Source organism: Ananas comosus, linkage group 9, assembly GCF_001540865.1.
Source record: "Ananas comosus cultivar F153 linkage group 9, ASM154086v1, whole genome shotgun sequence".
NCBI classification, from domain to species: domain Eukaryota; kingdom Viridiplantae; phylum Streptophyta; class Magnoliopsida; order Poales; family Bromeliaceae; genus Ananas; species Ananas comosus.
In genome coordinates this window covers 3,547,005-3,617,821 of record NC_033629.1, presented here as the reverse complement: position 1 = coordinate 3,617,821, position 70,817 = coordinate 3,547,005, and the positions used below count along the sequence as shown (strand labels likewise).

Genomic DNA, 70,817 nt, shown 5'->3' with positions numbered 1-70,817 from the left:
TGGAATACACTGTAAAAGTGCCGGACAACTGTTTGCTGCTGTTTGTATCAATCATCTTTGGAGTAAAATTATAGAAATAGAAGATAATGAAATAGTGTGACCAACTACGCTAGCCAGCATACTCTAGCTTTCCTTGCATTACAGGCACAAATGCTTTGGGACAACTTAAGGTGTAGCAGGTGTAGGCAAGGGTTGAAAGCCTGGTGCTGTGGGGCATTGGTTCATGGCTCGGCCTATGCTGAAGGAGCTAAGTAGGCACGCCTAGCAAAGATGCCAACTTCAAGTTTCAAAGGCGAGTTTGGATGCTTTCAAAGACCTGGAAACCCTAGATGCTAGTTTCGGTTATTTATATTTGTAGCTAATACTCATAGATAAGATGTAGGCTTCAAGCAAGTTGTGGCTGTTAGCAGTATTAACATACTAATTTGCAACAGTGGAGTGATATGTTCATTGTGATCATTCAGTTCTAAAAATATGTTTGTTTCCTTGAATCTTGTTTTTTCTTCATACTAAATAGCGGAAAAATCAGTCTTCTAACGAGTATTTTACTTTAAAGAAAGTTAATCCAAATGTGTGCCTTCCCATCCTTAGGCACAAGAATTGCACCGTGCTCCTCGTGCAGAGGCTCAAGAAGAATTTGCATCTTGGTGCATCTTACACCTTTCAAAAGTATGGCTGCAGCCCTTCATATGCTCGTGCATCCCAGATAGGCCAAAAAGGCAACACAAAAGCATCATGGGATTTCGTGTTTTTTGTCCATTATAATGGTTTATAAATTAGTAGATATTAAGGTATAAAGAAGGAATCACCGAACAGTATACAACTGTATTTAAGGGCTAAGAACAAGCGGAGACATGAGAAGAGTCTCTACATCATTAAAAAAAAATTCTATCCTTTGACGCAATATTAGCTATCCCTATGAAATTTAAATATGCACAAAGTTCGGTACAACCAATAAAATATTTGATTTCATAAAGTATATATAGCCCTTTAAGTATGTCAATTGCACAAAGGTATGATTATGAGGTCTAAGTATTTGAAAGAAATATCTCAAAGAAGCACAAGGACATATTAGAAGACTTATCCCATGCTATTCAAATAAGTGTATCAAATGGAGAAACTTGTAAAAACAGTATATTACCTCGAGTTCAAAAGGCATGGCAGGCCCTCCATTGATGTTTTTAGGATTTAAACGAGGCAAAAGTGACCTCAAAAATGCTTTCCCACCTTTGCTGCACAGTTGAGAAAATAATGGCCTATTGAAAATATATTTTAACTAGAAAAGTAGCCCATCAAAGAAGTTTTGATTGCAATAAGGCACCTGTTGTAATCAAATATGAGAACACACTCATGCATAGCGATTGCTCGTAATGTACCAAGATTTAGTAATATAGCTTGCTCACGGACCTACCATACAAGGTTTATTTCATATTAGACTTTACAAGTGGTAAAGAAAGCTGAATCACAATTCAACTAAAACTGATTAAAGGAAGTCAGTCAAGAGGAAATAAATAGCTTAAGAGTTATGGCATAAAGGTGACAAGAAAAAATCACACACACAAAAGCTATGTAATACATGCCATATACCTTTTCTCATAATGCAGGTGTAATTCTTATAGAAGTATTTAAACACACTATCACATAGTAGTGCATTGTTGGACAGGATGACGCTGTAAATTATCTCCTTATTCTTCCAAACAAAGCCAAAAATGCGATAGGTGTATTGTACATCCAGCTAAATTGAGTTATAATCTGGGATAAATTAGTAATATTATTTCAGCCAACCTGTGGAAATAGAAGATTATATACTTTATTGTTATTTATTCCCTACATCAATACGATTTATCGTTCATTATCACAATGATCCTTGTAATGTTAGCGCTGCTCACATGTTCTAAAAACTAAATGCATTCTTTCTCATGAAGTTAAAAAAATAAAATAAAATAAAATACAGGTAGGGGTGCTCATGGTTCAACTCAAATGGGATTTTAGTGACAAACTAAATTGAATCGTAGTATCGTCCTTTAGAGATCTAAAACCACAACACTAATGGCTGAAGAAAACTAAACAGAAACCTAAGGAAAAATTCAGTCAGTCTATGTCAGGTTCGACTTTAGTGCAGTAGCACATAGTTCTCTCCCACAGATAGCTCATGTTCAAAACTGGCAGGCATCAGCTGATCAATCTTTTGTAAAACTAGAAAACAGTTCTTAGTAAAAAATTAGTTAGTTTAGACTTCCAGTTCACTTACAAACCTAACTAATTCAGTTTTTCGGTTTGGACCGGAATACAAACAATAATCATACCAAACCAAACTGAATCAAAGCTCCCAATCAGTTTTTGATTTAACAGTTTATCAGCAATTGTTTGATGAAAAATCATACTCCACTTTAGAAGTTTAAGAGAAACATTTTTAAATCAATAGAATGAGAATGAGATATACACGATATGTTAAAGTATCTTATGCATCATATCCAATGTTTAGATGCATCAGTTGGTGTGACAATTAAGAGTTGTTCTGTGAGCCCCATTGTCAGAGGTTCAAGTCATGGAAAGAACTTCCCTTGGGGAGAAGAGAGCAAGGCTGGATAGATCTAATTTCAGAAAGCCATGTTGGCAACAGCCTCATCCATTTGGGATGCATGTTCTTTTACCTTTATATAAAACATGAATCCACACAAGATACAGAAGATATACAACTTGCTACGTATGTTGTAGAAGATTGTTTTAAACATGAAGCAGAAGGTAATAATATTCCATGTTCTTCATGGAAAGAACGAAATTCTCTTATAAATCAGTGGTTTCTTTCGAGTAAATAGTAATATTTCATTTTATACCAAATTACTTCAAAACAAAAAAAAAAAGAGACTACATCAAGAGCAGCACAGTAAATGAAATAACACGCTACAGGGATTAGAAATAGTTTCATTACCAGTAGAGAAGGCATTGAATTCATGAACCATAATGATGGGTCAACACTCCTGATATCTCGAAGGCGAAGGCCTAGTGTTGAAGGAACAGTCACAAGAATGCTGATATGTGCAGTAGTTATGACACAAAAGAGCAGAAGATCTAGCACTAATAGGCATGAGTAGGAGATGAAAAAATATCCGCAAATGCCACTAGTATCATATCTAAATTTGATTCTTTCACTGAATATTTTAATGGGCTAGATAAAGTTCCAGCGGCATTGTAGACAATTTCCTAGTCCTATGAACAAGGAAGGCCCAAGCAACAAAAATAGCAGGATATTTAAGAAAAAGGATCATTGTTGTAGACATCTACAACTTCGTTAAAGGATGACGTAATGATAAATAAATCATAGAATTATCTCTCTTGGAGTTAACTAATAAAGTACAATACTGCAAAGGAACTTCAACAAAAAATTAAACATTGCTCAGTAATATCATCTCCAAAAAGGAAACTGTTCTTGTGAGGCGTAATTCCAACTACTTTGTGGTATCATCAGAAAGTTCAAAGAAGGTCTAAGCATAAAGGAAAAAGTTTGTTAATTATTATGGAAGTGTTCGAGAGGATCTTCTTGCATACCACTTGACTTCAATAGCTGCCTCCTATTAATCTCCTTTGTAGACATTGTGCCATCTGACTTCACTTCAATCACCTAAGTACCATTCATACAAAAGAATTCAATTTTTATTCTTAGTTTTCACTAGGCTAAAAATATCTGGCGCCCCTTTTTTTTTTTTTTTTTTCAAATAGCACTACCAGTCCCTGAACTCTGAGTAAAGTAACATTTTGGTCCTCAAAACTTTTGATTTGAACATTCAACACCATGAACTTTGATAAGGTTTCGATTTAGTATCTAAACTTTCAAAATGGTTTCATCTTAGTCCTTAGATTAAAAATTATTACTTGCACTTACCTCATCTATTTGTTCGTACACTACGAATTCATTGTTTCTTCATTCATCTCATACTTTCAATTCGGAGCTCCAATTTTTATATTGAGAATATATGATGACTCAATGGATAGTGGGCCTGAAATATGCGATGGAAAAGTAGTTGATAAAACACATGATACAAAAAATATACAGACTACAGATGCACCAGGTGTAGGCAATAATTCCTCAAATAGTAAATTTATATAAGGACTAGTATAACTCTTTTAAGAGTTTAGGGACCACTAACGCCAAACTTAAAAGTTTGAGGACCAAAATAAAACTTGGTTTTGAAAGTCTGGGGACAAACGATGCAATTTCCCCAATTTATATACTTTGGACCATTTCCAATGGCATGTATCTTTCATTCATATATTCTACCATCAAATTTTGGGAAAAAAATAAAATTTAGGCTTTAGTGTCGATTTGCACAGGCTGTGCCCACTGGGCCATATCGAGCCAACAAGATATAATAAGATATCGGCACGATACTATTCTCGTGCCAACCATTGCTTTTTTTAAATTAGCAAGTAATTACATCAATACATCAGTACATCAATACAATACAAAAGATTTGCTAAAGATATACAATAATAAAATAAAATATATTGATGCTAAAGAAAATAAATATTTCATCCCCCTTCATGTCAGCAGACAGGTAGTTTTGCGGATGGCAAATATCGGCACAGGCCGACACCTGCCATGCCGTACCGTGTCTGCAAGTGCTCGGCACACCTCGCATCACGGCACTTAAATCCTTGATTTAGGCCCAAATCTATTGAGTTTAGCGCATTCCTACAAAGTTTAATTGCTGTGCCATTAAGATTGCAGCGAAATTTCTAGGGCATCAAGCGAAGTTCAGTTACCTCATAGATGGGTTCTCTGATTCCCAGAGAAAGCGAATCTGAGTACACCGAGCTCCTCTGCTGCTGCTGCTGCTGCTGCAAATGCCCATTCCGAAAGCTCTGTGCGGCCGCACCATTCCCCTCATTCGCCGCCGCCGCAAAACCCCCCGATTGATCGACCTCTCCCACCACCACCGCCTCCTCCTCCTCTTGCGCGAGCCCCTTCCCCTCCCCCGTCGCCCTCGGAGGAGCTCCGAAACTAGGGCAACGAATCTGAACCCCCCCTCCTCTCCTTCCCGCGCTCCTCCTCCTCCCCCATCGGCAAAGAAGCCGCGGCTTCGCGGGAGAAGGGGAGGGGGCGAGCGAGAGCAGAGAGTTCGCCGCGAGGTCGCTGCGGCGGGGGACGAGATCGAGGAGGAGGAGGAGGGCGAAGGAAGACGACGACGACGACGCCATGATCGAACTCTCACCGGCTCACCGGATCCTTCGCCATTGATGGGGAGGGTCGCGTAGATTCTAGAGCTGCTTCTTTTTCTTTTTCCTTTTTTTTCTTTTCCTCCCCGCTATCCCGAAGAGGTTGAGAATTGAGAAAGAGGATGGTCGTAGCATCCATCGCATATGCGGAGGAGCGGCCGCCACGGGATTGGCAAAGTTGGTGAGTGGTCAGGCTGCTGCTCCTCAGTATTTGTGGACGTGAAGACTGCAGTGGCAGTAGCAGCCAGTTCCAGTCACCAGGTGGGCACGTTGTAGGTCGAGCCAGCTCGTGTTCGGCTCGAAATGAGCTCGAGATCGAATTGCTCATTTAGTAAACGAGTCGAATACGAGCTTAATTTTTCAGCTCATTCAACAAACAAGCCGAACATGAGCTAGGATCAACTTGCTCATATTCGGCTCGATAACAGCTCAAATACATATATTTTATATTTATATAATTTATTTAATTTATATCTTTATATATAAATAAATAATTATATATAATATATATATTTATTATTTAATTTTTAGCAAAATAAAAATATAAATACGAGCTTAATTATAAAAAATAAACTCATTTATATATAAAATTTCAACTATTAGATCAAAATCTAATGAATAAAATTTTATAAATTTATTTTTTATATATATTCAATCTAATTTTTTTTAACTTATTATTTCGTTGGGTCCATGCTTGTGAGCCAGCTGGATTGTTCAGACTTATTTATATGAAACGATCCGAACATGAGTAACGAGCCAGCTCGCTTCGGCTGCTCATTTATAACGGCGCCGACACGAGCAGGCTCTAGCCGCTCACGTTGTTTTCAGGTAGTTTACTACACCAGTTGTAGGCCCACTAATCGCTCGGAAAAGTTCGATAGAAATTTGTGCCATTAGTCATGGTTACTGATTTATTTTTAATCACTATTATTATACATAGCATAGAATTGTTTGCAAATGATGTTTAGAGATTGATATATTATATATAGAGAGAGAAGAGGAGTTGGACTGGTGCTACTATTGATTTAGAAAGCATTTCTATTGTTGCTTACAGTTTTTTACGCCTTTGGATCAACGTCTTTTTATTATTTAACATTGGGATTAATACTATAACTCTTAGCATGTGTGGAAATCCAGTCTTCATCCCTTATAGGGGGACCACTAACTCCTAACGGACTAATTCATCCTGATACATAATAATTTTCATCCAAGAGTTTAAAACTTGATAGCAAAAGACGTTTTCTATTAATAGATTCCAGCCATAATTCTAGTATATATATATATAGAGAGAGAGCGAGAGAGAGAGAGAGAGAGGGACGAGAGAGAGAGAGAGTTGAGCTGGAATACTATCAGTAGCAAACAGGCACCATTGCCACCCATTTGTTTTCGATGATGGAACCTCCAAATCGACGATCGGCACCATTGAAAATGATCTATACCACTTGAAGTATTTAGAAATCAAATTTCATACTTTTCCGATATTATTTTCTTGTCCATCGAGTGGGCGTAAAAATGAATGGCTCAAAATGCATATCCTCTAAAAAGTGATGATAGAAATTTTGTAATCATGATCGAGTATAGATCTTGTTCTAAATAGTTTAAAGAATTTTCTAACCAAAATTCAATTAATTTGAATAGCTTTACACCGTTAAACGAGAAAACCCCTCATATCAACCATTAAAATTACTAATTTTGAAACCCTTTGATCATTAGGTAAATGATGTCGAAAAAATTTGAAATTTAATTTCTAAATACTTCAAGTGATATAGATCATGTTCAACGGTGCCGATCGTCAATTTGAAAACTCCATCATCGAAAATAAATGGGTGGCAACGAAGCCCGTTTGCTATCGATAGCATTCCAGCTCAACTCTCTCTCTCTCTCTCTCTCTCTCTATATATATATATATATATAATAAAATGGTGATAAAAAAAGCGATGACGAGAGATTCGCACGACAAATAGATAATTAAAAAAATAAAAATATTGAAAAAATTGGTAATAAAAAGAGTGATGAGAAAGAGTGAGATTCATTTTACCAATAAACAAACGTGTCGAAGAAAGAGGAAGAAGTAAAACTTAAACTGGTTCGAAATGAAACACATACTTAACAATAAAAATTAAAATATTATAAATTTACTCAATGCCTTTCTAAAAATACATATTTTCACTAATGCCCCCTATAAAAATTAAAATATTATAAACACACCTCTAATTTTGAAAATCTTTCAAAACTACCTTTATATGTAACTTTTTGTCCAAGCCTCCAAGCTGAAATAAACGGTAAGTAAATTTCTATTATTCCCCTTGTTCTACTTTTTCATCAATGCCCTGTGTGAGTTTTAACTTATAAATACATTTTACTTATATTTATTAGTGAATTAATTATATTATTTGGAAAAATATTAAACAAAATGCTAGGTAAGTTCTTTTAAGAAATCTTATAAAAATTGTTAACAAATCTTTTAAAATTAGAAATAAAAATTAATTTCAGAATAATTATAGAATGTTACGAAAAAATTACGGAATAATTTTAAATAAATGCAGCTATCTTCCCTATCATGGAAAATATATGGAGCTTATTTTGAAATAGTTTTTCAACTCTATTAAATATTTTTCTCACACTCTTCTCTTTTATTTGCTTTGATTTATTCAAGTATTAAAACAAGAATTTCATAAATTTAAACAGCAATTGTATCAATTTATGATGGTTTTAATTGGTTGTTTTTCTGAAGAATTAACAACTTATAGTAAATAAACAACTTAATTTTGACAATTTGTCAATTATATGGATCAAACAAAAGTAAAAAAAAAAAAGTTTATGAGCCTGTTTCAAAATAATCTACATTTGAGGGGTCTTATACACATTATTTCCATTAATTAATAAGGAAATAAATAATAGGTATACCACTATGAGATTCAAAATAAGGGGCAAAATAGTTTATTTTATTTTTAATATATTTTTATATAGTAAAAGAAATGGATTAAACTATACAAACTTACAGAGGTTAACGGCGAGGGTAAATTAGAAATAAAATAAGTATTTAAATGGGCATTTGTGATATTACTAGTTTTGCAAAAGTATTTATAATATTTTTAATCTTTTGAGGGGAATGAATGAAATTATCCTAAATGTTGAGCCCGTGATTTACTAAACAAAAAATTTAAAAATAGTATAAACAATAAATAAAAATAATTTGAGAAAAGCTAGCTTTTAAGGAATCTATCTATTAATAGCAATTCTAAATTCTAGATTTTGTCTAAAATAATAAATTTACTATCGCTATTGTAGAGATTGTCGAGAAAATAATTCTTTTGTATTATTTTCGAGAAAAACAAAGTATAGGGTAAGATGTAGGCATGTAGCATGTAGAATGCCAAAATGACATAAACAAGCCTAAGCCTTGATATGATATGTTTCCATATGTAATATGAAGGCTAAATTATATTTTTGGTCATCAAGCAATGATTTAAAATTCGAATCAAATCGGTCGATTCAACATGTTTCATCACCCAGATATTAAAGTAATTTGATTCGACCCCTTTAATCAGATAGGTTAAAAAATTGCTTTGAACTGTTCAAAACTGCAGTTCAACAGTGAAACCGACAAATCAATCTGATTTTAATCAAACCCACCAAAGATTTTTTAATCAAATCATACTAAAATCCAATGACTTAAATTAACTTAGCTAATTTTATTTTTTATTAGTACAGATTAATTTTATAAAAAAGTTTAGTTTAATGATGTAGGACATTTAGACTGAGTTTTTTTTAGGCTAAATTATATAAAATCCCTCTGTCAAAATTCGATTTTTCATTTTTTCCCATATCATTTAAAAACCTACACTTTCTTTCTTGTAAAATAAAAAATGTTCACTTCGCCCCCTACTGTTAGTAATCTGTTAGGATTCCGTTTATAAAATATTATTATATATTTTTTATGCCAAAAATGTCCTTGGCCTTCTCTCCTGCGAATATGGTAAGGGGCAAAATAGTCATTTTATCATCACAGTTCACACCGTACCCCCTTGTGAACATTTTTTACCGTACCCCCTTGTGAACATTTTTTATTTTATAAGGAGGCAAAGTGTAGGTTTTTAAATAACAGGGGACAAAAGTGAAAAATTGGGTTTTGACAGAAGATTTTCTGTAATTTAGCCCTTTTTTATCATTATCGTTTTTTTTATTTTTTAAATACTAATTCTATATAACTTAATTAATGTGTTGGAGAAAATACTTCTCCTTTGTTGTTATAATTGATCAGCTTATAATGCATTTAGACTATAGATGACAATATATTAAAAAAGTGAAAACAAAAGAAGAGGTGATTTTTAAGCTTTTATTTTTTGGTACCAAGTAAACACTTTGAATAAAAATATTATTGATAGTCCACTGTCCTCTCCCACACCTCTGAATATGCAAAATTCTATTTAAAAAAATAAAAAGTAAACATTATACCAAGCAAGAACTTAACATTTGTAACTAGTAGTTTTTATGGTCTCAGCATCCTTGATTTAAAATTTAAATAATGTATGATAATATTTTTGGTTATTCAAGTTTAATTATTTATTTTTGAAACCTCTTGTAAATATTTTAAAATCATACAAGTTGATTCAATGAACTACCATTACTCAAATATTACCACATAATAATTCTCATGAATCTGTTAAAATAAAATGCATAACCAAATTTTGTTACAAAAAATTCATTAATTTGTCAAATCAAATAATTTAAAAGGCTTGTGAGAAATCTCTCTTATAAGCTCACTTTTTTTTTTTTACAAAAACTTCTTATAATAATTTTTTAAATTATTATGAGCTCACCTCTTATAATAATTTAAAAAACTTTTTTTATAAATATCTTTTTTTTTTTACTTTTCCTCCCATCTTTGAAAAACTTACATTTTACTCCCTCAATATTTTAAGTTATTGCATTTAGTCCCCCTCCGTCAAGGTTTCATCATTATTCCGTCCATTTTTTATATTTTATACTAAAAATACCTTCTAAAATGACAGAAATATATTAAAAAATTAATTTTTTGTTATAAAGAAGTAAAGATAATTCATTTTACCTTCTTCATTAACGCTGGACTCCTCTAAAAATATTTCTGAAATTTTAAGAGAATAAAATATAAGTTTTTAAAAATCAAAAAGAAAAAGTTAAAAAATAGATATTTACAAAAAAAGTGCTATGCAATTTAGCCCCAAAAAAAAAAACTTTTTAAGGAAGAACATAAGAAGAAATGCTTGTTTCTAAGGAAACAAAAGAGATAGTAGTAAATAGAAAATACACAGACCAATCACTTAACTTTATGATGATTTACATTTTTTTTTCCTTCTTAAAAAAGAAAAGTAGGGTGTTTTTGGTGTATTTCCCACATTACAAGCAAAAAAACACACCAACATTTACTTACTCTATAAAATCTACACACAAAAGAAGAGTAAAACAAGCAGTTTATTTCCCAGCATCAGCAACAACCCATGCCTTTTCAAATGCAATTAAATCACATACATGTAAGTTAAAAATAAAAAAAAAAAATAAAAAAATAAAAAAATCTCTAACTATCACAAAAAACTCAATCTTACAAATCAATCAATCCTTTGCATGAATCCTCACATTGAGCCTGCGAAGCCACACCGAATGCAGAATCATATGAAACACGTCGAACCGCTCCGGCGGGTTATTCACCATGAAGTGCCTCCGCACCACCCTCGCCCTCCTCTGCATCCTTATATACTGCCGCGGCGAGATGCCCGTAAGAATCTTCTTCAGGTTCGGGATGTCTCCGACCGAAACCTGCACCGAGAACGACTTCCAGTTGAGGACATCGCTGAACGGCAAAGAGTAATTGTCGCTGATCGTCACGGGCACGCACTCGAGATACACCGCCTCGACGATGCGCGGGCTCGCCACCTCGTAGCCGCTCGGGCAGAGGCAGAACTTGCTCCTCCGCATCATGTCGTAGTAGGAGACCCCCCTCGGGAGGTATTCGGTGACTCGGATGTCGCTGTCGTTGTCCTTCCAGTGCTGCAGGAGGAGAGGCCGGACGGGGCCGTGGTTGCCGCCCGCGAAGAAGGCGAGGATCGGGCGGCGGGAGGCGGACGGCCCGCCGAGCATCCCCGCGGTCGAGTCGGTCTTGAGGTTGATCTCCGGGAGGGCGACGTCTTTCGACGGGCTGAATCCCTCCGACGTGTTCGCGTTGCAGAGCACACGGATGGAGTTGGAGAACAGATGAGGATCGGCCGACGAGACGTAAGGCCCCTGCGGATTGATGCAATGTGTGACGAATTTTGAGTTCATAGTAAAACATGAAAACATGAATAGAAAGGAGAATGTGAGCTACATGCCTTTTGAAGTGTAATGCAAGTGAGTTTCATTTCAAGTTAGTTATCTTTACCTACCTAGGCGCCATTCACGAACACGGACATGAAATACGAGACACGACTCGACATGCACATGCACGGCTAATAAATATAGTAATCTATATTTATTGTATATAAACTATTAATTTTGTAAAAATATTGTTATATTTTTCATACCAATGAAAGTTAATAAGGTTTTTCATGAATAGTACATGTATTTTAAGAAAAAAAATTCTACAGTGTACATAAGTCATTTATACCATCTAAAAAGATTTTGTATTCATTTATTAAAAAGTCAAAATATATATTATCTTACATTATATATGTATAAAAAAAGTAGATATAAAAAGTATTTGTTTTCTATTGGGGTGTGCTGTAGACGCTCATTGAGTGCGCGTCCATGGCACGTCTGCATCGGACATGAGTCCAAACGACACGGACATGCGAGGTGTATAGCCACGTCCGTAATACATGGCTACCTACTCCTGGTGCTAATTTGCCATGCTTCTGAAATAGCTTTTACAAAAAAGTAGAAATTAGATGTCTGACAAATAGAAAGTCTAAATCTTGTAGCTGTTGCAAGAATCTAAAATGAGCTTTCGAGCACGAAAAGCAGAATTCTGCAATCAGAACTGGGATCAATTTTAATGAAAAGATTTACCCAGTCATGACAGGAGAGCATGAAATGATCCGCGCCGAGGCTTCTATTCCAATACGGGTATTTACTCGCGACAACATTGATGTAATCGAGAACGGTCTGTCGCAAGGGCTTCATGTCGTGCGAGTTAGGCTCGTAAATCAATTTAACCATCTTCACCACACTGAAAGGAAGGAAGTATGCATGGGCGAGCCGCGGATCCGTCGTTCGCAGCCGGTTCTCCTGCTCCATGCCGTGTATGAACCGCCCCTCTGTCGAATATATACTTCGGCAGGGGCCGTCGTGGAAAATCGGCGGCTCCCCTTCCGGGTAAACATAGACCTTGAAGAGCTTCTCCATTTCCAAGTAACTCCTGCACTTTTTGAAATGTGTGTGAAGTTGTTAGTTAAGGAAAATAACTAAAATGATTAAAAGTTCTGATTCCTTCATTATTTCAACTGAAATATGTATCTATTCATGAAAAGTGCATACACACCTATATGATATTAATATTTATTAATTGTTTGGCCCTAACTTTGCTAGTCATGAGCTTTTGCTCTCCTGGAAAGCAGAGATGAGATTTCTAAGTCCATATGCAAAACCTTTTTTTTGAGAAAAAGATTACAAGCTACTTGCTTTGTTTTTTTTTTTCTTTTAAAGAATTGAAATTAGCTAGAAATGTGAAACAACTATATTTCGAACTTGAAACCTCAGGCACGAACCGTCAAGCTCTAGCCAACTGTGCCAGATGCGGTAGGTCTAAAAGCAAGAGCTTTAATGTGGGGCTTTTAATACTGTCGGATAGAATTTTTTTGTAGTCCTTCTTTTCAAGCATTACTTAAACAGCACTTCATTCAATATCACTGTACCTTACAACAGGGCCAAACAGGTCCTTCAATAGTGCATATCCCTCCAAAAATTGACATACATAAGATCTTACCTTTCAAAAATGACTCGTTTATTACTTTATTTAACTAGGATGGTTAACTTTTTTTAAAAAAATTAACTACTATATCCTTTATCTTTTCAAACACACCTCTCCAAAATTTGATAAGCCACTTTTCCTCTCTAGCTTTTTCTTCCCTCTTTCTCCCACACTCCTCGTATACAAAAGTTCATTTTGGTTGTTCCATATCTTTTCTTTTCCTTTTTTTTTCACCGGCCTCTCATGTGAACTTTAATTAAACCCTATATTCTCTTTTTTTTATGTGATCTCTCGGTCAAAAGATTTTTACAAGAACACATTAAAAGGGCTCAGTCTTAAAATTGGAAGCTCTAATTTGAAACTTCTACTAACTCTGATGCAAAAGTTAGTGGGTATTGTATATTAAAGAAATTTCTGATGTTGCTAAACTGCTTATGAAGCTCTCTCCGACCAGGCTGAGTTTGTTGTTATTTAGGTTTTATCTTTTTTTAACAAAAAAGAACTAGAAAGCAATACAAATTAAAAAATAAGTGGCAAGCGTTAACATTCGTACCTGTGAAATGCATGTGCATTCCTGTATACCGGGCCTTTTGGAACATAATCACTATCCTCTATTTCAGATCCATTATTTGCTTTTTGAACAGCTTCTCTGATAGCAGTCCGGGCTCGGGCTAGATCAAGTTCAACCCTCTCTAGGTTCACATCTCTTCTATGTTGCCTACTAGGAGGAGTTGTATGTTTTGAAATAGAATCCTCGATGTATGTTGTTGCCTACTATCAGAAAGTTAATTCGATCAGCGATATAATGAATCTACTACAAATTAATACAAGTACTATATCCGCCAATCAAATTTCAAGTCAAATAAGGGCCTGTTTGTTTGCACGGAAGTGGGGTGGAAGGGGGAAGGGGAAAGTAATTTTCGGTGAAAACAGACCACTTCCGTTGTTCGGTTTACCATAATTTTATTACGCCCGAAAGTCTAGTTAACCCAAAATAATGAAATTGACTTCCCCCTCCCATCGGGCGAAGTCAATTTCGGTGAGGTGAAAAGAGACAAAAGTTGGAATTAATGTGTTAGGGTTACCCTCTACTCTACCCTTTCCTCTCTTGTGTCCCAGACCCAACTCCAAATATATTCAATTGTGGAAGTAATTAAATTTTTTATTTGGATTGTATGTCTAAAATATAATCAAATTTGGTTAGGTAAGTTTTAATATATTTTTTATTTAATTTGTATATTTAGAAAATGATGAAAAATGAATTTGTTAAATGTTAATAATTTTTTAACTTTAGAATTTTATTTGTTGTATTATTATAATTTATATGCAAACAAATAATCAAATTTTTTAAAATTTTATTTTATAATCATACATATATATATAATTATATACATATATAATTATATTAATTTTTATTTATTATAATTTATTATTCACTAAGTTACAAAATAGACAATAATATCACTTCGGAGGTAATTATACTGGGGGTGAAGAGCTACACTTTTTACGTCATCTACTTCCAACCAAACAAACAACAGAACTCGCAGAACTGCACTTCCACAGTTAGAAACAAATAGCGGAAGTGAATTAATTAAGTGAATTAATTTTCACCCCAACTCCACTTCAACCCAAAGTCCACTTCTACCCCAAGTCTACTTACGTTGAAACAAACATGCCCTAAATAGAAGATCCTCATATGTTTTGAACTCCCCTCGCATCGATCAAAATTATTAATTTCTAACCATTTATATCCAACCAAAAATGACACAACGGCATTTTCAAAAGATCAAAGTATGTGTACATTTGTGTTGCCTAACTTGCGAAGCCAACTAATGTCCATATATATATATATAGTGTAGAGCTACTATACTTCCAAAAGTATAAAGGAGTTTGTGTTTCTTACTTTTTGGTGATATGTTGATTATGCCACATAAAAAGGATCCGAAAGAACACGAAATGTATAGCTGATTTGCAGTGAGCTAGCTAATAGCATACTTACCTTCTAATAGAGCATGCTAATGAAGCTTAAATATGCTACTAATAATGTCAGATTATTGATAAATGATGAATGCAGAGGTAAGTTAGTCGATTAATATCAACCATTTAAAGTAGTTTTGTTTTGGTCGACCCTCGACCTTTAAATTTTTTACAATTGGGCTCTCGACTTCGCCCCAATCTGACCCTTCTCATTAATTTCCTCTGTTAAAATATAAAATATTGGCGACATTCATCTTCTTCGAGGACAAGATGATCGACGGCGTATACAAGTTTCATCTTCTTCAAGGACATAGATACATTTTGTTCGGCTTATTTTTCCATGATCCTGTAAGATTATATCATTAAGAGTCAACTTTGTACATGTGACAGCCGACAAGTGATATAGCTTCTAGTTGATATATCGTGTTAAAGGTCTTGCACACATTGCAAATTACATGCGGCAATCTCTCTAAATTAAGGGATAATATCTAATATATCCCTGATTGACTAAAACGTCCTCATTGATTTTCAAAAATTCCTTCAAATGTTCCCAAACCCTAGGTTTACTAATAGGATTTGGGATTTAGAAGGACATTTTGGTAATTTTAGAATAAATTAAAAATTTTTGCATAAAAGGCATAAATAAATAAGCAAAAATCCCGCAAATAAACAGCCTTAGATTGCAATGTGTTGAGAGAAAACCCCAACACAGCTTTTCTTTTAATTCCAATTACTTTTTCTTTTTTCTTTTAAAACTTAAAACACTGCATGTGTAAAAGGATTATTCAATGAAATAAACCTCACCACAGTTATGTATACAAAAATGTTACTGTTTTATTAAGTAACCATCCATCGACGCGCCGAATTCCTTTGAATCTTTCATGCCTTAACCGAAAGGTAAGGAAGAAAGCCGAGAGAGAGAGAAAGCTACAAAAGAAAAAAAGCTCGATCCCATCGAGCGTCCGAAACCATCTTCTCTCAAATCCAAGGGCCTGGAAATAGCTAGGAATGCCTTCTTTTCTTTTCTTTTTTTTTCTCTTTACTACTTTTTAAATTCTTTTGAGTTTGTAGATAAGAATGTTCAAGTGCTCAAATTCCCCCAACAGAAAGAAGAAAAGAATAATGTTAATTTTGCCATGCAAAAATATAACGGGCCCACCTAACTATACGCAATTACAAAATAGGCCTCGCGACTTTATTATTATTAGGATAAACTACAAATATCACCTATGTGGTTTCGCACTTTCTCACTTTAGCACCCTGTGGTTTAAAGTGTATCACCTTAGTATCCCGTGGTTTTATTTTTCTCTTTTCGTCAGCTCCTCTGTTAACATTTCGTTAAATTATATACAAAAACTTCAGATACTCCATCTAGGTTTATCGAATATTCACTTTAGTACCGTTCAGTTTTAACTTTGTCACTTGTTTAACGAAAAAAAATTAATAGAGGGGATAATAAAAGGAGAAAAATAAAACCACGAGATACCAAATTGATATAATTTAAACTATAGGGTACTAAAATAAAAAAAAGTGCGAAACCACAGGGGTGGTATTTAAAGTTTTCCCTTATTATTATTATTTTAATTGAGTTAAAAGTTTTATAGTCGTTATATTGAACGAGACCATTGATTAATTTGATGAAATTTCCAACATTATTGACTAAAATCACTTGAAAATTGACAACAAATCAAACATCAAAGGGGTTAAGGGGGCCAATAAAAAAAAATTAGAAGGGGCGAATTCAAAATGACCTATCATTGAGGGGGTCTTTGTACATTTTTACCTTACTCTAATGCATAAAACAAAGTACAGTAACATTAATACGTATGCATTTAAAGTAATTAATGGATTGTTAGCAAATTAAAATTTGGATGAGAATTTTTGCATTCATAAACTTCTAGAAAATTACCAATTCACATCTATACCCTTTCGGAATCCGATTTTTGTGCATTGCCCCTTAAAAACCCAGTTTCTAACAAAATTTCTCCTCTTTGAAGGAAACTAATTAATTTTCTAATTCGAATCCATCTCCCTCCATAGATTTTTATAGAAAAAAAAGATAACAAAAATCCCTATGCATGTAAATTTAAATTAAGCGTGAGCACACATGCACATACATCCACATGTACATATACTTTGAGCATAAATAAATAGAAACATAATTTTCCCAATTTACAATTTTTTCTACTATTTCTTTATTTACAAGATTAGTTTCTTAATTAGTACCAAAAATGGTCCAAATTAACTACATGCATGTCAATATCAAACAAGTATATATCAAATAAAGGAGAAAATTAATATTAGGAACCAAATAAAACTCACAAAGATTAGTTTATCAAATCCACAAAAGAAAAATAGTAATATAAAAAAATTAAAGAGAAAAAAAGTAAACTCACCTGTGCCGGTGCCGGTGCCGGTGCCGGTGCCGGTGCCGGAGCCGGAGAAACATATGAAGCATTGAAGTGATAATACTCTAATCCACCATTGTAGAACCCCACATGTACATGCCCATCTCCATTGTTATAACTATTATTATTGTTGTTGTTATTATTGTTGTTGTTGTTGTTGTTGTTGTTAGTATCAACACCACCATTGTTGTGGGAGAAAGAGGAAGAGATAGTGGCCATTAGAGCACCTCCACCACCACCAACACTTCTCTTTGGGTTTGGGTTCAAAGGAGGAGGAGGAGGAGGGTGTGTTGAAGAGAACCAGTTATAAGATGGTGTGGTGTTTGGATCAAAGAAGAGGAGCACCACTAGAGAGACCACCATTAAGGAGAGCACCACACACATGCCATGCACCCATGGCATAGTAGAAGAAGAAGAAGATGATGAGGATGATGATGAAGAAGAAGAAGAAGAAGAAGAGTCCCTCATCATGTTGGGTACAACAACATATTTCTCTCTATACTATTCCCTATTCCCTACTCTCTCTCTCTCTCTCTCTCTCTCTCTCTCTCTCTTTCTCTATTCCCTATTCCCTATTCTCTCTTTCTCTCTCTCTCTCTCTCTCTCTCTCATGTATAAATGGGGCATGTAGGAGGAGGTTATATTTATATATATTAATGAGGAATTTTTGTGTGCACTTGATGCACCACCATGCATGTTGTATATATGCACCATATCAAGTAGTTTGTAGGCAGTGTTTTCAAATAAAATAAGTTGTGTATTTTTCTTATACTCTAATATTTTAATATACATCGCATGGGGAATATTTGCTTTGTATTTTAGACCAATAATAATAATAATAATAATAATAATAATAATTTAATTCGATAAATATGATTTTTATATAAAGATTTGTAAGAAATAATTAATCTGAAAAAAAAGATGTTATTGATTCATATAAAATCAATGTTCAAGACTTTCAATTTTTAATGCACTATTATTTTCATTTGAATTCAATTTTTAAGTTTTCGAATCAAATTATGCTTCAAGATATAAGATGCATGCACACAAAGTGCTATGTGCTTCTTCTAGGAAAAAAAAAAGAAAAGGATAATTTTTAAATATCATAAAATGCATTCAATAAAAGAAGAGTTTTGTGGTGTATGTACGCTCGGTGCATACAACAATTAATCTGGTTATTAATTAATTAATTACCTAATTAAGAAGTAACAAGGTGTATTAATTGATTCTGTGAGTGTACATGTGTTTCCCTCTAAAGAAAGAAAGAGACATACATGAGAAAAATAAATTTGGGCTTCAATGAGACGCAAAATAACTTCCCAAAATAGGTTTTGGTGCACATTAAAAAGGGAAATAAACAAAAATATTAGAATTAAGAATATATGATCTTAATTATTATGAGTTTAATTAATTTATTTGGCAAGAGATTATTTATTGGGAAGTGCTCCTATTGAAATGGTCCCATGATCACCATCCTTTGGGAATTTGTTTTATTAAACTTTTGCTTAATTTGCTTTATCCATTTTTATGGTAACTTTAATTTCTCCATTAATGAAGTATATTAAATAAATTAATGGATTAAAAGGGATATGCAAAAGTGGTAATTGTCACATTTAACACCAAGCCGTTGAAAAAAGGAACATGCTTCACTACCAAATAATTATAATTAAAATAATTAGGGTAAACTTAAATACCATCCATATGGTTTCGCATGCATTTTCTCATTTTAGTACCCTGTGTAGTTTAAAGTATATCAAGTTAATATTCTGTGGTTTTATTTTTATCTTTTCATTAGCTTTTTCGTTAATATTTTGTTAAATTATATACGAAAAGCTTCAGATACTCCACCTAGTTTTATCGAATATTTACTTTAGTACCCTTTTGCACCGTTTGGATGGGGGATGAGGGGAGTGATAACCCCTTATCCCCTCTTTATACCCAAACGCAAATTTTTTACCCTAGAATAGTAGTTCTCGGGTACCTGAAATAAGCTGGTATAACTTTTCCCACCAACACCTCTATTTTCTATATATAACTACCCACTATTTTTCTTATTCCATATTTTCTATCCAAACGCTATTTTTCTTATCCCCGTACTTGTACATATCCCTGTAATAGCTTGTTTTTGCTTATACCCGAATCAAACGCTGCCTTTGGTTTTAACTTTGTTACTGATTTAACGAAAAAAATTAGTGCAATCGATAATAAAAAGATAAAAATGAAACCACATGATACTAAATTGATACACTTTAAACCATAGGGTACTAAACTGAGAAAGTGTGAAACCACATGTGTGGTATTTGAAGTTTTTCCTTAAAATAATTAAGCAACATTACATGAAAGAATTGCAGCTTACAAATAAATCTCACAACATTTTACAAACTCTATAATTTAATGGTCAGATCTCACCTCGTGATTTATACTTCTTCACTAATTAAATACCGTCACGTACGCTAGTTTGTAAAATTTATTTGTAAGCATAACATTACTCATAAATTTATTTTCATTATTCGAACATTAGTTTCAACAATCAAGTAAACATGATTTTCGACTTTTGAACTCTTTCGATACTTGATTTTATAATTTTTTGGTCAGATCTCACCTCGTGATAACTGTTTGATCACTAATTAAATACCGTCACGTACGCTAGTTTGTAAAATTTATTTGTAAGCATAACATTACTCATAAATTTATTTTCATTATTCGAACATTAGTTTCAACAATCAAGTAAACATGATTTTCGACTTTTGAACTCTTTCGATACTTGATTTTATAATTTTTTGACATTAATATTTACTTAGTGATCAAACAGTTTCAAAAGTAATAATTTTAATGGGCCATAAGACGGTTTTTTTTTTCCCAATGTAATGATGTAGACTAATTAATCCAAATATATAGATGATTTTTTAATGAAAAATTAATTTAACTATCTAAAACATATACATCTAATCTTTAATTTTAGAAGATTGTTTAATTTTAACTATTTATTTGTTGGTCAGTTGATGAATAATAAAATAATTTTCAAAATCATGAAACTTGAGTATATTAGAATGTTTAAATATTCTAAATCATGATCGATGATATCAAACGTCAAATAGGATGCCCTATTATTGAAAACAAATTTTACAGTAGAAAATATGCTATTAATGGCACCATAGCTCAACTCTCTCTCTATAGAGAGAGAGAGAGAGGCGGTATATAATGTTATAGAGAGAGAGAGGCGCGGTATATAATGTTCTTAGGAGTACGGAGGTCTCCGTGCTCGTAAATCATTTTTGAGGACGAGACTTTCCAATCGACGATCGATTTCGTTAGATTTAATGTAGAATATTACATTCGCAAGAATAAAACTCAAAATTGACGAGAGCCCACACAAGTAGTGGAGCATGCGTGGTGTGTGTGTGTTTGCGAATGAAACTCAAAATTGACGGGAGCCCGCACAAGTAGTGGAGCATGCGTGGTGTGCAAATGAAACTCAAAATTGACGGGAGCCCGCACAAGTAGTGGAGCATGCTTGTGTGTACATAGAGGAGAGAGATTTGAGATGCCGTGCTTTTAAAAGCATATGAGCTCAGCGTGCTCGTAATTTCTTAGTCGTTTGATTGTCTCAAAATTCATACAGTACTAATAAAAGAGACTTAATGGGACATAACGTTGATAGTACTGTATAAATCTTGAGGCGATCCGGCGACTAAAAAGTCACAAGCATAAATGCTCTTGTGCCTTTAAAAGTTCAGGAGCTCAACTCTCTCTCTCTCTCTCTCTCTCTCTATATATATATATGTAAAAAAAGATTATACTGTAGGTTTTTATGCTGTGAGTTCTTCAGATTTAACATATTTTCTATTGAGGTTTGATAACTGTTTTAATATGTGTAGATTTATGTAAAAAAATAATTATAATATGTGAGCGAGACCTCTAAAAACATAATACCAAGTGAGACCTAAAAAAAAAAAAAAAAAACTTCAAATGCCACCCCTGTGGTTTTATATTTTCTCACTTTAGTACCCTATAGTTTAAAATGTATCAATTTAATATCATGTGGTTTTATTTTTATCTTTTTATTATCGATTCTACTAATTCTTTTCATTCAATTAGTGATAAAGTTAAAACTAAATGGTACTAAAGTGAATATTCGATAAACCTAGGTGGCGTATCTGAAGTTTTTTATATATAATTTAACGAAATATTAACAAATTGAAGCTGACGAAAAGATAAAAATGAAACTATAGGGCACTAACTTAATACACTTTAAATCACATGGTACTAAAGTGAGAAAGTACGAAGCCACAGGGATGGTATTTGAAGTCATTACAACAAAAACGGTATATAGCAATATTTTTAAATGTAGGTACATGTCAAAAAAGTGCTGCTAGCTAAAATTACTGATACTTTTAAAAAGTGTTGCTATATGTGAGGTCGCTAGGTATATAGTGACAGTTAAAGAGTGTCGCTATAATCAAAAAGAGTGCTGCTAATTTACCAACACTTATTTAAGTATTTAGCAACCGCCGAAACTCTATCTCGTTGGCTGTGGTGGCGGAGAAGGACGACAGTAAAGGCTCTTCGTCTAGAATTTCAGTGCATTGAGTGAAGAGAGAAGAAAAGATGGTAATTGATTTTTCTTTTTTTTTTCTTTTCTGTTTGTAATAGGCCCAAATGGACTGGGTGTGGTGGGTTGAGTAGAGTAATCTTTTATTTTTGGTTGGATTGGGCTTTATATTTAGGCATTAGTAGATGTGTTTTTAAGTTTTAGCATAAATAGGACACTTATTCAAAAATGTTCCAAATATGTGTCCCTATAACCTAATTTTGTTGTAGTGAGTTTACCCAACAAAAAAAAAAAAAAATCATCAAATGCACGTCATTAGCGGATAACTTATTCTGATATCAAATAAGAAATTCTAGGACCATTACCCAAAAAGTTAATCAAAAGTTCCGGGACCAAATTGAACGACTTAAAGAGTTGAGGGACTAGTAGTGAAATTTATTACATTAATAAAGAGATATGCAGGGATTTGGAGGATGGGTGGCAGAGGGAGAGTGCCACGTGGCGAGCACCAACATCTATATCTATATAACTCTTGAATCGNTTGAATTGTTTGATATATTTGAATCGAGAGGAGCTTCAGTTAAGCAACACGAGTTTGAAAATGTCAAAGCTATCCCTACATAAATCTTTTTCTTTTTCGTTTAGATTGCTGTTTTATTTTGATTTCTGAACATTCTGCTTCTTTTACCAATTTGAATAGACAACTGAGCTAAAGATGAAGAACCAAATCCAGCTCACTTAACTCAAGTTTTGATTTTTTTTTTTTTCCCATTTGGTTGTGCTTGACTGGTTTGAAGCCCTCCCCTTATTTTGGGGAGGATAGTGCCCACATACAAATTTTTAGGATTAATTACACATTGGTTCTCAAGCTTTTTCCTATTTTCATTTTGGTTTCTAATATTTTTTTTGGCAATCAAATTTTCAAATCTCTTGATTTTATCGCGACAAAATGACACTGCTAAAAGAGGTTTTAAAATTAACAACATTAACATATCATCTCCTTATTTTTGAGGGTTGTGGGAGCCCACATATAATTTTTTATAGAACTTAATCGCACATTGGTTCCAACTTTTTTACTATTTTTGATTTTGGTCCTTAATTTTTTTTTTTTTCAATCAAAATTTTAAATCTCTTGATTTCATCGCAATAAAATGGTACTGTTAAAAAAGATTTTAGAATTGAATTCAAATTTTAAATTTGAATTTTATTTTTATATTTATTATTAATATTTTATTATTACTATTATTATTATTATTATCTTTATCTTTATAAATGTGAATTATGAACCCTAAAGAAAGTCTCCCTTTATTTTAGAAAATTAATCACAGATTGGTCCCAACCTTTTTACTATTTTTTATTTTGATCCTTAATTTTTTTTTACAATCAAATTTTTTAATTACAATAATTTACTGTAATAATACCTCTCCGCCGCATCGCGCGGGCCCTTAACTAGTTTGTAAGGAGAGGGAATGTGCCACGTGGGATGAGTCACTGGATTTGGTCAAATTTATGCGCCCTTTCTCTTAATTGCAGCGTCCGCACCAAACGCTTATACTACTCCATTAATTTGCAAGTTCCACTGCTTACGTAGACCATACTCGAAACTTTTCCCAAGCAGTAATTGTGACTACACGTCAACAACTTATTTATTTATTTTTAATAAAATAGTACAAAATTTATTTAATTATTTGATCCATATACTATTTTAATTTCACTATTTAATATTTCAGTTTTTTAATTTGAAATGAGTTCACTCATTTTGCTCTGTGTATCTCTGCTTGTGCTTTTGAAGGATCTCTTGCTTGCGTTTTTATTTTTGCTCTATGCGGTATTTAGAAATGTCAACGGGTCGGATTCGGAGCGAATTTTTAAAAATCTAAATTCGAATCCGACTCTAAACCCGAGACCCGAACCCGACGGATTTTAAAAATCCATATCCAAATCCGAATCCGACAAAAAATCCGAACCCGAATCTAAAAATTTAAACCTGAAACAATTATTTCTTTTTTTAATATTTCAAAATATATTATATTAAATCTAAATTTTTAAAATACAAATTTAATTTTATATATATATATATATATATATATATATTATATAATACAAAATAAATTCGGGTTCGGGTCGGGTTCGGGTTCGGGTCGGATACTGTCAAAATCCATATACGAATCTATATCCGTCAGATTTCTATTTTTGATATTCATATCCAAATTCATATTCATTTAGCATCGGATATATCCGTTTCATTCGGGTTTCGGGTTCGGGTTCAGATAAAATTTCGGGTATCCATACCCATTGACATCCTTAGCGGTGTTTGGTTTTCTGAATAAAATTTTAGGAAATAATTGTTTGGTTGGTTAAGTATTTTTTGTTCATTTAGTTTTTACAAAAATTAATAGTTTTTTTAGAATTTTTTTTTTCTAGATTTGTACCGGTACAACCTTGTGTGTACCGGTACACCAGGGTAGGTGAGAGGGCAAATGTGGCTTTTCTCATCTCGTTTGCTTCACTCACCTCTCCACTACTCTATACAGGTGTGAGGGAGAGTTGAGAGGAGATTTTGCCTGGTTCACTCCCTCTCTCTCTCTAGCTTGGTCCGGTTGAGGTGGAGCTTGGGTGGAGTTGCCGTTGGAGCTCGGATCGACACCGACGTCGCGCCGCAGAGCCGTTCGAGCACGCGAGCATCGTGGTGGCTGCGTTGGGAGACTGAGCAAGCGTGGATTTCCGCCGTTCTCGACGTCACACCGGATTTGGAATTAGCGTTTGAGGTGGGTTAATCGTCTGTTTATCTTCTAAGTATATAGATTGTCGGCATGTGTTGTTGTATTGATTCGTTGATAGAGATTGCTCGGTTCATGAGTTTTGGCATATTTACATGTAGAATCTGAATTGGAGCTTAATACTGTGATTATATAGTTGCACATGTTGGACTTGGATATGACTTAGGAGAAAACTGCGATTATGACCTGTCATATATTTAAACTACCTGATTTAGCTCAAGAAGCCGTTATTATTTTGTATCGCCGCAGTATCGGCGTGGTGGATATCCCAGATAGTTTAGATTTCAGTTACGCTCGTGCTGAGATGCCGAGTGTATTTTTACAGTAGCGCTCAGACTGTTCCAGATTGTTGGGTGCCATTGGGGTTGACGGTCGACCCATATCGCCATTTTGGCATCAGATTGTGCTGAGTTCACGTGACCTGTTGGTTGTTAGACTAGTTGGACCTGATTTACTTGATTTGGCTTGTGAGAGCCTGATTTAGCTCGAAAGAGATACGCTTGCATACTCGGTTGGGTAGCTCCCATGAGTGCCACTCCGGAGGCGGGCGCTGCGCTTTTGCATTGGTGTCGTTAGTGCAGGTTGGACTCGCTCTCCACTGACTGCTTAGCGTGGAGGTAGCTGTATAGTCACAACCGGGCGGGACAGGTGTGTTCACAGTGCCAAGGACGGGTATGCTTACAGTTCCTAATGAGATTGGGTTATGATTGACTTTTATTACAGTTGGTTAGTGTAGAGCAGGATAGTGTAGTGACATTTAGCTATAGATTCCTTCCAGCTTTTCCTACTATCTTTGCATCTTTCTGTAGACTTGGTGGGTGGACAGACGATGTTGAGAGCGGTAACCACTGAGGACTAATTATTTTTACAGTAGTTTTCACGCCCAGTTGTTACCCTATTGTTGCAGAGCCTGCTGTTCCGGCTGCTGCTTCCTCAGAGACTTATCGTGGCAAGGGCGTTGCCAGTTAGAGCCCTTCCTAGTTGCTGCTGTTCGAGAGGTTACCAGCTGCAGGTAGTGCTCGTTTTTGAGTTTCTTATACATACTGGTTGTATCTCGCTGGGCGAGTTTTTTTTGGTATACCTGGATGTATGTATGTATATGGAACTTGTTCTTGTTTTTACCAGTTTTATTCGAGCAGCTCTATACTACTGGTTGTAGTATTGTATTTGTTACAGTTACAGCTATGCTTCGTATACAGGGGACATTCCTTTGTGTACGGCGGATTTGTCAGCGTGCCCGGGGAATGTGTAATCCGGGGCGTGACACGCGTGATGCGGTGAGAAGGTATTATTACAAGCAAATTATTATCATATATATATATATATATATTATATTATTATAATTACCGACGACTTATTCGAAAAAACTGTCGAGACAGGCCTCACAGCAAATGGCAGCCACAACTTGAAATCTAATCTGATCCGAGTTTAGTCATATTCAAAAACATCCCAAATTGCGTTTGCAAAAAAAAAAAAAAAAATAGGGACTAAAGTAAAAATTGTGCAAAAGTTGGGACAAATGGTACAATTGACCCTCAATTAAAAAGAAAAAAAAATGTGAGACCCACAAAATCCTCCGAATAAAGAGAGCTCTTCTTTTGATTTCCAAATTATATATTTATAAATTTTATATAAAAATTAAAATATCAAAATCAAATAGTGCAATATTAGCCTAAATAGTGTAAAATCATTTCCAAAAGAGTATAATTTCTATATCAAATAGTGCAATTTTCATGAAAACAATACAAATTTATTTTAAAACAGTATAATCTTATTTTAACAGTGCAATTTCATCTTCTTCTTCCTTCTTATATAATATTTTGTCTTTATTTCTTTCTTCTTCCTTCTTCTACAAATTTTTTTTGTCACACCTCTCCGCCAATGGCCATGGCGCCGGCGAAGATGCCACTAAAGACCCCCCGCTCCGAGACTGCGGTGCCGTAGCGACCTCCGCGGTGCCGATGTCGGTGGAGAGGCATCGTCGACAGAGGTGGCGGAGGAGGCGAAGGAGGAGGGAGAGGGAAAGGGCGAGAAGGGCGAGAGAGGGTGAGATAGGCGTCGTCGTCGGAGGCGGTGGAGGAGGGTCGGAGAGGAGGAAAAAAAAAAGTCGCAGCGCGGCCTCGGCAGGGTAGGAGATGAGGAAGGTGGGGGGTGCGCAGGCGAGTGTAAGGATGCGCCGGACAAAACTGAAGCGAGCCGCCTCCGCCTCCGCCACTCTCTGGGAAGAGAAAGAAAAAAAAAAACGAGAGAAAAAAAAAGGAGAGAGAAAAAGGTATAAGGGTATTTTGGTCAGTTTGCTAAAAATCCGGCTCGAATCTGTAAAATCGAAACATGTAGCCCACTTTTGCAAAAGTGCAAAACTAGTGGATTTTTTATGCAAATTGGCCTAAAAAAATGAGTATAAATTATTTAATTCAGTTAATTCAATTTGTTTTCTCTTTGTAAAACTCGTAAAACCAAATAACCGTGAATTACTAAGGAAATTCAACATAATCAACTAAAATGAGTTGGTTTGATTTTAGATTAGTGTAACTCTTCTAATTAGGGAAAAATATATGTGCATGAAGACCCTCTCAACTGTACGCTATTTTGAAAAAAGACACCTCAACTCTTATGTTTTTCTTCAATCAAACCCCTCAACTTAATAATTTGAGTCCTCATATTTGATAAAATTTAACGTGTAACTAGATATTAAATTGGGTTTATTGCATACAGCTCTTTGTAAACATATCAAATAGCAAATATATCCTAACAAAGTTTAATTTTTTATTTTTATCTCTGCAAAAGATCAATGATATTCATATGTGTCTCTCTGATTTGTTACCATTAGGGCTTGTTTGGTTCATTCATTTTGGGTATGGAATGGGAATCGGTTTGATCAAATCCGGTTAATTTTGTTTGGTTCGCATGAATCGGTTTGAGATTCCTATTCCGGACTGGAATGGGAATGGCCTATTATTCAACTTGATTCCGGTCTTCTAGCCCGGATTGAGATTTCATTCCGGAAGCCCACTAAGTTCTCGAAGCTCATGTGACCATCTCACCCTCCTTCCTTCACCCCTTTCTCNAAAAAAAAAAAAAAACCTATCCTCTCTCAAAATCCTATCCCTAACCCACATCAATAAAAGTTTTTAAAAATAAATTTGATATTTTTTTTGAAAAACTTATTAGAGAATAGTATTATATTTTTTATAAATTTTAAATAATATAAATTTATATTTGAGAGTAAAATTAGTATTATAGTATCCTATAATTTTTTTAGTTTATACGAACCAAACAATGAAATGTGAATAACTCATTCCAATTCCCAATCCACAAACCAAACGTCTTGGGGGAGTGGGCCATTCCAATTAGCATTCCAATTCATTCCCATTCCATTATCCATTCCAATTCCACCCTTGAACCAAACAAGCCCTTACAGTAGTGTTTATTTTTTAACAATAGATAAGTGAAATGATATTTTTTGCTATAACTGATATGTCAATTCAAAAAGCCCCAACTATTAAGAATTATGCAGAAATGTCCTCCCAAAGATCCTCAAAAGTAGATAGGATTATAATATGAGGGCAATTGCTTATATACCTCTGAAAAGTTCCGGACTTTATAATTTACCTCTCTTAGAAGGCTAATATTAAAAATACCATTTTTACGTTCCAACTATTTCAAATATACCGCTGCAATTAAATTCCGTTAATGAATTGTTAGCAATAGCTATTATCTGTACAAAATTACTATTTTGCCTTTTCAAATATACCCTTCCACCATTACCGGCTTTTCTTATTTGCCCTTAAGTTAGGGGTACCAAAAGTATTTTGATTTTTGGTCTTTTCAAATATACCCTTCTGCCATCACCAATATTTCTTATTTGCCTTTAAGTGACGGACAAAAGAGGTATTTTAATTTTTTTTTAACTCTAGTAGATATTTAACTCACATTTAATCTAAATTAACTTAACAAGTGATAACTGCAGTGGTATTTTGAAATAACGGAGGAACATATGAGAGCTATATTGGAAAGAAAAAAAAAAAAGGAGTAAATGAGATATTTCTAAAGTTTTGAGGGATATATAGGTAATTATCCCTATAATATAAGGGGTAAAAAAAGTGAATTTATCTCATTCAGTAAGCTGCATTAAGTATTTTAGCTATACGGTTAACTATATTTTTCTAATGAATCATAACAGTAGAGGTATATTTAAAAACGTCAGGACTTTTGTAGAAATAAAAATAAAAAAGTGAACTTTATAGGGATGTATTTGCTATATAATATATTAAGAGGGAGCTATATGCAATTAACCCTTATAAAATGTAAGATGTTCGCTCTTTTTGGGGCATCGAGTAGGTGGGAAAAAAAAAAGAAATTTCTGATTCCAATCAGCTTGACCCGGCCCGACCCCACCCGATCCGGCCCGGCCCAATGTGATTTAAAATTTTATTTGGCCCACAAACCACCTCTTTTTGTTTCTCTCTCTCTCTCTCTCTCTCTCTCTCTCTATTATCTAGTTCGAGAACCCTCGGCCACGCACTCCCCCTCCCTCCTCTCGCTTCGGGGAGCCAAACCCTAACCCTAACCCTAACCCTAGCCCTCCTCCCCAATCGCACCCCTCCGCCTCCCACCTTCCCCATGGATAGAGCCTCCGAGCGCGACCGCTCGAGCCGCCGATCCCGAGATCTCCGCGACGGCAAGGATCGCGATCGCGATCCCGATTCTTCCAGAGGCCACCATCACCACCACCACCGCGACCGCGATGGCGAACGCGATCGCGATCCCGATCGTGATCGAGAGCATAAGCACCGCCACCACCACCACCACAAGGACGACGAGAAGCGCCGCCGCGACGACGACGACGACGACGAGGAGTCCTCCCCTTCCGATCCCGAGCACAAGCGCGAGAGGTCCTCGAGTAGAGTCAGGGACTCCGTCGAGCGGGATGGAGTCCCCAGCGAGCACTCGGTGGAGCGGCGCCACGCCTCGAGGAAGCGGAAGGAGCAGGGGCGAGATGAGGAGGAGCCGGAGAGGGAGGAGAAGCGGGCTAGGGTTTCAGATGGTGGGAGGGAGGAGAAGAGGGAAAGGCGGCGTTTTGAAGATGATGCGAATGGGGTTGTGAAAGATAGGAGGAGGAGAGATGATTCGGATGATACGGAGGTGGATCGGAAGGAAAAGAAGTCAGAAGAAGGATCGGTTAGTAATGTAGATGATCGGAAGCAGAGTAGAGACGCGAGGAGATTTAGCGATAGCGGTATTGAGGTCGACAAGAAAGATTTAGATGAGAAAGAGACGAAACGAGAACATAGGGTTAAGGATAGGGCAAAGGATGAAGATTTAGGGCACGGGGAGAAATTGGAAAAAATCGAGGTCACTAATGGCCATCATAAGATCGCTGCTGCGGAGAAGGGCGGTTCGACAGCTAACGTGAGCATTTCTCTCATTATAGCTCTTCTTGTTTTTATCTCCATCTATGGAACATATGTATTTTCATTTCTCCCTTAATCTGCATCTTTGCTTTGAAATTCTGTAAGAACAGATACTTATGATGTCTCTTGAAATAAGCTGTAACAAGTCATAGTATGCTATCTACTTTGTGTCTGATCTTGCATGGAGGAATTGAATAAGCCCTTTGGTTAGGGTAGTAGCATTCTCATGGATAGTGTTACGGAACTATAGGAAACATGTGTATCTCGCCTGTTGTAGTATGAAGTTTTTTTGATCTCGTAGGATTATGCACTTTAATGATCTTTTCAGATGTGCAACCTGTTAAACCCGTCCATTGAATTTTTAACTGGAACATGGTATCTTGAAACTTAGTGGTCTTTTCTTCACAGGAGTTGTTAAATAACTTCCTGAATACTTGACTCAGGTAGATTTGTATTTCATTTTTCCTTTTTTTGTTGTCGTCTAACTTATATATAATTTGTTTTATTTGTTTTCTACGACTATTTTTACCTTTAACCGTAAAGACTTATGCTAGATGTTTTTTGGTAGTTGAATTCTTCCCACCTTGATAGATGTAACCTTGGTTTTGAGAAATTTGTACGTTTTTTTGTTGATGTCACTTTATGATGAAAGAGATTTATTTAGATTCATTTTCTGGTGATAATTGGCCATTATATTATTTGATGCCAATTATGATGAAAAAATAGGTCATTATTTGCAAAGACAAGCCACATTATCTTATTTCTACTATCGATTATTTGATATCTCATTGTGGTAGTATTAAAAATGTTATGCTTTTTATTGATGATGATTGTTGAGTAATATTGGATTCAACCAATGACTAAAGTCAGATTGTAAAATAAGGTAAACAAATTATTTGGAGGACAATGTTCTTTTTTAGATAAATTTAGAAACTGGTAATCAGGTTTAAGACATTTTATTCCTTTGCAGTGATTGAAATTGTGAGAAGCATAACTTTTAGAAAATGATCAATATAAGCTTATAGGGTGTAAAATCACAGAGAATATGCCCATCTCTGCTCCCTGCCACAACACTTCAAGATATTGATCAAGTGAAACCTCTGTTGAATTAGTATTTGCAATGTAGAGTTGTAAGCATGAATGTTTACAGCCTGCTGTTAAAACCTATTGTGATATATGTTGGACCTTTGGCAAGTATTGTCATTTGTAAGTTATTTTGCAGTAGTGTGTTGACAGTCTTGTACTATTTATAGGTGTTGGGGTGCTACTTCTGAAGATGGATTGTTTATGAGGTTTCCATGATATTGTATTGAATTTTTTCATCTTTTTTTTTTTTTTGATCTTGCAGCTTGCTGCGCTGGAACCGCTCAGTGTGGCATCTAAGCTTTTAGCGACCTCTGTTGATTCTCACCATCCTCTTCCTACTAAGGTATCTTCAATTACTACCACCAATGAAAATGAGGGAGTTAGTATTAGATCTGATGAGGTTCCTGGAAAATCTAGTACAGATGGAACAGCAACTTCACTCACTTCTGGCAAAAGTGGCAGCCTCTCTCTTGATGCTTTAGCTAAAGCTAAAAAGGCTTTACAGTTGCAGAAGGAACTTTCGGAAAAGCTGAAGAAGATACCCGTGGTATGTATAATCTTGACGTTTGTCTAAATTATTTTGTTTAATAGGATTCTTCATGATATTCTTTTTCTTCGCAGCTTAGTAAAATTGGCACTTCGGGCTCTAATAGCTCCCAGGTAGCTCCTAACAAAGACGAAAGTAAAACACCTTCACTGAATACAGGAACAAAGCCTATCTCTTCTGGTTCTTTAACAGTCTCTGCAAATCCTGCCCAGACAATGACTAACTTAGCCACAGCTGCTTCCATGACTGGGAAACCAGGTGTTCTTCCTGGGCTCCCTAGCATTCCTAATTTGGAAGCTGTAAAGCGGGCTCAGGAACTTGCTGCTAAGATGGGATTTCGCCAAGACCCGGAATTTGCTCCCCTTATAAATATGTTCCCTGGTCCATCAGTCGCTCCATCCACTGATGTAGTTGCACCTCAAAAACCTGCCAAGGCTCCTGTTCTTCGTTTGGATGCCCAGGGTAGAGAAATTGACGAACATGGGAATGTCATTAATGTGCCTAAGCTTGCGAATCTTAGTACTCTCAAGGTGAGATATGAGAATTTGAGTTATGAAAATTTTTTTTGCTTTAGATAGCTTCCTTTTACTCATTGAAATTTGTATTTTTTCCCCTTTCTATTTCTGTGGCAGGTTAATATAAACAAGCAAAAGAAAGAAGCCTTCCAGATAATTAAACCAGATTTAGATGCCATTGCTGAATCAAATCCTCATTTTGATGAGAGTATGGGTATTAATAAAACTAAGCTTCTTAGGCCCAAAAGGCCCGGGTTTCAGTTTTTGGAGGAAGGCAAGATGTCAAGAATGGCAGAGCTGCAAAGAATTAAGGTTTCAATATGCTTGCTTTCGTATTAATTCTCTGTATCTTCTAAATATGTTTCTTTGACTTCTAATTTATTATTTTGCCTTGTCACACAGAACCAATTTGGTGAGGCACAAGCAAAGGAGCTAAAAGTGAAGCAGACCCAGCTTGCAAAGGCGAAAGCTGAGGGCGATATCAACCCGAATTTAATAACAGTAGCACCAAGAGTTACTAAAGAAAGACAGAAAGAAGAGATTCCTGAAATTGAGTGGTGGTAAGCTGCTGTCTCCCTGGCTCCCTGCTAATGCTATTATTCCTCTATGGTTTTTTTTTTGTGTGTATAATCTAGCTACTATCCATTTAGGAGAACGGAGACCTACGTCCTATCAAGCTGTTTTTGACGATAGAGATCTTGAATCGATGATTAAAACCATTGAAGTTGATCTAGAGTATTTGAAGTATCTAGAAACTAAATTTTATAAATTTTAAAAATTATTTACATAGTGATCAAAAGATCGCAAAATCGACAGTTTATGGCGGCCTATATGAGGTGTTTGCTTGTTTAACGGTGTAGAGCAATCCAAACTGCTTGAATTATTGATAGAAAATTCTTTATACTATTTAGATAACGTTTGATAATTCTGATCATGAATTGAGTAAGTCAAACCTCTATTTTCAGAAGATTTTTTGTTTATGACTGTTCGTTTTTCGACTCTTTGATGGACTTGATAATGATTTTCAAAAATTACAAAATTCAGTTTCTAAATATTTCTAATAGTGTAAATCAATTTCAACGGTGCCGATTATCAATTTGGTGTCCGAATCGTCCAAAGTGACTTGATAGGACAAAGCCTTCTATCCTCTTAAGAGGATAGTAGCTAGACTCTCTCTCTCTCTCTCTATATATATATATATGTATTCGCGTGTATCTATAGTAGAGCTACTGTACTCTCATGACTATGGAGGCCTTCGTACTCGTAAGTCGTTTTTGATGATGAAGCCTTCGAATCGACGATTAATACTGTTAAACATGATCTAGAGCATTTAAAGTATCTAGAAACTGAATTTCGTAATTTTTCAAATTTATAATTAAGTCCATCAAGTGGGTAAAAAATGAATGGTCGAAAGAGTATAGTAGTCGGAATCAGTTAAATTGTTGATAGAATTTTTTTTTCACTATCTAGGTAAAGATCAATAACACCGATCTTATATTTTCACTATCGGATTCTTCTTCAATATAAGATCGGAATTAAGTGAAAATATAAGATCGGAATTATTGATCTTTACCTAGATAGTGAATAGAATTTTCTATCAAAAATTCAATTAATTCCGGCTACTATATATAGAGTGCAGTTACTATACTCTTACGACCGTGCATATTATACCCACTTGATGGATTTTATTATAAATTCAAAAAATTACGAAATTTGGTTTCTAAATACTTCAAATGTTATGTTTAACAATATGAATCGTCGATTTGGAAGTTCTATCATTGAAAACGACTTATGAGTACGAAGCCCTCCGTACTAATAAGAGTATAGTAGCCCTCCTCTCTCTCTCTCTCTCTCTCTCTCTCTCTCTCTCTACACAGACATTTATATCCTTACAAATATGCAAAATTGTAACTATCCCTGAAAGTTGGTTATTTGCACGTGTACCTGTCAAAACCATGTTATTTGTGCACATGTCCCTGCTCTAGTAACTTTGCTAAAATGATTTTTTGCATGTATACCTCTAGCAAGGATGCATAGGAAAATAAATATGGTTTTCAGGGGCACGCACGCAAACACTGTCTTTTTAGTGCTATTTACAATGTTTCATATACTTGCAGCGATATTGTGAAACAAAAAAAAAGTACTCTTCCTTTATTCCTTCTAGGGCACTCGCTTTGCTCTATCTTGAGCAAATGACCGATTGGACTGCTTTTTGTCAGGGACAAACAAATTTTACTTTCGGGCACCTATGAAGATTTCTTTGAGGAGAAACTAAATAAGGACAAGATCACAATTTATATAGAACACCCGCGCCCGATTGAGCCCCCGGCAGATCCTGCGCCTCCGCCACCACAACCTCTCAAGCTAACAAAGAAAGAGCAGAAGAAACTAAGGACACAAAGACGTCTTGCAAAGGAAAGAGACAGGCAAGAAATGATTAGGCAGGGGCTCTTGGAACCACCCAAGCCTAAGGTCAAAATGAGCAACCTCATGAAAGTCCTGTCTTCTGAAGCAACCCAAGACCCGACCCGGCTTGAGATGGAGATCCGCAGTGCTGCTGCTGAGCGCGAGCAAGCCCATGTTGATAGAAACATCGCCCGCAAGCTAACACCCGCAGAACGTCGTGAAAAGAAAGAGCGGAAACTCTTTGATGATCCAAACTCTCTGGAAACCCTAGTATCTGTGTATAGGATCAGTGACCTCTCACACCCGCAGACGCGGTTCAAAGTCGATGTGAATGCGCAAGAGAACCGATTGACGGGATGTGCGGTGATATCGGATGGTATAAGCGTTGTGGTAGTGGAAGGAGGAAAGAAGCCAATCAAGCGGTATGGGAAACTGATGCTGCGCCGGATCGACTGGGCTGCGGCCGTGAATGATGAGGAGGAAGGGGATGAGGTGGACCCTGATAAGCCTGCGAATAGTTGTGTTCTGGTGTGGCAGGGGAGTGTCGCAAAGCCGGGCTTCCACAAGTTCATAGTTCACCAGTGCAGGACCGAGGCGGCTGCCAGGAAGGTGTTCGCAGATGCTGGAGTTCCGCACTACTGGGACCTGGCCGTCAATTTCTCGGAAGAATTGCTATGACTGAAGCTTATCAGATTGCAATCTCATTTCCCGAGGTACTTGTGCGAAATCGAGGAAAGTATACACTATCCTGAGTATTTCTGTTCTTCTTTGTTTCCTGTTTGATTTTATGTGCCATATAAGGCCGTGAGGATGTCTCGTGTTATTTTCGTATAGATAAATGCTGCATTGGGCATACTTAACCTGTCTTTGTTTCCATGGTTCAGTAATACACTGCTAAACCTCGTGAGATTTGAACTATCACATGTGCTTCGAATGTGTTATCAGCTACCCTTCTAATATCTTCTAGGTTAGAAGCACTTTTTGTTTGAAACATGGATTTGTAGATGGGCTTCTATGATTGTTCAATATATTGTGTTCTTAATGTGTCTTATATTTGTGATAGTTCATTAGTACATATTGTCATACACAAATCTAAGTGCAAGTGATAGTATCGACTATTAGAGAGGTCTCTTTCTTAAGCCTCTCAAGAACATACACAAGAAGGTCCAAAAATTACATCTAGTATGGTTTTGATACCAACTGAGGGTTGAAATTGTGAACTTGAAAGCTTTTTGACATTGTTCTTGTTCACCTTCCTCAGGTTAAGGAGATTTTTAGCAATATTTTTGGGATAATTCGGCAAGTCAATCAAGATATTTATGTGTTCATCACATGAGAATTTATCTTCTAGAATTAGCTAATCAGAATACGTTGTTATTTAGGTCTGCATCGTATCTCCTTAGTGTTCTTAACCCTGTTTGGATTGGGCATAACGAACATTGCATTGGAATAATTTTTTTTATTCCTTGGATAGCTTACTATTTTGGGATAGTTGAGAATAAAAGTGAAATTGTATTTGATTTGTAATGCTGTTATTATCAGGAATAATTGAAATTGTGTTTGGTTAATTTTATGGAGTATCAGAGGATGATGTAAAAAAGTGATGGTTGTATATGATATCAACTACGATTAATATTTTACAATAAATTAGAAATAAAATATACTTGGTAAAAGAACATTTGAAATATAATACTCCATTTTTTTTTTCCAAATTCTTTACTTAAACTTAAATTTAATAAAAATAATTTATATAATATTTAAGTACAATCAATAAGTATTCATGTAGTATAATTAATAATTTTTATAATAAACATAATTTATTATAATATGTACATATTATGTCTATATAATATAATTTACTTAATTTAATTTATAATCTTTATAAAACTTGGAAGTAAATCTTGAAATAGAACTATTTCATCAAAAATGGTGGAATAATTTTTCCCAAACTATTACCGAATAATTGGGAATAGTAAGGCTTGACCTAGACATCGTATCCCGGCCAAAAAAAATACTTCGTTGGCAGCGATGATTACTTTCGTTATCCTCACTTTATCCCCAAACCAAATGGAAAAAGTTTAGCAACTATTAGCATAAACCTCTCCATTGCCTTATTCTTCTTCTCTCCTGATTTGGAGGATTTTTATTTACAGTCCATGAAAATGAAACGGTGATCTACACCACCACTAGCTCAAGAAAAGAGACATTCATTACCATCAGATTTCTATTTATAGAAACATATTTACAGCTTTAATACTTTTGTGGTACTTGTAAGTAATCTTAGTACACTTTTTTTGGGGGGGCTACTGTTATGCTATTGATCAGATTATCTTGTAATCTCTTAACTGGAGTCATACGATTTTTGATAACTTTTATCATCTCGGTAACACGATCCCTTGGACTTCGACTTCCCCTTCAGTTTAGCCCATCCTTTAAGCTTGTGGAGCAACCTCCGCTTTCCCGAACCCCTGTTTTCATTTCTCACTGCAACATCTATCCCAGTTTCTCCGTCATCTTCGGTCGATCCCGTACACGTCGCTTGATCAAAATCAACACAGCAACTCTGAACCTCGGCAGTCGCTGGAGTATACACCGTCAGCAGATCTCCCTTTTCTTCTGGCAGCGCTAAAGCTTCTTCGCTGATTCTCGTAATCTCTTCCTGTTGATTCATCGTTAATTCGCGCCTTAAGCATGCGGTGATCCATCCTATGTATATCATCTCCTCCATATCACCGGCCCACCGCCCTCGAATCTGGCCTAGTTGGTCTAATGTTTCTTCTTTACCTGATAATTGTCTGATGTTACATTCTTCTATTTGCACCTCCACTTCCTTATCCTGCAGAAAAACAAAAACACAGTAATTTTGGTTAGTTCAATTTTTTTTAGTAAATACATTGTAGCAGTAGATGAAAGATCACTGTTACCTTTGATGTGTATTTGTTCATTAGTTCTGTCGTTTTAAAGTTCTCCTGCATTGCTTTCCTCTCCTCCTGAAATTGATTACCCAACTCTTTGATTTCTCTCATCACAAGTTCGAGCTCTGCTTTCTCTTTCGACAATTCAATCTCTCTAGCATTAAGATTCGAAACCTCTTGACGAATTATACGCGAATTACGCGTATTTATCTTCGATAGCCTCTTAAACTTCTGCTGCAGCATTGCGTAATCAGCTCTTATCGCATCGAACCCTTCTATAGCTTCTTGAAACTCTGCGACAGTTCGCTCGAGCCTCTGATTCTGAGACTCTAAAAACTCCAGCTTGAGACCCAAACACATAATTTGGAGCTTTTGGAATGTGGATTCTTCCTCTTTCATGTAGTAGTAGTCGTGAAACCGGTTTTGGAACTCGTGTACTCTCTCTTCAAGAACAGTTATTATGCTCTTCAAACTTGCAATCTCTTCATTTAAATTCAACCCCTTCTCTTCTTGCTCGATCGAAATCTCGTCCGGATTCTCATACCGTTCCATCACGGTAATTTCTTGAGTGGTAGGGCTTCGTGAGCTGTTCGCGGCCTCCAATTCCTTGTCCTCTGCTTCGTCACTCCCGAAAGGCTCATCAGTGCAATGGGAGCTCGACTCATCGTCGAATTCGTGTTGAGAGACGTAAAGATGCGAATCCATTTCGCGTTCTTCTCGAGATGGGCTAATTGATGGATCTCTCTCACTTGTTCTACTTGTCATGAGGGTGGAGATGATAAAACCGGCTATCGGAAAAGCTAGCGGAATGATAACCTTTAGGAGAGTCTTAATGTCCTCTACTCTCTTCTCCCTCTCCATAGAAAAGAAGTATCTCATACATGTCTTTGCCTCCATGGAATAAAAGAGGTTACGGAAAAAGGCATGAAATAATCTTTTACCTTTCTTTGCCTTGAGAACTTCTACAATGTTAATTCCTTGAAAGTCATCTTTCCTCGGAACTTTCTAATTCCTTTCCTCTTAGGTTTGGGATCAAATTCATGTTTTGCTTGTGCATTTTGTACAATGCCCACAATTTAAGGCCTATTTTGGCCATCCTATAGAATGTTGCAGTTTGATGAAGTATTGTTTGAAAAATTCAACCGAAAAAAGCTGTGCAGCAGAGAATCAGAAACTTCAAAAGAGTCACTTTTCAGTTTTTCGATGCAGCAGAAGCTTTTAAACTTCTCTGCTTACCAAACACTTCGTTAGAATCGACTAATAGTTAAAAGCAGAAACAGAAGTAGGACCAAGCTGGCTCTTAGTTGCAAAAATAGTGAACAGAATCCTAAAATTTTAAGACAATATGCTCCAAATCTCAATTTCCAAGCAAATACTGAGTTTTAGCTCTCTTTCCTTCCTACTGTAGTAGACTGGTGGTGAATGCAATAACTAAACTTATAGCCAAGAAGAATTACTAATTAGTGTCGGAAGATCCGATTAGAGATAATTATATAGATTAGAATGCGTAAAAATTTTATCTAAACCATAGTTTAAACTGTTAGTCATCAATCAACCTACCACCATTGTTATATCGCAATACTGCAAATCAAAAAAAAAAAAAAGGGGAGTTGATTGTTCAAACTTCTGATTGAAGGAAGAGGAAAAGCACTTGGCTTTGAAAGCAGGAGAAGCAACAGAATAAGAATTTCTTATAAGCACTCTTTTAGGAGTAAAGCTAGAAAGAAAACTTCCAAAAGTTAAAGCTAGAAAGGAAACTCCCAAAAGTAAACAGAGTTGTTTATTTCTTCATCGTTATTGTTAATGGGCCATCCGAAACTACAATTGGTATCGTTAAACATGACCTAGAACCAAGTTTTATAATTTTCAAACATCATTTGCTTATATAAGTTGAATTTGAGACCACTCGATCACTCGAAATGGTGTCGTAATATCATGACATACAATATCTATGAAACTTAAATAGCTTAGATCGTGTCTAACAGTGCTGATCATCGATTTGGATACCATGTTGCTGTAAACAATGTTGGAATAACTGGCTCCATATACTTTTTGAAGTATTCTAGCTTTAGAATGAAATCATCTAACATAGGGCTTTTTTTGCAAATAGCCCCCTGAGCAATTTTTATTTTAAAAATAGCCCTATGAAAATTAAAATTGCAAAAATGGCCCTATCCCTGCCACGCAGGCGCCACGTCAGCGCCACGCGGGCAGGGCTGGGGCCAGGGTATTAAGTTGAACACGGTGAATCATTCACCGTGTCTAAACACGGTGAATGGTTCACCGTGTTTAGTACACGTATATTGAAAAGTGGAATAAGGAGTAGGGATGTCAATAGGTATGGATACCCGAAATATTATCCGAATCCAAACCCGAATAAATTATATATATATATANGAATAAAAATTATTAAATATTTTATATATTGTATAAATAAGCAAAAATAAATTACGTATATATATAATTTATTCGGGTTTGGATTCGGATAATATTTCGTATATCCATACCTATTGACATCCCTACTTCTTATTCCACTTTTCAATATACGTATAAAAAAATACGTACTAAACACGGTGAACCATTCACCGTGTTTGAACACGGTGAATGGTTCACCGTGTTCAACTTAACACACGGGCCCAGCCCTGCCCGCGTGGCGCTGACGTGGCGCCTGCGTGGCAGGCCCAGGGCCATTTTTGCAAATTAAATTTTGATAGGGCTATTTTTAAAATAAAAATTTGTCAGGGGTCTAAATGCAAAAAAAGCCCTCTAACATAGGTAACTCTTTTGCTTTCGGTCGAAGGAAAGAGGAAAAAGCACTTTAGCTGAGGAAGTAGGAAATGCAAGACAAGAAGAATCTCCTTTTGGGATCCCTTTAGTTTCAAAAGTATCCATTTTGAAGACCCTGGCAAAGGTATCTAATTCTTTAAACTTTACATCTTCTGTATACAGGAAACAAAATGCGTATACACACTTTGTATTAAGAAATAATCAAAAATTGAGCAAAAGGAAATCAGCGTAGCAGAAATCAGGTGGAAGTTCAAAAATCACCGCAGAAATAGAGTTAGGATGTCATCCTTCAACAAGCTTCACGGCAGTCCTGTGAGAGTAACTCAAACATGAGCTCTTTAACTGTTTCAAACAAATTGTTAACAAACAAAGAAGATGTGGATAACAAAGTCCATAATTATGTTATTAAGCATCTAATGCTTACCCGAACGGACTCTGCTTGATCGATAGCAGTTCGACGTCTAACTGCAGATAATGTAGTGGTAATTTAAGTCCATTGCAATGTGGGATAAAGATTGAACAAGTTGAATTAATAAAAGCGAGAAAAATAATGAGAGAAAATTGTTTAGTCATTTGCTGATCCACTACAAATGTAAATATGTATTATAACTTATATATATGCTGCTCCAAAGCCTCCAGATTTTTATGTAATCACTTTTTCACTGTATCACATTGTAAAGGATAAACACATAAACCCTTTATACTGATCTGGGTTTACCCTTCGCATCATTAGTTTCTTAACCTGGCTCTCTTCTTCAGAATTATTTCTCTAGATCTGTCTTAAATCCTACAGCTCTAAAATTTAAGCTGTTGAGTCCCAAAACTTGCAGATTGTTGCATTGCAAAACTCACCTGTAAACTTTTTATAGAAGCATTTAGATAAAACTTAGCTCAGCTTGGGACTGCGTTTTCAAAAGCACCTATTTTTATACTTTAAAATGTCTTAAAAAATTTAGAAGCACTTTTAATCTTTCCTTTTTCGATACTATAAAATTACAATAGCAATTGCCACCGAAGAAGCATGTGATTGCCATCAGATGGTGATTGCCACTATCATTTTATAACATTGGAAAAGAAAAGATCGAGAGTGCTTTCATCTTTTTTGGGGGTGAAAGAGTTCTTGATGAAAGTACTCTTATGTTATTCTCCTTTGGGGAATATTTAGTAACATATTGCATGATCATTATTATTATATTCCTTAAACAACAAGTAGATGCGCTTTTCTTACCTCAATCGTTGCGTTTGGAGGAATCTCTTGAACTCCTTTACTTCCGTATGCCAGTTCGGGAGGAATTATCAGCAATCTCTGGAAATACCATGATCCTAAATCAGTCTTCAGAGCAAAAGTATCTTTCATGCAGAAAATTTTGTGACAGATGCAAATAACTGAATGTATTTGTTTTGGAGCTACTTCCGATCTCTAGCGAGCATCAGATAAACAAGAAAACCAAAGCATACTCGCTGTAGAGAGGCCGAGGACAATAAGATAGTAAACATCCTTTGCTAATCCTCAAAAGAAGCCATTATTGTCGGTAAAATGTCAGCGAAGAAAGCGAGGAAGCAAGATTAGGCCAAAATGTCAGTTTACTTGTCAGTAATTTACTTGTCAGTAATATCAGTTTATCAGTTCTGAATACCACAAAATATCACTCTCCAGTTTCATAACAGAGGAAATTTCAAAATGCCTTGCAGTCCAAGTGGCATCTGTAGAATTTTTATCATAAAAATAAATCATGAGACAGAAAAAGATACTCTGATGGTCAGACCTGGCCCCCAACTTTCATTCCCTCAACCCCAAGATCCAATCCTTTCAGAACATTGCCTCTCTCAGATTGGCCGACATCGAAACCATAGGGCTGTATGATCACAACAAGCTTTAATTTGTCAGTGAGGGCTACAAAGAGTTCAGATCAGATCACATAGCTTCATAAGTCATTTGCCATACTTGTGATATGAAGTCTCTCACAAAAGTATGTTAGTTATCATTTTATGAAGCGCGCCAAATGCGATAGTTACACACTTGAGAGAGCAACAGTTTGGTAACTTTTTGTCGTGATGCAAGAAGAAAAATGAAATCTCCATCTTGAAACTCCTGCTTCTGCTGTGGCAGGAAGCTTTTGTGAGGGACTTTGATATAAAAGTTACTACTGTCTCTTTGAACAGTTTAAATCTGGCAGATGTTCTTTAGAAGTTTCACATATGTCAATCTGGGCCTTATTCAGATGCACGTAAATTCCGTACCGTTCCGCCGCCGACACCAAGACCTTGCCGACTAGTCATGAAGGTTATACCCTTCCACTTGGCCACATAGTGTACCTGAATTGAGAAAATTACTTGCCAATTATGTTGCGCGGAATGATAAATGATAACAAATCGATGATCTAATGAATACATAAAACATCGAGAATATTGTACAATCAATCATAGGTGAATTGCATCAGATGGCCTCAAAATATCATTATGAATTTCATTCTTAAACTTGAATTACTGCAATGAATATCTTTATCACTAATTATTGAACAAAAAGAAAGAAAAAGAGGGGAAAAAAAGGAACAGCAAATTTTATGTTAGTCATCAACATAAAAATGATCTTATTGACATCAAACTGGTATATTGGAAGTTCTCATACAAACCATGTTACACTTATAAGAGAAAACTTTCCATACTTTTTTATCGACGAATTGTAGCTCTAAGCAATATGAATAGTTAAACTTATCCGAACTATAGCCCATTTTGATACGACTATCTAATTTTTCAAAATTTTGATTTTAGCACCCAATATTTTAATTTATTTGATATAAGTCATTTGATGGCTTTCTAAGACAAAATTTAAGCTGTTTACTAATTTTAATAAATTTATAGTTGTATGAATTGTATAAAATATACTGATTAAATCTATAAAAGTAAACAATGCATTCAAATTTTAAAGTTTAAGAGTCATCAATCGACTCAAATCAAATAAATTAAAGGATAGGCAGCAAAATCAAAATTTTCAAAGCTTAGATAGCCCGATCAAAATAGTGATAGTTGAGGCATGTTAAATACATTTTTTTTACCTAATAATTATTAGGGTAAATTGCACGCTTGGTCCACAAACTTTGAGGTGGGAGACACATATTTGAACTTTTAGAAGTGTTTAGTCGTAATTAAATTTACCCGACTAAATATTAATGTATTACTAATACAGTAAGTGATGTGGCAGTATTGTGATTAATGATGTACTAATAATTAAGATGCTTTATCACTTTTATGTCAATGATGCGTCAATATTTAGTCACCTAAATTTGATTGTGTATCGATGTGGCTGGGTAAACATACCGCGACGCGTGATCCTTTCACAGCTTTAGGTCCACCTCCAACTTTTATATCATAATACCTGTTTTTTTGTGAGGAATTAAAGTTAAACAATCTCGCAAGAGGGAATGTAGGCTCATTCAAAAGGTATGCATACATGAACAATTAATTCCCACACAACAATGCAATAGTTTGTGTACTTCATACCTTTTATTATGTAGAATAAAGTACTAAAGAAATGAATCACAAAGTAAGTAATTTGCTTTTGTGCCCCACAAGTAGACAAAATGAGAACAAACTATTTCACTTTGTCTATCATGCCAGCCACATGAAGGTTTTTTATTTCATCATTTGATCAGAGAATGTGTAATTTTTTTTGTGGGAAAATCGTACAAAACTTGTTTGAACTATGGATCTATGGATCATTTTGAATCGACTATCTAATTTTTTAAAAATTTTAATTTTACTATTTAATCTTTTAATTTGTTTGATTTGCGTCAGTCGACGATACTTCGACTTCATAAGTTAATTTCTTACTTTAATAAATTTATTGTTGCGGAAATTGCATTAAGTATGCTAATTAAACCTGTAATGATAAACGATTCATTCAAATTTGAGGTCAAAGTGTCGTTTACTGAGTCAAATCAAACAAATTGAAATGTTTGATAGTAAAATTAAAGTTTTAAAAAATTGCTTAGCCAAGTAAGTTATGTATGTTTTTACCTTTTTTGGGGGGTAAACTTTAATTTGTGTCGATGTGGTTCGGTACATCTTTACTTTGTTGCTCTCTGCTTCAAAAAGTCGCACTTAACTAGCTTACAATTTAGCACGTTTTTATTTTGTCATTCTATGATTCAAAAAGTTATATTTAACTATTTTGTTGTTTTATTTTTGTTTCACTATCATTTTACAGGGTACCATCCTGTGCTTTTATTAAAAATTTACTTCATTTCCTATTTGACGGCAGAGTTTTTCAATAAAATCAAAATAAAATAATAAAATAGTACGTACAACTTTCTGAACCACAGAAGAACCGCAGGAGAGCAAATTGAAGTTTATCCTATTTTTCTTTTCATATCACTAGTAGGTGAATGTGTAACTAGGGCTGGCAAATGAGCGAGCCGACTCGCATTCGACTCGATATTTGACTCGCTCGAGCTCGACTCGAAATTAAATGAGCCGAGCTTGAACAAAAAAAANCTCAATGCGACCCAACATCAGACCAAGTACGTTACACACGACGAATCTGTGCATGAGCCCAATACAATCTGGACACGACCACTCGTCAGCTCTCTTGGAGGCCAAAACCTTCTTTCCCATTTTTGTCACAAAGAGTTGATATTGTCCAAACAAGTTTTGATATCGTGATAGACATATCCAATCTAGCCAAAATTTGAATTCTTTTAATGTAATGATAGTAAAATTTACTTTGGTAATACCAATTCCTTTTTTGATAACCCCAAATAAACTTTTTAGTTTAAGGCAAAAAAAAATCTTATCTTTTAATTTCTTTAATTCCTTTTGTTTTACATATATACTCTCTAAATCTTCGTTAACATATGCCCAAACAATTTTCTATTTGAAAACCAAACTAGCCCTTGAGTTGTATGACAAATTCCCCACCAAATACAAAGTATTTTGATAAGCAAGTATATATATATATATATATATATATATATATATATATATATATATATATATATATATATATATATATATATATATATAGAACTACTATGCTATCAAAAGTATAGAAGATATGGTGCTTTCGATTTTTTGATTCTTAGATCAACCCCTTTAATCATTTCTTATTTTTGGATTAATACTATTATTACTTTGTAGGGACCACTCAATCCTAGGGTTATTATTTAATCCTAGGGGGGACTGCAATCATCCCAACCATACAATTCTTAATCAAAAGGTCAAAAATTTGAAAACATCAAATCCTCTATATTTTCGATAGCATAGTAGTTCTACACTATATACATATATATATATATATATATATATAGAACTAGGCTATTATGCTATTAATAGCACCAAATCATTAGTGCTACCAAGTTTTCGGCCAATGGATTGAGAGATGTGTGGTTAGGATGATGTGGGCCCCCTAGGGTTGAGTAGGTGGTTGGTTGAATAGTATGATCTAACGGGTGAAAATGATCAAAGAGGTGGATCTAACGGCGAAAAATTTGGTAGCACCAAGTGCTTCGTGCTATTAAAAAATATATAAATATAATATATTTTAGTTATATATAGGCTGAGTGAATAATCTCAGTTTAGTTAAAATTGGGCCAATGTTGTTGGCCCATAAAAACAAATCCAATAGACAAATAAAAAAGCAAAATTTTACTAAATTTATACATTTTTCCTTTTTTTCTTTCTTTCTTTCACAGAGCTCTAAATTTTCAATATGTTTCTCTCTTTTTCCTTTTCTGTCTCTCACCCTAAGTAGCCAAACCGGAAGCCCTCCAAGTTACCAAGTAACAGCATATGCCCACTATTCCCTACCTTGCTATTAATTGTATGCTTGAGAAAATATACAGAATATTTTTAAAATAAAAAATTATTATTCATATAAAATTTTAATTTTAGTTATATATGATTGGATAGTTTAATCCAATATTTATCTATATAATTTATTTATTTTTGACTGTATAAATGAAAATAAATAATATGAAGATTGAAGGCAGAAGAAAAGACATGTGAGGCTGAAAAGATTAGATATTCAACTCATAAATTATTTTTTTCATATTATAATACTGTATTTTATATAATTATTTTGTACTTTGAACTATTAGACATATTTTTGTATCAAATTATAGATAATGTTCTATACAAATTAAACTATTGATCGTATGATGTTGAGAATTTCAAGCGGCTCGTTTAGGGCTCGAGCTCGCTCGACTCGAAATTAGGCTCACTCGAGCTCGGCTCGAATTAATTTCAATCCAAGCTTGAGCTTAAATTTAGGCTCGAAATTAATTTCAAGCCGAATTTGAGCCAAGGTAAGCTCGCTCGAGCTCGGCTCGTTTCCACCCCTATGTGTAACTACTAATTCTATAAAGGTAAAAACGTATAAAACTTATATAAACTTTGGACCATTTTAAATCGACTATCAAACCATTCAAAAATTTTGAATTTACTACTTAACTTTTCAATCTGTTTGATTTGAGTCAGTCAACGACATGACTTTAAATTTTGAATACATTATTTATCTTTACAAGTTTAGTTAGTATACTTCATATAATTCTCGCAACTATACTTTTATAAGTATAAACAACTTTGTACTCATAAATTTTCGGCTATTGGATGAAGAGATGTGCGGTTAGGATAACAGCGGTCTCCGGTTAGGATGATAGTGGGTCCCTAGGATTGAGCAAGTGGTTGGTTGAATAGTATGATCTAATGGGTGAAAATGGCTAAGGGATAGATCTAACGGCTGAAAAAAAAAATTTATGACAACAAAGAGAAGTATAGTAGCTGGACTCCATTAAAGTAAGTCGTTGCTTGACTTAAATCAAACAAAATTTAAAAAATTAGACAATCGATCCAGAATGGTCAAAAGTTAATAAAAAATCTGTACATTTTTACCTTCGATAAAATATAATGATTAAACAAGAGAAAGAAAGAAAAGAAGGAAAGCCATCAAAGAAACCAAGTTTGTTTCTATTCAAAAAGCAGAATGCTTTGGCACTCAAGAAGAACCAAACTACAAATTCACATGATTTTGATAAGCACTGATCAATCATTATCAAACTATTAGTAAATCAACAATACGATGCATGATGGTTGGTACCCGAGACCCAAGTGGCAAAGGACTTGGTGGTTGGTACTCGAGACCTAAGTTCGAATCCTAGTTGATTCACATTTCCAGCTAAATTTATTTCTAAATAAAATAAACGAAGAGGGTAGGGTGCTACCTATCTCTCTCAAAAAAAATAATATGATGCATGATTTTGATTACCACTGATCAATCGTTATCAAACTATTAGTAAATATAAAATCAGTAATAAGAATTAATAGAACATTCGCAGTATTCCGAAACTAGAAGGGATGTACCAACTTTAGACCATTCGGTAGGGTGGTGAATTCACTCTCAGGTATCTTGGCACTCCTAAGCTGTAAACAATATTTAAAGGAAACAAGCAGAATTTTAAAAGTAAATAATAATTATCTAGGCTAAATTAGGGAAAATTTTTTTATATACCCATTTTTCCACTCTCCCTCTCTGACTTTTGAAAATTTATACTTTACTCCCTCAACATTTTAAGTTTTTGCATTTAGCCTCCCTCCGTCAGGGTTCCATTATTATTCTGCCCATTTTTTATAATTTATATCAAAAATGCCCATCAAAATAATAATAATATATTAAAATTTTTTTTTTTTTATAGAAGAAATAAAAATAATTTGATCATTTTGTCCTTCTATTAACGCCGTATCCACTGAAAGCATTTTTGAAATTTTAAGAGGGCAAAATATAAGTTTATGAAAGTTAGGAAGAAAAAGTAAAAAAGTGGGTATTTATAAGAGAAATTTTTGTATTTTAATCTGATATCTAATATATTTTTCAAAACTTTATAAATAGCTAATATACTTTTGGCCGTCTAAAATGCCCTCATTAATTTCCAAAAATTTCTTCAAAATATTCTCAAAACTCTAGGGATTACTAATAGAGTTTGGAGTTTAGGAGGGAAAAAATTTAAAAATTTTGAATAGTAGTGAGGGGTATATAAGCGAAAGCTTCTTGGAGGACACAAATTATGAATTGAATATTTATCTTACTGCTCTTCTACTGGTAGACACTGCATCAGCTCTGTTGTTCATGCTTAGCCCTGCAGTTGAAAAGATATTTAGTAAAGCAACAAGGGAAAGAGCCACCACTATAGTTGAGCAAGTATTTACTCACCAATAAGAGAGTGTTTGGTTCTTCGAAAAAGTGTCAAAAACTAATTTTCATGAAAAAGGCTTTTTATGAAAAATACCAATTTTGACGGTTTCATTTTTCAGATTAAAAAGTTCGGAAAACGAAAACAATACTTTTCTATGAAATTTGGAGAAAGAATTTTTTTTTTTTTCAAAAACAGACAGAAAATATTTTTTCAGGCTAAAAAATTATTTTTTAGAATATTATTTGAAAAACTTTTCTCTTTCTCAAAATTACAATAGACGCAAACCATCTGATTGGCGCTAGTTTTCCATAGAAAATATTAGTCATGTGCATGATAGCGAACTAGCTAGTGATGTATCTGTATGTCTAATGCACCGTATTTAATTTTTTAATAATTAATACCATAAAATTAAAGTTCAATTTGATATAGGTGATCTCCACCTTTAAAACTATCTATACATTAAAAACTAATTGATTTGAAAACCAATTACTAGACATCATGTAAAGTTCAAAAATTAAGAAATTTTAATAGACATTGTTCAACTAGTTGATAAGAAGCTAACAATAGCTTTGGGAAGATATAAAATTTGCACTCTCTTTTGAAGTGTACAAATAACATTGCGCATCTTCGCAGTTGAGCCCAAGTGATCATACATTTTTGGTTGGTCCCTCAAACTATGAGACAGAGAACTCGACCATTTTATATTATTGCTAATAAATTTTACAAGTTTATTTTAAATAGCGTCAGCAACAATGACGCGACATCTTAATCATTACCACATTATCCACCACCATATCATTATTCAGCCGAGATGATTATAACAATATGGAAAATTTGAATGGAAAAATTATAACAAATTAAAGTTCAAGTAAGTTGTAGCATTCACTTTGCGAATTCATGGAATTGTTGCCACAGTAAATTAAACAAGCATGCACTCGAACATACCAGAAGCAACGAGAAGGCTCACGAACCATCTCCTCCCGTCGTCGGCCGAAGGAACCCGAACAGACGCCGAATTCGAATCTGACTCGCTCGAGCAGTGGCACCGAAAGGCCGCCGTCGATTTCGCCTTCTTCGGCGGATCCCTAACTGTGCAAATCGATCGAAATTTTTGATGAAATTTTAAAAAAAAAAAGAAAAAAAGAAAAGGAATTAAGGAAAGAGATTTGAAGAGCTCGTACTTGAGTTGGGGGATGTGAATGGAGAGGCGAGGTGTGATGAGCAATGTGGAGGGCGCTGCGGGAGAACGCGGAGCTCCATTTTTAGCTGCTTCGAGAGGAAGCAGAATCAGAATCAGAAGCAGGAAGAAGTTGTTGGAGAGAGAAACTGGATGATACTGCGCAGAATCAGAATCAGAAGCAGAAGAAGGTGTTGGAGAGAGAAACTGGATGATACTGCGCTTCTCATCCACACTTTTATTGATGAGAGGGCTTTTTGCACATATGTCCCTGCAAGGTTTAGAAATCTCATTTGGTTAGTCCACACTTTACCATATTTGTATGGATATAACTAGGGTTGTCCACGAGTCGAACACGAGCGAGCGAGAGTCAGCAGCTTTTGTTCGTTCATTTATTAAACGAGTTGAACACAAATTGGATCGTTAAAATATCGAGCGAAAAAGTTTAGCCAGTGATCGACCTGTTTATTAACGAGCCGAACACGAGTTAGCTCGCGAATATAGTAAGTTACATTGCCATCGGTTCTATTGCCGGATGAAAAGTTGAAAGAAACTTTTTTAAAAAATTAATATTTGAATATAATAATTAAAATTTATAAAATATAGATCTCTTTGACATTTAGGTTGACCTAAAATTCAAATAGTAAAATTTGTAATGTATTTTTGTATCTACACAATATATAAAAGCATATATATTTCAAACTTCTATCTGTCGACCGATTCATTTTAAAATAATAAAAATATAAGGATAAGAATAGTAACCAGTGGGATGGTAATGAATATTTAATGAAACAAACTTTAATTTATCTTTTTCTCAAATAGATAATCTTTTCTCTTTTATTAAATATTTTATAGTTCAATATATATTTTTTGAATATTTAAATACTATCTTAATTCAATCTACTAATATTTAGGTGTTACATGAACTTTTTATTGGTTGTAACCAATAAACCAATTTAAATTAATTTCAAATATATATTTAAAATTTAAATTTATTTGATTTAAAATTTTATTTCATCTGAAATTTAGAGTTGAAATTTAATTATATAACATAAATTTCAATTTATGTTATTTTTAAACTAAAACTAAAATTGAGTTTTAAATCATGAATTAAATTTAACTTTTGATATTAAATTAGAATTAATAATCAAAAGATTTTAATTAAAGTGGATCAAAATTAAATTTTAAAAATTTGGGTTCGCAAGCATTCAAAATATATATAAAAATATTCAATTTATACTAAAAATATAAAACTATATAATCATTGTTGGCAGAAACTATTTAAATTTGAGTTATATAATATAGTAGATATTTTTGAATAAAATATAGCATATTAATTTTTTTAAAAAAATTTAAATTTTTATTATAATTTTTTGGATAAATATGATACACAAATTTATTTTGATAAAGCTAGGCAACTATTAAAATAATTATGACGTGAATTTGCACATAATTTGAATTTGGGTATGGAAAATGAATTTAGTTCCTTTTTTCTCTTACACAAAATAAATAATAAATAAGATTTAAATTTCTCTTCATTTCATATCTTTTCTTTATAGATGAATATTTTCAATTATCTTATTACTATCTACTAATATTTAGCTGCTATGTTAATCTTATTTAATTTTAAAATTTTATTTCATCTTAAATTCATAGTTGAAATTTTATTATATGAATTTGTGAATATTTAAATTAAATTAAAATTCGAGTTTAAATCATGACATAAATTTAATTTTTGATATCAAATTTGAGTGAATAATTAAAAATTGTAATTAAAGTGGATCAATCAAATTTTAAATTTGAATTAAAGGTGAATTAAAATTTCGATTCATTTCGTGTAAAACAGATAAATGTTGGATTTTCGTCAGAATTTGAAAACACACATAACTATTCAATGTATATATAAAAAATTTTACAACACTATCAAATATACCAAATATATTAGTAAAATTATTGTTCTAAAACATGCGTATTTTTTAGCCAATAATTATAAATAGAGCAATGGAAGGATTATAACCCAAACTCTCTATTCAGTAAGTCCCCTTTAAGTACTACTTTTTTTTTTTTTTTTTTTTTTTTTTTTTTTTTTTTTTGAGAGATAGATAGTACGCTACCCGTTTCATTTACTTCATTTAGAAATAAACTTAGCTGAAAATGTGAATCAACTAGAATTCGAACTTAGGTCTCGGATACCAACCACCAAGCCCTTTGCTACTTACTCTAAGGACGGTCGGTTTAAGTACTATTGTTATAGCTCCCGTTTTTATAACTAAACATTTAAAAAAGTTTGTAAACTATAAAACTCTTGGATTAGGGATTGTAAAGATTACAATTCCTTTTTGGTTGTCGACTTAGCATCTCACTTATAAATATGATACAATTGTAGAAACATGTTTGTTTTAATTTGTTATAATTTTGGCTCGAAATTTTCGAATTATTGTAATTACGCCCCACAGTTAGGGGTGTAAAACGGGCCGGGCGGCACGTGGGCCGCCCGGCCCGGCACGGCTGCGGGCCGGGCCGTGGCCCGGCACGACCACTGTAGCACCCGGGCCGGGCCGGGCCCGGCAGGCACTTAGGGCCGTGCTGGGCCTCACATTTGGAGCCCGACGGCCCGGCACGGCACGGCCCGAAACGGGCCTGGGCCGTGTCGGGCCGAGGGTAGGTGGGCGGCCCGGCACGGCACGGCCCGCTTGGGCCGTGCCAGCCGGGCCAGCACGGCCCGGAACCCAGGCCCAAGGCAAAGTTGCCTTGGGCCTGGGGTTTGCTCTCCTCGGGTGGAGGGCTTGGCCCTCCTCCCAAGGAGAGCTCCTCCCAAGGTCTGCCTAGCAGACCTTGGGAGGAGTGATTTTGGTCCAATGGACCAAAGCAATTTTGGTCCATTGGACCAAAAACCCTTCTCAACTTTTTTTTTTTTTCAAAAAAAGAATACAAAAATATATTAAATAAATTTAAATATTTATTTTTTGTAATTATTTTTATAAATTTTAAATTTTTTAATCAAAATATCAGTTTATATAAATATAATTTATTGTTTATATTTTTTTAAATTATATGTACATTTTTAAAAAAATAAAAAAAGGAGCCGGCCCGGAGCACGGCCCGGCCAGGCACGGCCCGTGCCTTCCGGGCCCAGGGGCCGTGCTGGGCCGGATGGTAGGGAGTTCCGGCCCGGCACGGCCCGGCCCGGATTTAGCCACGGGCCGGGCCGGGCCACTCTCCAGCCCGGTTTGGCCCGGAAAATGTGGGCCGTGCCGGCCCGGCACGGCCCACATTACACCCCTACCCACAGTCCAATTTAGTTGATTAACTACTAACAATTTAGTAACGTAGAAGTAAAATAGCATCTTGAATATTGTCGTATTATCAATTACAATACTTTCACAAAACTCTTACATTAATAATTTATCAATGTTTAGCTAACTAAATTGAGTTTTGAGATTTAATTGCAATAATTTAGAAAGTTTGGTTCGGGAACAAACTGTTCTTGATTATTCCTGATATAGGTACAATTTTTGGGAAAAGATTGAACAAGATCAATTTTATGTTTGAATGAAAATTAGGTTATTCTCAAAAATAAGAAAATTTGAATAGTTTGATTAGAAAAGTGAGAATAAAAGTAATTATAGTTTTAAAATAATAGCATATTATCTACTAAATTAACATCAAAATATTAATTAAATAATAATTTAATTTAATAAATTAATTAATTAATAATGAATACTGCTTGTTAACCATAAATATTAATTAGTAAATTAATTAATATTAAATTTTATTAATGAGTGCTATTAATTAATAAATTAAGTAACCCTAAGTGATTTAATATATTAATAAATCAATTAGTTAATTATTTAATAGTTAGGTAATTAGTTAATAAAATAATTAGATTAGTCAAAATATTAACTAGTTAATCAACATAAATATTAATTATTGCTAAACACACTAAATAATTAAAATTTTAATTTGCTAATTTATTATAAATAATAAATTAACTGCTCAAATAGTTAATTAAATATTCCTTCCCTCCAATGGCTAGTCCAGTCAACAAAGCAAGTCCAAGAACTACTCCAGTAAAGTCAACTCGGAGGGGGACTTACGTTTTGGTTGGATGCGGAGACACATTTGGTTGTGATGGGACAAATTTGTCCACCGTGAGGATTGGGATTGAGCTGCCAAAAGAGACGCTTTCGGCATCTAACCGACCATAGACAACTATTTCATTTTTAGGAAATAGTAAGTGAGAAAATAAACTACTTTCAAAATCTTCAGAAGAAGATGCCATTCGTTTGATGAGAAGTAAAAAGAAATATTGAAAATTCACGTGGGTTACTTGACATGAGATTTAGGCCTTTTCAGATTCGATAATCAGACTGCCTGTGAGTCCCACTAGCACATATTTACAGATCGGTTCCACCTCTACTATTGAAAAAATGACCGATCAAGCAGACCCCGCTTCACTGCGACATAGTTTGTTCTGCCCGAAACCTAATTTGTGATGCTTGGTTGGAATCCAAGGCATACAAGGTATAAACGGGTCCCTTTATCTCGACTATTCACATAGAGATCTACTTCGGGATACCTTGTTTCGAAAGAAAAGAATGCTATGACGCGTATTGGACCAATTCATTTTTAATGAAAACTATTAATGGTAATGAGTTCACCAATAGCAGCTGTAGTTGCCTTTTCAGATACTTTCCTTCCAGCCATTGGGATGAAGATGCTCTTGGCTCGACATAGTTTGTTCTGCCCGAAACCTAATTTGTCTCGCCTGTGAATCCTTATCCTCAAAATAGCGTATTCGTGGTATTCTCTTTCCAACAGCTTATTCTATTCCGATAGGATACGAAACAAAGCCCCTGCTCTCTGGATTGCCCAGCGAATATGTAATAAGGAATCAAAGAAGTGGAAATAAATAGAATTCACCCTAGACGGAAAGCCTACTTCGTTAAGCTTGACCCTTGGTCCTATGGGAAAAGATAAGTAAGCAAATTCTTCGTTATACAGCTGATGGTACGGTTATTTTGTTGGTCTTTGCAGCAATACTTCTGGAGCTAATTGTCATGGACATAACTTTTTTCTTCGTAAAGCCCGGCGCCTCCTTCGCCACACGGATTTTGCGAACCAAACCATTAAATCCGTGACATAATGCCCACCAGAAGGTAGATGCTGCCAAAGGGAGTGGCAATGCCATACGCAAAAAGGATCTCCAAAGCCCGATGTCGTAGGTTCAAATCCTACAGAGCGTGATTCCGTCTATCTTATGTATGTCGAATCACAATAAAGAAAAGGATGATTTTTCGCAAGAACGTGGGTCTCCAAAACCCGATGTCGTAGGTTCAAATCCTAGTAGATTATTAAATCGAATGATTAATTATTTATGTAGTTAATTAGTAAATAAATTAGTATATACGAAATTAAATTAATATTTATTATTTAATTAGTAGAGATATAAGGAAAATAATTGTTGTTCCACCAACTAAGAGGGAAACCATTTTTTTTTCCCTTTTTTGGAAGTAAAGACGGAAATTAGGTTCTTATTTTCCTTAATATTTTAACCTAATTTCCCTTAATATTTTGATTTTAATTAATTAGATAAAATATTATTATTTTAAAATTATAATTATTTTTATTCTCACTATTTCATCTCACTATTCAAATTATTCAATCACTATTTTTCTTCTTCTCAGTAATAATCTAATTTTCATTCAAACGTAAAATTATTCTTATTCCAGCTTATCTTAAAAATTAGAGAAAACTTCAAATACCCACCCTGTGGTTTCGCACTTTTTCACTTTAGTACCATATGGTTTAAAGTGTATCAAGTTAGTACTCTGTGGTTTCGCACTTTCTCACTTTAGTACCCTGTGGTTTAAAGTGTATCAAGTTAGTACTATATAGTTTCATTTTTGTATCAAAGTAGTACCCCTGTGGTTTTATTTTTCTCTTTTTATTATCCATTTCGGGGCATTTTTTGTTAAATCAGTGACAAAGTTAAAACAAAAGGGTACTAAAATGAATACTCGATAAACCTAGGTACGATATCTGAAGTTTTTTATATATAATTTAACGAAATATTAAACCACATGGTACTAAAGTGAGAAAGTGCGAAACCATAGGATACTAACTTGATACACTTTAAACCACAGGGTACTAAAGTGAGAAAGTGCGAAACTACAGGGAGGGTATTTGAAGTTTTCCCTAAAAATTATACCTATATCAGGAAATAACTAAGAACATCTTATTTTCCAATCCAAATAATGTATAAATATGCACTAACCTATGTTTCATGGACACCTCTATAAGCTTTTGTTGGACTCACTATGAACATGATCTATGAAACTTGAAATATCCAGAAATCAAATTTTAAATCTTTTCGATATCATTGGCCTAATGATTTACGAATTTCAAAGTTTGTAAATTTAATGGTCAATATAAGATGTTTTCGCTTTTAATAGCGTAACGATATCCAAATCAATTAAATATGGATTAGAAAAAAATTTAAATTATTTAAAATAAAATCTATACTCTTGATATTGATTATAAGACTCTTATCATTACTTTTTAAAGGAAATTAATTTTTAGTGGTTTATTTTTGTATCCACTTGATGTCACGCCCCGGATTACTTGTTTTCCCTGGCACGCTAATAGACCCGCCGCCGTATATATAGGAGTTTTTCCTGTATACGAAACGATAGCTGTACCTGTACCTGTACCTGTATACATATAATACTACAACCAGTAGTATAGAGCTGTTAACCAGAAAAACACATATAAATAATATTGGCTCAACATACATACATAGTCTCCAATACAAAAGCACTCGCTCCAGCGAGAAATTAACATCAGCATATATAAGAACCAAAAACCAACACTACTTGTAGCTGATATATCTCTAGATCAGCAGTAAAATTGGAAGGGATCTAACTCGTGACTCCCTTTCCACGATCAAGATTAGCAGTAGCAGCAGCCGAAGAAGAAGGCTCTGCAAAAAGGGTCAACAACTGGGTGTGAGAACTACTGCAAAAAGAAGTAGCCCTCAGTGGGTACCGCTACCGACCTCAACGGCTCACCCACTAAGTCTACAGATGTATACTCAAGGATAGTAAGGAAAGCTGGAATAATTCTACAGCTATATGACACTATACTATCACGATCCAATACTAACTATCTGAAAAAAATACAATCTCTAACCCAATCTCACTAGGGACTGTGAACACACCCGTCACGTCTGCCGAAGCTACACTAACTACCACCATGTTGGGTCGTCAGTGGAGAGGAAGTCCAACCATGACAAACCGACAACAACGCAAAAGCACAAAGCCTGACTCTGGAGTGGCACTCGTGGGCGTTACCCAACCGAGTATGCAAGCGTATCTCCGCCGAGCTCAATCAGGCTCTCACAGGCTATAGTCAAACAAGAAGGTTTAACTGGTCTAGTAATCATAATCTACGTGCCCTCGGCACCATCCCATGCAAAAATAGCAATCTCGGTCCACCATCAACCACAACGGCACCCGACAGTCCGGAACAGTCTATATATTACTGTAAAAATAAGCTCGACATTCCAGCACGAGCATAAATTCATTCTACACTATTCTGGGTATCCACCGCCTACAAATTGCGGCGATACAAACAAACTATAGCTTCTAAAGCTAAATCTAGTAGTTTTCTGAAAATGATAATGTAGAACCTATAGTTTTCTCCTAAGTCAAATTCAAGTCCAACATGTATAATTTATCTAAATCACTGCTTTATGCTCTAAATTCAAATTTCAAATAATATGCAAATCAACGAATTTGAGCTAATTAACATGATATACAAAGACCAAAAATACATGCTTACAACAACTAGGCTTAGGAGAAAATCCGTAGAATCCGGTAAACTTCAACCCATCTCTAGCGCGAGTCCGACAAGGTTGGGGAGTCGCTGGAAAGCCCTGCCAAGATCAGCCTCAAACCAGCAACAACACTCCCTAAGGATCTAAACACAATAATATCAAAGTTTCCATTAATACCCACAAATTTAGCACTTAAGCTTAAATCCTTTACAACCTCAATGTCAAACTCACATTCCAATCCACAATTCAGGTGAAGAAAAGTCCCAAGACCAGTAGAGAATGATGGAGCAACATTCTATGGTCTGAATTCCAGCTTCCTCAAAGGTTTGATCCAAGAAAATCATAAAAATCTTAATTTCAGCCCAAATACACCAGCAGTTCAGAAAAATATCAATTTGACCAAACTAACCTCAATCAATTTCTGTCAAATTGGTTTCACGAAATCTCCAAGAAGTCTACTAACCACCAAACCAAGTTTCACAGAAATCGGATCTTTCTACGTCGCACACGAGCCAAAACGCCAAAGGTCGCTGTTGGAATTCTGCTGGAATTGGAGTCATCAAGGTAGAATTGTGTAAATTGGAGAGTTTAGAGGGACCTTGGTGCAAAATATAGGCCTCACTGTGAAAGAGGGTGAAAAACCATCTCAGGGGGTTGACCACATACTTTTATAGAGAGGTGGAAGGGTACAATAAGCCCCATGAACAAGAATTACAAACCGCCTGCTGCCCCTGCAGAAAATAGAACTTTCGGGCGCTCGAAACCCACAAATGGGCGTCCGAATCTTCCAGTCCATACAAAACTCCCTCTTTGGTTCCTCCGCCTGCGGTATGATGTGCCCTTAACGTGGTCCCGTGTATCCCACCTACCGCCTTACACGTGTCAAAGTTAACGTTAATCCCAAAGTGAACATTCGGGCTCACTTCCGGGCACTCGAAAACAAGCTCCGAATTGGCTTCCAGTTTCAATTTAGTTCAGCACTCAAGATTTGGGCGACCCAAACCATGTTCTGGGCGGCCGAAACTGGCAAAACTCCAGTTTTGCTTATTTGAGTGCTCCAAGTCCGTTTCTGCATCCATTTTGTACAAAAACGACTCCGACTTAGTCCAAAACTCTCTAGATGTGCCGATCAGTCACTAATACTGTAGCCAATCCGATACAAAACCCCCGGGACACTACACTTGATGGATAAGAAAGCAATATCAAAAAAGTATGAAATTTAACTTCTAGACGTTTCAAGTGGTATAAATCGGATTATGAGTTGAGCTGAAATACTATCGGTAGTAAACAGGCTTCGTTACCATCTATTTGTTTTCGATGGTAGAGGTTCCAAATCGACAATCGGCACTACTTGAAGTATTTAGAAATCAAATTTCATACTTTTCCGATATTGTTCTCTTGTCCATCAAGTGGACAAAAAATGAAAGGCTAAAAATCTTTTAAAAAATTACGACAGGAATCTTGTAATCAACATCGAGAGTATAGATCTTGTTCTAAATAATTTAAAGAATTTTCTAACCAAAATTCAATTGATTTGAATATATTTATACAGTTAATCAAGAAAACGTCTGATATCGATTATTAAAATTATAAATTTTGAAACCTTTTGATCATTAGGTCAATGATGTCGAAAAGATCTAAAATTTGATTTTACTTCAAGTAGTATAGATCATATTCAACAGTACCAATCGTCGATTTCGAGACTCCATTATCGAAAGTAAATGAATGGCAATAAAACTCGTTTACTGCTAATAATATTCCAGCTCAGCCATATATATATATATATATATATATACTTAGAGTCTGGCTAGGATGCTATCAATAGCACTAAGCATTGTGCTATCAAGTTTTCTGCCGTTAGATTTACATCTTTTATAATTTTCATCCGTTCGGTTATACTATTCAACTAACCACCCACTCAACCCTAGGGAGCCCACATCATCCTAACCGCACATATTTTAATCCAAATATAGAAAACTTAATAGCACTAAGTTATTGGTGCTATTAATAGTATTCCAATCTAGTTCTTATTACTTATTTTTATACATATATAATATAAAATAACAAATAGTTTGACTTTTTTAATTAATGCAAATATTTTTTTAGATAGTGTAAATAAATTATGTATGGTCAAATTTTTAAAAAAATATATAAACTATGAATAATATATATATATAGTCCGATTGGGATACTATCGATAGTATTAAGTACTTTGTGCTATCGAGTTTTCCGCCGTTATCTTTAACGCCTTGACTATTTTTACCCGTTAGATATACTATTCGATAAATAATTCACTCAACCCTAGAGGGCCGATATCATCATAACCGTACGTTTTTTCATTCAAAGACCGAAAATCTAATAGATGCTATTAATACTATTCCAGTCTTGTTCTATATATATATATATATATATATATATATATATATATATATATATATATATATATATATATATATTATATTTATAATGAGTTTCATATTATATGTATATTTTAATTTTTTTAAAAATTATTAAATTACGTTGTGTTCGTGTTCTGCATTCGGTGTCTGTGTCCGTGACGTTTAGCCGCTTTCGAACTTCAGACGACGGCCTTCAAAATTTTTCTTTCCCGAGTAGGTATGTCAAGGGGTCGGGTTTGGGTCGGGTTTTTAAAAATCCAAACCCGAACCCGAAAATCAAATTAAAATTCGTACCCGGACCCGAATCCGGCGGGTTTTAAAAATTCATACCTATATCCGTACCCGAGCAAAAACCCGAAACCCATACCCGGCCTCGAACCCGGCGGATTTTAAAAATCCATATCGTTGAATAAAGATCTAAGAGAAAAAAATTATTAAATTTTTTATATATTATATAAATAAATAAAAGTAAAGTATGTATATATATAATTTATTCGGGTTCGGGTTCGGTTCGGGTTCGGGTCGGGTAAATACAAAATTCATACCCGTATCCATATCGGTCGGGTTTTTATTTTCTATACCCATAACCAAATTCATATCCGTTTAGTTCGGATAAACCTACTTCGTTCGGGTTCGGATTCAGATGATATTTCGGATATCCATATCCATTGTCATTCCTATTCCGGAGGTCTCCTTCCCAGTTTATAGGTTCGGAAGCTTCTCGAAGAAGGCTTTGACTCGATTGACGAATGTCGTCAATATGGATTCCGTCACCCCCTAGTGATCCGGTAACCGTAAGCGCATTGTCACCCGCACTCTTGCTTCGTTAGCTCCCAAGCGTCGGCCTCATGTTCTTTTTTTTAAAAAAAAGAGAAAATGTATTTAGACCCCTCAACTGTAGCCTATTTTGAGAAATATCCCTTCCTAACCTTAGAAAAAAAGTTAGAAGATGACGGGTCTCGGTCAAACGAAGAAAAATTGAGGGGACTATTTCAAAGAACGCTATAATTGAGAGGTCCCCATGCAGCTAAAGCTAACAATTAAAGGAACAAGTGTTATTGAGCAATAGTTGAGGGGTCTCTGTGTATTTTATTTTGCCGGAAAAGAGGTACCCAATGTTTCCGCTTCGCATGCGAAAAGAGGAAAAATATTTGGTTTCTTCTGCGAGAAGCTAAGGATACTACAGTCATTTTCAAAAAAATGCGAGGGCAAAAAGGTCATTTCGCGACAGGTTCGTTCCTTCCTCCCGCGTCACCCAATCTCGCCTCGTCACATCGTGGGCCGTCACGTTCGTAGTGGGCCCCACGCGGCGTTACCGCGCACGGCACCGTTACCCACACTCCCCTCCTCACCAGCGCCGAGTACGCGCAGTCCCGCTTTCGCCGTTAGCTCTGCCGTTAGTTAACTGACAGAGGAAATTTGTCCCTAGACCGCGTTCAGAATACACTTGTGAACCGCCCGTACGGCAAATACTGATAGAGGGGTCAAAATGCAGAAAAATTTTAAAATGCAACCGGTATATTAGTGACGTGGCGTAACAAATCAATCAAATTAATTCTTTTAAGAATATATATCCCATCATGATTGTAAAAAAATATTTTTATTGTACTTTTGTTTAAAAAAAATGAATATAATTAGTTTGTTATTAATGACGTAGTGCAAGTGTGACAATATAGAATTCCTCCAAAATGCGTTGGGGGTTCGCCGATGACGTGGCGAACCAGGTTCACGAAATGGGTTTTTGTAATTTGAGCTGTGTATACGTGGCGCTAATCTCGGAGGCCATGATGATATTTTCAAAATTAGTTTATTATTGTTTATTGTTTATTGTTTATTTATATTTATTATTCTTTACCATTTATTCGTCGGAGGGTCCACTAAGTACTATATATAGCGATTCCTCCTCGTATTATTTACTCACTACCCTCGTTCTTTTCTCTTCTTCCTAGCTCTTCGTCTTCTTTAACCTACTCTTTACACGCGGGGCTGTCGATGTCGCAGCGCGGGGGAGGCGGAGGCGGAGGCGGAGGGCGTCGCGGTCGCGGCCGGGGCCGCGGCCGCGGCGGCGGCGAGTACAACTACCCTAGGGAGCCTCCGACGGGCGCGGAGGCGCCGTACGCCCAGCGCGGGGGAGGACGCGGCGGAGGGAGGGGCCGCGGCGGAGATGGTGAGGGGGCTGGTCCGCAGCCGCCTCCTCATGGTGCTTACCAAGCGCGGCGGCCGCATGCGGCGGCGGATGCGCCCTCGTCGTCGTCCTCCTCGTCGGCGGCGGCGGCGGCGGAGGCGCTCGGGGAGGAGGTGCGGAGGCTCACGATCAGGGAAGAGGCTCCCGGAGCTCCCGCGGCGGCGGCGGCGAAGCAGGAGGAAGCGGCGGCTGCGGTGCCGGTGGCGCGGCCACCAGCGTCGAGCAGGGCTGTGAAGTACACGCCGCGGCCGGGGTTCGGGACCGTGGGGACCAGGTGCGTCGTCCGCGCCAACCACTTCCTCGTCCAGGTCGCGGACGCGGATCTGTGTCACTATGACGTGAGTGTGTCTTCCTCTCTACTCTCGCTTCTGCGCTCTCCAACTTCACGGGTGTTTTATATGGTTTTTGCTATGCTTTTCTTAGGTTTTCTAGGTTTTTTCTCTTTGTTTGAGCATATCGGTGAGGCTTTTATCGGATGCGTAGATCCACCGTGTACTCTGTTGAGCTTGTGCCATTTAATGCACTCATTTGGTGATTTGGAAATATTTATCATGTGCTTGTTTAGATCGTTGTTTTTACTATGTTTTTTCCGCTGTTTTTTCTTTTTTTCCTTTTCTTGTTTGGGTTTGTGTGGTTTTGTTGAGCATAATATTGTGCTCTCGTTACATGCCTTGCTCTAGCATCATTCTCATACGATACTTTTCTGTGTTGAGTTCTTATTCTTATTTGTTAATCTGGTCGGTTTTTTGGAGTTTGGGTTATTCTCCTCTATTTGTATTGCATCTTTTAGCACATATTCAGAGAGAAGAGCATTTTTAGTTGATGATTCGAAATGTAGCAATCGCATATTATATGCTAACCAGCTACAATATTAATGATCTAATCTCCCTGTTAGGAGGCAAATGAGTAGGGCCTGTTGGTTTTCAATGAGTTACTTGAAGTACTATGTGTGAATTTTATAATATTGCTTGTACTGTTTATTTAATTTTTCGTATTAATGTGGCATTGTGGGCTCTTGATTTTATTCATTGTTTACATTTATGCATCGGGGGAGGCATGATAGGCGTGGATGATTCTTTTCATGGTAGCTGTGGGGTTAGCTAGTTTATTAATGTAGTATGAGGCTTACTAATATAGGAACTGAACACAGGGCTTTAATTCATGTTTTATAGTCAAAGTTGTTGGATGTATGTAAGAGTCCTAGTCCCTTTTATTGTAAAATAAAATAGAGAACATATTCTTCATAATCTGTCCTGTTACTTGTGCTGAAGAAAAAGAATGGCCTCTCTGATTTAAAATTTATTTTGGCTTAACTTTTGATTCATTTGTCTGATTAGGTCGCAATCTCTCCAGAATCAAAATCAATCGCCATCAATAGAGCTATTATCTCCGAACTTGTTAGGCTGCACAGGCCCTCTTTGTTAGGTGGGAGGATTCCTGCCTATGATGGCAAGAAAAGTTTGTACACTGCTGGGGCTCTGCCCTTCGATGTGAAGGATTTCGCAATTAAGCTGCCGGGGGAGAGAGAAAAAGAATACAAAGTCACTATTAGATTTGCTGGAAGGGCAGACTTGCACCATCTGCAACAGTTCTTGGACGGTCAGCAGAGGGATATGCCGCAGGAAACTATTCAAGTGCTTGACGTGGTGCTTAGGGAGACTCCTTCGACGAAGTAATTTATTTATTCTTTGTTGCGTAGCTGTATACGGAGTTTAGGATTAGAAGTGTCGGTATTGATATTTTCTAATGCAATTGATTTTGTTTTTTGTAGGTATGTTACTGCATTGAGATCATTCTTCTCTCCCACATTTGGACAAAGAAGTGATATTGGTGAAGGCTTGGAATGCTGGAGAGGCTATTACCAGAGTGTCCGCCCTACGCAAATGGGTCTTTCTTTGAACATCGGTATTGTATTAGAACTGGTCACCATGCTTTCCTACGTTGTAATTCTTAATTTAGTGAGCTTTATTTGTGGTTTGATTCTTTGATTGTATCTATGTGATGATGCTCTCAGATTCACTTTGATAGTTGTTGTGGGTATTGTCTGGTAATTGTAATGTAGGTGGTTGTCTTGATTCTCTTGAATGGTTTTGCTGTTTGCAGGGTGGATTAATTCTTCTGTTGGTAGGCTGCGTTTGTTTCAAGTTTTTGTACTGCTGATGAAGTGACTCGTATTTGGTTTTTTATTACAAATCCCTCTGGGGTCTCAACCCTGTTTTCACTCAAAATGTTAAGCTTAGCTGCTTATATTGTATTATGATTAATTCTCCTGTCCAACTAGTGCTCAATGTGGAGCAAATGTTAAGGATACCTGCAACTCATTTTTTATGGAACAATTATTTAGTTTTGTTTGCATGCTTTTGTTTCACCTTCGCTTCTTATAAGTGGAACTTTTATCATACATGTAGTGCTAACATCTTTCTTTTGGTTGTTCAGACATATGTGCTACCTCGTTCTACAAGGCCATACCTATTGTAGATTTTGTAGGAGAGAATCTGAAGCTTAGCTACAACGCGAGGCCCTTGTCAGATAGGGATGTTGTCAAGGTAAAGTGGCCTGGAAATCCTTCTGGACCATAAGCATTCACTATCTGTTGCTTCATTGTTATTAAAACTTGCTTTGTTAAAACTTGGCAGATAAAGAAAGCTCTTAGAGGGATCCGCGTAGAAGCTACTCATCGGAGAGATAAATGCATTCGTTACAGGATAAGTGGAGTAACATCAGTTCCAATGAATCAGCTGATGTACTTTCCCTTCTCTTGCAATCCTTTTTCTTTTTCATTACTTTGTGCTTTTTGCAACAGTTTTGCTATGATATTGTGATAAACAGAATTTTCAGTTTCTAACACAGTATACTTTCAGTTTCTCTTTTTGATATAACTGATTACAATCTTTTATTTGCCTGCTCCCAGGTTTCCTGTTGATGAGCAGGGAACAATGATTTCTGTGGTACAATACTTCAGAGAACAATACAGATATTCTTTGAAGTATATTCATTGGCCTTGTCTTCAAGCTGGCAATGATAAAAGGCCCATTTACTTACCAATGGAGGTATTGCTCTGTTGTTTTTCGTTCTTATCTTAACTTTTCTGTGATGTGAGCACTAAATACCTTCTTGCATATGCTGTTTCTTGTTGATTGATTTGTAGGTTTGCAAAATTGTTGAAGGACAGAGGTACGCGAAGAAGTTAAATGAACGACAGGTAGCAAACATACTAAGGGCAACATGTCAACGACCGCAACAGCGGGAACAAAGTATACTGGAGGTGTGAAATATTGTCTTTCTTCTATTTTATGCCAATATTATATGATTCTACTGTTCAATGATGCATCATTGATCTCTAGGCTTTTGCTGTGATTTATTTATTTACTAAATTTTGAATAGTTTGTAATTTATTCTTGACGCCATCTTTTATCAAATGATTTTTATTTTCATACCGACTAATGTTCCACCATTGTGCATCATGGTCCTAAAAAACTTCTTTACATATTCTTATGCAGATGGCTGCTTTTAATGATTATAAGAATGATAAATACGCGAAAGAGTTTGGAATGACGATTGCGGATCAGCTTGTATCTGTGGATGCTCGCGTGCTGCCACCGCCGACAGTTATTATGCTACTTTTGAAACTATTTACCTTTCCTTCTTTTTATATCTGTAGTTTAACTTGGAATTGGCTTGCCAAATATTTCAGCTTAAATACCATGAGTCTGGCAGAGAGAGGTCTTGCAATCCTGCTGTTGGCCAGTGGAACATGATTAATAAGGTGATGCTCTCTTTGCGTGACTGATTAGTCCTGTGTGTTATTCATGTGTTATAAACAGTGCCTTTCTTGGTGTTAATTTACTTTTTGCGACGTTTTAGTGGTTCTGATGAGTTTGAAAGTATTATAGACATTCCAATATTTTAAGTTGAGAAATTTTTAATGCTATCGTCTATTGCATAGTCAAGTTATTTTCCTGCCTTAATATTTGTGCCGTTGTTAAAAACGTACTCATCTGCTTGGACATGCTGGTGCCGACTATATCACTGATGTTCTCGATTGTAACATTGAGCAAGGTGCCGACACATGTGGATCAAATGAATAATGCTCAGAGAGCAGTATATAATATATTTTATTTGTGAACTATTTTTGCAAGGTGTAGACAATTGTTAGACTTTTGCTTTGTCAATTAATATTTCCATGAATTATTCCATTTTGGTACTTGTTCATTTTCATGCTATAACAATATAGCCATAGTCTAATATATAATTAGGATATTTTGGTTTGGTGGATTTTCAGAAAATGGTTAATGGTGGAACTATCCAAAGCTGGACGTGCTTGAACTTATCACGTGTGCCGCCGGGTGATGTGCATAGATTTTGCGGTGATCTGGTTGGCATGTGTAACAATATCGGGATGGTATTAGCTTCTTCACTGTTATCAATCATTTAACTTCGCTGACTGCATTATAAGCATGGCTAACTAGACACTTTTGTACTTTTGAAGCAAGTCAATCCCAGGCCGTCTGTCGAAATTCAGTTTGCTAACCCCAATAGATTAGAAGCTGCTTTAGCAGATGTTCAGAAGAAGTCTATGGGGCGTCTTCAGCTGCTTATAGTTATTTTACCTGAAACTAGTGGCTATTATGGCAAGTGCTACTCTGTGTTCTTTTGATTTTTCCATCCCTTTCTTTTCCATATATTTAGGAGTGTTAATTAATCAACTCTTGTGTATACTTCTATTGCATTGCTTATAGGAGTAATTAAGCGCGTGTGTGAAACTGAGCTTGGAATCGTGTCGCAATGCTGCTTACCAAGGAATGCTTTCAGGGGGAATAACAAGCAGTATCTCGAAAATGTTGCTTTGAAAATCAATGTGAAGGTCTGTAGATATATATCCGTTATATTGCTTTGTTCATCTAATCTGATTTATGACTATATGCTTGTATGTCCTAAGACAGGTTGGAGGTCGAAACACAGTGCTTGAAGATGCACTTCGCAGTAGGCTTCCTTATATAACTGACAGGCCGACAATAATCTTCGGCGCTGATGTCACTCATCCACCACCGGGAGAGGATTCTTCAGCCTCAATCGCTGCGGTACGATTCTTCTTTTGCTTAACTTCCTTCTTAATCTTATACCTTGTACTTCATCTTTATTATTATGGTCCCTTTCAGTTTGTTGCAGTCTATCCAGCTTTCATAGATTATATAATACATCAAATTTGATTATTTCTTGATGAATTCCAAACTCTTCTTCTTTATTGTAGTGCTACGCCGGGTCACAAGTATTACTAGGTCTTTTGTAAATCGTTTAGCACTCCTTGTGTAATTTTGTTGGAACTGGAACTAATACAGGTGGTCGCCTCAATGGATTGGCCGGAGGTCACCAAGTACAGAGGCTTAGTCTGTGCCCAAGAACATAGGCAGGAGACAATTCAAGATCTGTACTCGCTTCACCAAGTACCGGACAGGGGTACTCAGCCTGGTGGAATGATTAGGTCAGTTCTTTTTCAATTAAATTTGTACCTATGATGAGTGATTTTTAAGGCAAACAATCTCTGTTTTGCAGGGAGCTCTTGATTGCCTTCCATAAAGCAACGAATCGCAAGCCTGACAGAATCATCTTTTACAGGTTATTCAGGCGTATGATAGTGCAAAAGCCTTTAAGGTTGTGTTTCTATCTATACTAATCGTAGATCTTCGTTGACTTGTTGTTTCGTGTGAAGGGATGGTGTTAGCGAAGGGCAGTTTGGCGAAGTCCTGCTAAGGGAAGTTGATGCTATTCGTAAGGTAGTACTCTCTTGCTTGGACGGAACCTGTGTTTTAGATATTTGTATTAGAAATTTCGGCTGGTAGTTGATTAGGCATATTGTAATTGAAGCCTCTGAAATCTGTGTGTCTTGGTTTTTCTTTTATATATATATATATTAAAAAAATTGGTAGGCTTGTGCTTCACTACAAGAGGGGTACCTTCCTCCTATCACTTTTGTGGTTGTTCAGAAGAGGCACCACACTCGCCTCTTTCCTGAAGTTCATGGGAGAAGAGAAATAACTGACAGGAGTGGGAACATCTTGCCTGGTAGGTTATTTTGGGTGCCATTTTTGATACTTAGCAAACGTCTCAAAGAAGCAAGTTATGTTTGAATTTTCTGTGTATAAACGTATGATGAAAAGTAATTGTCTCTCCCTTCAGGCACAGTAGTAGACACACAAATTTGCCATCCAACCGAGTTCGACTTCTACCTCTGTAGTCATGCTGGTATACAGGTAAAGCTTGTTTGCTGAACCTCTTTCAGACGGTGACAACCCTTATATATATAATTCTCTCTCTCTCTCTCTCTCTCTCTCTCTCTATATATATATATATATATATATAATTCTATATATATATATATATATTTTTTTTTTTTCATTCAATTGTAGCAAGTTATTTTGTTTTCCTTCTTCCTCCATTGCAGGGGACAAGCAGGCCTACTCACTACCATGTTCTCTTTGACGAAAACCGCTTCACGGCTGACGGACTGCAGATGCTAACTAACAAACTTTGCTACACGTAAATTTTATTTTTGAAATCTTTTTAATCTGCGAACGTCATTTAGCTGTCAAACCTTTTCTTTTTGCTTCCTCTCTTGACTTGTTTTATCTATCTATCTATCTTTTCTTGGTTGTTAACTGCAGCTATGCCCGGTGCACGCGCTCCGTGTCGGTTGGTATGTGAACTATGTCCCTTCTGTAAGTCCCGTAGTTTCATACAAAGACAAGTTATTCTTACCACTTGTCCTCTTTCTTCTTTGCATAGTTCCTCCGGCATACTACGCACATCTGGCCGCATTCCGCGCCCGATATTATATGGAGGGGGGCAGTTCGGATGGAGGGTCGACTTCTGCAGGTGGAAGCCGGAGTCGGGAAAGGCCGGCCGGAGTGAGACAACTTCCAAAGATCAAAGACAACGTAAAGGATGTGATGTTTTATTGCTGAAGGCCCTTTTTCGCGCGTTATTGGTCGGTCGGTCCTTTTGATTAAACATATATACATATATGAGTCTTTTTTTTGTTTTAAACTTGCTGGTGTCTTGGTCAAGTTTTGTCGATACGGGGTCGTCTCCTGGAACTACATTACTAACTGCAGTAGGTGTGCTGTGACTTTGCTTGAAACTCTTGTGGTGTTCATATTCGGCGGTGCCTGATTTCTTGGCACAGCTATACTTCGTAGAGGCGTTAGCTGGATACGGGTGTTACCTTTGTGTAACTAAAGATGATTTCTCTTGAAATTTATGTACTTTGGAGGTTTTGTTTGGACAATTAAATTGCCACAGAAAAATTCTAAGCATTTTTTGTCCCAAAGCTGCTTGCTGTATATGTTTATATCTTCTCGGAGCAATTTGTGTGGTTTCTTTCGGTGTATTTAATAGGAGGGTGATACTTTTGGTGATAATCGAGTGCCTTTATTTATTTCGTTTTTAATTTTTTCCTTTTAATGCATGGTGAGGTGCCCTAGGTTCATCTATTTTGTGGAATGCTGACAATAAATAGTGAATATGTAGAAAACCAATATTGGAGAAGTAATGAAATTGAAAAAAAAAAAAAAGAAAAAAAAAGGGAGATATCATTAAGAGGGAAAAGGTGAAATCCCGTACATATTGGGACCGGATAAGAAGTTTCCTTTTGCTTTGCTTATGCTTATGCTTCTACAGGAAAAGCCAAATATTGGGGGAATAATGAAACTGAAAAAAAAGAAGATATATTCACATTAAAAGTGAAAGAAGGTGAAATCCTGTACTTGTTGGGGCCTGATAAGAAGTTTCCTTTTGCTTTTTCTTATGCCTCTCCAGCATCAGAAGCAGGTAGAAAAAAAAAATAATGAAACCGAAAAAAGAAGATACCACATTAAAAGTCAAAAAAAAAAGAAAAAAAGGTGAAATCCTGTAATTGTTGGGACCTGACAAGGAGTTTTCTTTTGCTTTTCTTTATGCACCTACAGCATCAGAAGCAGCTGGATGAAAACTGGCACTAGCAGTAGAAAAGTTGATCTAAGCTCAAAAGAGAAGTTGATAAAAGGATCAGGTGAAAATAGTGATAACTTTATAATATTTCTAAATCCAAATTACTCTGTATGTTTTTTTTTTTGTATGAATTTTTAATTCTTACTTCAATGCACCAATCAGCCTCAATTTCTGTTAAATTATGTTACCACCTAAATATTTAACCATGTAAGCAAAAAATAAAAAAATTCAAATGTTCCAACTATAGTGGGACTAGTATCCGTATTAAGTTAGCATGCGGAATGAATCCAACATAGTCAAAGAGGAGAATTTTTATAATAATATTGAAAAAATTGACTGAAAACATATAATGACTAAGATAACATATCTGAATTAGGATAAAAGTAAATTCATTTTTTAAAAAATGTCTGTAAATCACACGCGCACATACTTTCGTTCGAAGTAGGATTTTTGTAAACAGTGGAATATGAAATTATAAGACTAAATCTTTTAACTCGGTTATAGCATTTTGAGCAACGG

At 35.6% G+C, this 70,817-nt stretch overlaps 6 protein-coding genes across 10 annotated transcripts in view; 2 read left to right on the top strand and 4 right to left on the bottom strand.

Annotated features, from left to right (window-relative positions):
- LOC109715176 (magnesium transporter MRS2-A, chloroplastic) overlaps positions 1-5,388 on the bottom strand; it is an 11,505-nt gene extending 6,117 nt beyond the window's left edge. The window contains exons 1-5 of one of the 2 annotated variants that reach the window (XM_020240059.1): positions 4,765-5,387; positions 3,550-3,622; positions 2,933-3,003; positions 1,322-1,407; positions 1,142-1,232 (exon numbers count right to left, since the gene is read on the bottom strand). In XM_020240059.1, coding sequence (XP_020095648.1) covers positions 1,142-1,232; positions 1,322-1,407; positions 2,933-3,003; positions 3,550-3,622; positions 4,765-5,199 — 756 coding nt within the window. In that variant the 5' untranslated portion in view covers positions 5,200-5,387. Of the gene's footprint in view, positions 1-1,141; positions 1,233-1,321; positions 1,408-2,932; positions 3,004-3,549; positions 3,623-4,764 lie in introns of both variants that reach the window. The other variant, XM_020240061.1, reaches the window with a different exon arrangement.
- LOC109715683 (probable glycosyltransferase At5g03795) lies at positions 10,578-18,085 on the bottom strand. Its single transcript, XM_020240799.1, has 4 exons — positions 17,515-18,085; positions 13,695-13,912; positions 12,241-12,589; positions 10,578-11,478 (listed from the first exon to the last, which is right to left on the bottom strand). Exons 1-4 carry the CDS (start codon positions 17,995-17,997, stop codon positions 10,810-10,812), a joined length of 1,719 nt encoding a protein of 572 aa, XP_020096388.1. The 5' UTR covers positions 17,998-18,085; the 3' UTR covers positions 10,578-10,809.
- On the top strand, positions 29,350-35,877 carry LOC109715196 (protein RDM16). The gene is made up of 6 exons (XM_020240094.1): positions 29,350-30,270; positions 31,621-31,905; positions 31,980-32,435; positions 32,538-32,732; positions 32,823-32,980; positions 34,640-35,877. Exons 1-6 carry the CDS (start codon positions 29,482-29,484, stop codon positions 35,502-35,504), a joined length of 2,748 nt encoding a protein of 915 aa, XP_020095683.1. The 5' UTR covers positions 29,350-29,481; the 3' UTR covers positions 35,505-35,877.
- LOC109715466 (protein CHUP1, chloroplastic-like) lies at positions 37,014-39,828 on the bottom strand. Its single transcript, XM_020240477.1, has 2 exons — positions 37,751-39,828; positions 37,014-37,662 (listed from the first exon to the last, which is right to left on the bottom strand). The coding sequence occupies exons 1-2, from the start codon at positions 38,636-38,638 to the stop codon at positions 37,168-37,170; spliced, it is 1,383 nt and encodes a 460-aa protein (XP_020096066.1). The 5' UTR covers positions 38,639-39,828; the 3' UTR covers positions 37,014-37,167.
- Positions 40,580-50,111, bottom strand: LOC109715467 (peptidyl-prolyl cis-trans isomerase FKBP16-4, chloroplastic-like). 3 transcript variants are annotated; one of them, XM_020240480.1, is made up of 10 exons: positions 49,896-50,110; positions 49,660-49,803; positions 48,608-48,657; positions 47,889-47,944; positions 43,847-43,904; positions 42,770-42,844; positions 42,295-42,384; positions 41,757-41,834; positions 40,953-40,993; positions 40,580-40,870 (listed from the first exon to the last, which is right to left on the bottom strand). In XM_020240480.1, exons 1-10 carry the CDS (start codon positions 49,972-49,974, stop codon positions 40,867-40,869), a joined length of 675 nt encoding a protein of 224 aa, XP_020096069.1. In that variant the 5' UTR covers positions 49,975-50,110; the 3' UTR covers positions 40,580-40,866. The 3 variants fall into 3 exon arrangements, with proteins under 3 accessions (XP_020096069.1, XP_020096067.1, XP_020096070.1); XM_020240478.1 differs by having other exon boundaries at positions 40,580-40,838; XM_020240481.1 differs by lacking the exon at positions 43,847-43,904 and having other exon boundaries at positions 40,580-40,838; positions 47,885-47,944; positions 49,896-50,111.
- Positions 62,048-69,704, top strand: LOC109715419 (protein argonaute MEL1-like). Of its 2 annotated transcripts, XM_020240395.1 has the most exons (21): positions 62,052-62,650; positions 63,650-63,984; positions 64,084-64,217; positions 64,749-64,858; positions 64,949-65,055; positions 65,224-65,362; positions 65,461-65,577; positions 65,813-65,920; positions 66,007-66,078; positions 66,595-66,714; positions 66,802-66,943; positions 67,052-67,176; positions 67,256-67,393; positions 67,652-67,794; positions 67,866-67,928; positions 68,023-68,086; positions 68,240-68,375; positions 68,490-68,563; positions 68,755-68,849; positions 68,975-69,006; positions 69,096-69,704. In XM_020240395.1, exons 1-21 carry the CDS (start codon positions 62,120-62,122, stop codon positions 69,272-69,274), a joined length of 2,964 nt encoding a protein of 987 aa, XP_020095984.1. In that variant the 5' UTR covers positions 62,052-62,119; the 3' UTR covers positions 69,275-69,704. The 2 variants fall into 2 exon arrangements, 1 of the variants encoding a protein (XP_020095984.1); XR_002217598.1 differs by lacking the exons at positions 68,240-68,375; positions 68,975-69,006; positions 69,096-69,704 and having other exon boundaries at positions 62,048-62,650; positions 68,755-68,828.

What these genes read in the sequence shown, in the direction of transcription:
- LOC109715466 (XM_020240477.1), bottom strand. Translation starts at nt 38,638, where the DNA reads ATGGAGGCAAAGACATGTATGAGATACTTCTTTTCTATGGAGAGGGAG. An exon ending in TGAACAAATACACATCAAAG is followed by an intron (nt 37,663 to 37,750) that starts GTAACAGTGATC and finishes GTTTTTCTGCAG; the next exon opens with GATAAGGAAGTGGAGGTGCA.
- LOC109715196 (XM_020240094.1), top strand. Translation starts at nt 29,482, where the DNA reads ATGGATAGAGCCTCCGAGCGCGACCGCTCGAGCCGCCGATCCCGAGAT. An exon ending in AGGGCGGTTCGACAGCTAAC is followed by an intron (nt 30,271 to 31,620) that starts GTGAGCATTTCT and finishes TTGATCTTGCAG; the next exon opens with CTTGCTGCGCTGGAACCGCT. An exon ending in CAGAGCTGCAAAGAATTAAG is followed by an intron (nt 32,733 to 32,822) that starts GTTTCAATATGC and finishes CTTGTCACACAG; the next exon opens with AACCAATTTGGTGAGGCACA.
- LOC109715419 (XM_020240395.1), top strand. Translation starts at nt 62,120, where the DNA reads ATGTCGCAGCGCGGGGGAGGCGGAGGCGGAGGCGGAGGGCGTCGCGGT. An exon ending in GACAGAATCATCTTTTACAG is followed by an intron (nt 67,929 to 68,022) that starts GTTATTCAGGCG and finishes TTTCGTGTGAAG; the next exon opens with GGATGGTGTTAGCGAAGGGC. An exon ending in CACGCGCTCCGTGTCGGTTG is followed by an intron (nt 69,007 to 69,095) that starts GTATGTGAACTA and finishes TTCTTTGCATAG; the next exon opens with TTCCTCCGGCATACTACGCA.
- LOC109715683 (XM_020240799.1), bottom strand. Translation starts at nt 17,997, where the DNA reads ATGATGAGGGACTCTTCTTCTTCTTCTTCTTCTTCATCATCATCCTCA. An exon ending in CGGCACCGGCACCGGCACAG is followed by an intron (nt 13,913 to 17,514) that starts GTGAGTTTACTT and finishes TTCTGATAGTAG; the next exon opens with GCAACAACATACATCGAGGA. An exon ending in AATGCACATGCATTTCACAG is followed by an intron (nt 12,590 to 13,694) that starts GTACGAATGTTA and finishes CAAAAAGTGCAG; the next exon opens with GAGTTACTTGGAAATGGAGA.
- LOC109715467 (XM_020240478.1), bottom strand. Translation starts at nt 49,974, where the DNA reads ATGGAGCTCCGCGTTCTCCCGCAGCGCCCTCCACATTGCTCATCACAC. An exon ending in GAGCCTTCTCGTTGCTTCTG is followed by an intron (nt 48,658 to 49,659) that starts GTATGTTCGAGT and finishes TTTCAACTGCAG; the next exon opens with GGCTAAGCATGAACAACAGA. An exon ending in TTGGTGTCGGCGGCGGAACG is followed by an intron (nt 42,385 to 42,769) that starts GTACGGAATTTA and finishes GTGATCATACAG; the next exon opens with CCCTATGGTTTCGATGTCGG.